Raw genomic sequence first — 63126 nt, 5'->3', positions numbered from 1 at the left:
TATTGTAATCTGAAAATTTGAATTAGAAATATTAATAAAATTTGGGTTTTAAAAATAATTGATCATAGTTTATATACTCACAAAAACATTGCTCCGACCGATGTGCAAATGATCATTCCCGTCTTGCTGCGGTGCCATGTGCATATTACATAACATGTAATACATTCACCACATCAAAGCTGAATTTATAATCAAATCTTAGCTTGTTTGTGGTTTTGTTTGATGTTTAACGCCGTACTCAGGGACAGACATTATGAGCATCGTCTACACAATTGGGATACGATGACATGCATCATCCACTGAATACACTACATCACATCGTTTGTCTGTTTGTTGTTTAACACTGCCCTTACCGATATTCGAGCTATATGACAGCAGTCCGTAAATAATCGCATCTGGACAAGACAATCCAGTGATTTGCTTCATTGGCATCGATCTATGCAATCGGGATACGATGACATGCATGAACCATGTCACCTGGGTTGTTGAAGACCCATTCTAATCCGGATCTTCACGGGTAAAATCTTACATTGAATAATTACGCCAGACTAGCATGTCAAACAATGCTTTTACGCTTTTGTCGGCACTAGTAAAATGTGAAATTCCCGGGCCGATTCCGTCTGGGTGCACTCGTTGCATTATTTGGAACTTAGTGAGTGAGTGAGTTGGGTTTAACGCCGCCTTTAACAGTATTCCAGTTATATCGCGGCATGTCAGCTTAATGTGGGAGGAAAGCCCGAAGTGATGCAGGTCTCAGACGTTTACAACTTCGGTGACATCCACGAGCACGGGTATGGTGCTGACAAACCTAGAAACATAATCGGGTCGAACCGGGATTCGAACCCACAATCAAAGGTTTCTGGCGTGCCCAAGGGACGCAACTCTGCACAACGAATCGCGGCGCCTTAGACGACTGGGCCACCCGTGTCCCCTACAACTTAGTTCCCTGAAAAACAAGGGTCGTTGCTGTTTGGAGAAAATGAACTAACTACATTGCAAATATAATACGAACACATATTTGTTGTATATTAAAGAGCATAATTGTACGTCATACACATTTACTTTAATGATTTGTTTTTTATTATGTCCCACCCAGGCGAGTGAGTGATTGAGTGAGTTGGGTTCAACGCCGCTTTTGACAGTATTCCAGATATATCGCGGCGTGTCAGCTTAATGTGAGGAAAGCCCGAAGTGATACAGGTCTCAGACGTTTACAACTTCGGTGAAATCCACGAGCACGGGTATGGTGCTGACAAACCTAGAAACATAATCGGGGCGAACCGGGATTCGAACCCACAATCATAGGTTTCTGGCGTGCCCAAGGGACGCAACTCTGCACAGCGAAAAGCGGCGTTAAACCCAACTCACTGACTCAGTTTCACGATGAGGATCCCTGCAGACTGTTGATGCAGCTAAACAATTTGTATTTCCCTCCTTGATGTCCGGCATGTCTTATTCTGGGTTTCCAGGTGTGTGACACAGACGTCAGTACAGGTATTCATCGAGCAACCTCCAAAATTTGTAAGATTTTCTGTTATATGTTAGTATCTCATAAATTAGGTTATTCTAAAAATGTGTTTAAATCTTAAATTGCATCTTATATATGTCTGCACATACTACCATATAAAACATAGCTATAAATTATAGTTAAGCGCCAAAGAATGACTTTGAAGGGTCAAATTTTGCCCACGTTGGCTTGCCACAAGCCAGATGGCCCAACTTCATGATATTCGATTTTAATCCAAAATTATTTTTTGTCAGACATTTTTTGCATATCTATAAAGATGATCCTATTTTAAGTACAACAAATTATCAAAATATTTTTGAATGAAAAATATTTGATTTATTTCCTTTTTTATGCTTGTCACAAGGTTACATGTCACTACTGTTATGAGAACTAAATAAATTTAGTGCGAATAAATGGCGTCTCCTTAGCTGACTGCTTAAACTACTTTCTGTTCCAAAGCCTTGCTTTTTGGATGTCAACATGGCTGCACCTGTGTTTTTGGAGACTGCAGAAATAAATAAATTACAACACATAAGGTGAGTCGTTTTTCATATCTCATGTTTTGTAATGTCACTATTGTTACTGGGCTTGAAAGAAACTTATGTCATATAATTTGTTGTGTGCATATGTGTACTGGTTTTCCATGTTGTGCATAGTTTGGGAAGCATGAGTGTTTTGATCCTAAGGGACCGATCATTATTTTAGAAATGAAAGTTCAGTGATTTGTCACTAATGTTATTGTCACTACTGTTACAATGTCATTTGTGTTATAATGTAGTGAGTGAGTATGGTTTGACGTCGCTTTTAGCAATATTCCAGCAATATCACGGCGGGGACACCAAAATGGGCTTCATACATTGTACCCATGCCGGGAATCGAACCCGGGTCTTCGGCGTGACGAACGAACGCTTTAACCACTAGGCTACCCGACCGCCCGTGTTATAATGTAACAATGGTGACAGAAATTGTAACAGTGAGGACATGTCGTCAGTTGAACTAGTATTCTGTAGGAAAATTGAAAGAATAATTCATACCTGTTTGTACAGATAATTATCATAATGAATACAATGATTTTGCTTGAAAGTTCTGAAAAATGCTGACATGCATGGCCAGAAAACAGACAACACGGCAAGTATATGTAACAGTAGTGACGAAGGACGGTAACAGTAGTGACGAAGGATGGTAACAGTAGTGACGAAGGATAGTAACAGTAGTGACGAAGGACGGTAACAGTAGTGACGAAGGATGGTAACAGTAGTGACGAAGGATGGTAACAGTAGTGACGAAGGATGGTAACAGTAGTGACGAAGGATAGTAACAGTTGAGACTGAAATGAATCTCAATACAGATTCTGCTTTACTTACATAACCACTCAAACTAATATACTTTGTTTCAATTAAGTTTTATTAATTTGTTTTCAAAATTAGCAGAATCACATCTGTGATTGCAACAGTAATGAGTATTTTAAATACTTGTAACAGTAGGGACACTTAATTGTAACAGTAGTGACTAGAGATTTAGCGATTGTAACAAATCTTGACTAAAGTGCATAAATAAAAGTGTTAGCCAATTTTCTTAGCTGTTTTGAAACAATAATATATGTAAGTTTGACATTGCTTGACAGATTTGTTTGAACTGATTGACATAAGTGTTCATCTCATACGTTTTAGTTGTTTTGTAACAGTGGGGACACAAAATGTAACAGTAGTGACAACTGATTTAATGTTGTAAGAAAATGTTTTGGGGGATTAAGTTTTACAATTGCAGAGAATTACTTTCAAAGTGCATTTCTCAGTAAAAACTGTTTCACAATAAATGATACCGATTTCATTGAATTACCAACAGTTTTACTCGAAGTGCACATGTAACTGTGGTGACACTGAATTGTAACAGTAGTGACTAGGGATTGTAAAATCTGAAAGAATATGTTGTAACTTAGTGTTACTTAAATTTTAATACGTGTTTAAATCATATCTCTTTTAGTTTTACAAATTTGACTTGAACTGAAAGATTGGTAGACATTTTTTCTCCAATTGAGTGAGGCAGGTTTTGCATTCAAATTAAAGCTTATTCAGTTGATATGATGGGTTTGTGTTTGATAACATTGTTTGTTACGTCTAAAGATGGAATGTGGAAGTCATATTAAATTTCCTGTTTCATCAAAACGTCACTACTGTCATGCTTGTCACTACTGTTACATGTAATGTCACTACTGTTATCGGCCTAAATTATAGTAAATATTTATTATTTTCTATTTGTTATTTGTTTTATCTGTTATTATCTAATAAATAAACATGTAATTGTATGTTCTGAAAAAATCTGCCAGAACAAACAATGTTTTAGTACAAGAAGACTGGTGTCATAACTTAAAATTTTATCAAAATGTAAATTGACAAGCCAAAGCTTACCATCATTTTTTTTATATTTTCTTCAATTTGGTTTCTTTTGACTTTTCTGTGTACAACTCTTCACAGAAAATGATATTATCACTAAAAAAGCCCAGTTCAAATGACAATTTTAAAAAAACCCTTACTTCACAACATGTAACAGTAGTGACTTGTAATTTGCCTTTTTCGTTTTTAAATGTCTACAAAAGCAATATTAGGATTAATTAAGGTTGCAAACTCTCTACCTTAACTCTAAAACAAGGAAAAGAAATATTTGCTTTTTGAAATTCATAGGCACGAAATATCTTACAAATTTTGAAAAAGACCAAGCACCCTCATTGTTATGAACAATCACGGTCGGATTGCGGATCAGAACAGATCACCAGTATCGGATGTTGTGAGGTTTGACTGACGGTCATTATACATGTGTCATATGGCTTTATCAGGCGCTGACTCCATTAAGGCCGTTTGTCGGTTCACTGTCCGGTCACTGTCTGATCTCTGTAGGATCGCATTCGGGAGAATCGGGACGCTGTCGGGACAGATTCGGTCGTTTTTTACCATGCGGAAAATACATTTGGATCAGATTCGGATTGAGAACGGGAGAATCGGGGCGAATTCGGCTTGAAACGGCTGATTCGGGACGCTTCCTGAACAATATCTGATTGTTTGTGAATTTCCCGCCACGAATCACAGGATCTTGATCAGACTTTAATCGGGAATTGCCCTATCAAGGACGGCAGTAAAAATCCTGAATGTGTGACTGAGCTCTTAAGTACAGGCTGAGATAGTAAAGTTAGAATTGTGCAAGGCCTGTAATCACGGGTTCGAATCCCTGATTGACCCTTATTATGATAACTGACTTGTAAAGTAGTAAGCGTCAAAGACCAGCATCACTTCAGCCCATTCTGGCATAGAATAGGTCTTCAGCAACCCATGCTTGCCGTAAAAGGCGACTATGCTTGTCGTAAAAGGCGACTAACGGGATCGGGTGGGCAGGCTCGCTGACTTGGTTGATGCATGTCATCGATCCCAATTGCGTGGATCGATCCTCATGATATCAATCACTGGATTGTCTGGTCCAGAATCGATTATTTACAGACCGCCGTCATATAGCTGGAATATTGCTGAGTGCGGCGTTAAACAACAAACAAACAAACAAACAAACACTTCAGCCCATGTCAAGACATAACTGAAATATTGTCAAGAGGGCTGGTAAGTACAAGGATTGCAACACACATATCGACCTAATTCCTATCATTTTATCATCGTTATCACTGATATCGTTGTTATCACACAATAACAGTAACCGCCGCCACATATCTACACTACTCACCTGACCATACAGGCTTGTGTTGACAGCGTCCAAAATGCGGGCAGGTGTACCACTTTGTGGCCTTGTAGGTCTACTGCTTCTATCAAGTCTATTTTTCGTTCAGGTAAGGCTGTTAATTGAGACATTTTGTGTGAAATAGTAATTGACATTGTTAAACGATGAGAGCTATAAAGGCCAATAGACCACATTTTCCAAAGCTGGACTAGAGCAGGTCTCAAGTATCCGATGCTTGTCGTAGTAGTCGACTAAGTGCGGTGCGTGGTCTCAGTGAGTGAGTGTGATTTTACGCCGCTTTTCACGCCGATGTGTGTCCCAGCTGTGTCGACGGGAACCGCTTCTCCTGTTATCAACCACTGGTTGGCTAACCCAAGGAAATGGATGAATAACAACTTGTTAATATGCACTGTTGCATCGAATTATACCACGAGTTACACCAAACTTCGGCACGTCGAGGGACCTGTGAAGATCCGGGTTAGAATAGGTCTCCAGCAACCCATGCTTGCCGTGAAAAGGTGACTATACTTGTCGTAAGAGGCTACTAACGGGATCGGGTGGTCTGGCTCGCTGACTTGGTTGGTGCATGTCATTGTATCATTGACCCGGGTTTAAATATATCCCAGTACTCTCTTGCTTTTCATTCTGGGGGGACCCGGGTTTGAATAGGTCTCCAATACTGTAGGCTTGTCATCCCGTGGGGACCCGGGTTTGAATAGGTCGCCAATACTGTAAGGCTTGTCATCCCACGGGGACCCGGGTCTGAATAGGTCTCCAATACCTTGCCACTTGTCATCCCGTGGGGACCCAGGTTTGAATAGGTCTCTAATACTGTAGGCTTGTCATCCCGTGGGGACCCGGGTTTGAATAGGTCTCCAATACTCTGCTACTTGTCACCCCGCGTTGAGACGGGTTTGAATAGGTTTTCAATACTGTGGGCTTATCACCCAGGGTGGACACGGGTTTCAATACGACTCCAATGCTCTGTTGCTTGTTATTCTTTCAGGACCCGGGTTTGTCCCAGTACCCTTTTGCTTATAATATGAGACCAATTTGCATCAGACCCTGTGACGTGGCTTATGGCATGCTATCGTTAATGTCTCAGTGGAGTGGGTCGTTGTTCACATTTTCAGCCATTGGTTTGCCTTACCCAGACACGATTATCTACAGGTCACCGCCATAAAGCTGGAAAATTGCCTACTGTGGCGTTAAACGACCTTCGCGCGATCCCAACGACACAAAGCTGATGGTTTTGGTAACACAATGACTCAGCTAAACGTATAAACAAGAACATTTTGTCCCCAGGAAGGTCTGGGCAGCGTGGACGTGTATCTGCATTTCCGCAACTACATCAACGTCAAAGGAGTGACCACCGATAACCGATGCTGCGATGAGAACCAACATCCCGTCTTCGGCCACGTGTGTCCAGACCAGTGCGACACACAATTCGTCCTCTGTCTTGGCAGGTGAGTTCTACCCTTCACACTGTTCCATCTTGGGACCTGTGGCTAGGTGGGTGGGTTGTATACCTATTCCCTTCCATCTGCGGCGGTAGGGTGTCCCCTATGTTGTATTCGCTTCACACTGTTCCATCTGCAGTGGTAGGGTGTCCCCTGGGTTGTATTCCCTTGACACTGTTCCATCTGCGGCGGTAGGGTGTCCCCTGGGTTGTATTTGCTTCACACTGTTCCATCTGCGGCGGTAGGGTGTCCCCTGGGTTGACTTCGCTTCACACTGTTCCATCTGCGGCGGTAGGGTGTCCCCTGGGTTGTATTTGCTTCACACTGTTCCATCTGCGGCGGTAGGGTGTCCCCTGGGTTGTTTTCGCTTCACATTGTTCCATCTGCGGCGGTAGGGTGTCCCCTGGGTTGAATTGCTCCACACTGTTCCATCTGCGGCGGTAGGGTGTCCCCTGGGTTGTATTCGCTTCACACTGTTCCATCTGCGGTGGTAGGGTGTCCCCTGGGTTGTATTTGCTTCAGACTGATCCATCTGCGGTGGTAGGGTGTCCCCTGGGTTGTTTTCGCTTCACACTGTTCCATCTGCGGCGGTAGAGTGTCCCCTGGGTTGTATTTGCTTCACACTGTTCCATCTGCGGCGGTAGGGTGTCCCCTTGGTTGTATTTGCTTCACACTGTTCCATCTGCGGCGGTAGGGTGTCCCCTGGGTTGTATTCGCTTCACAGTGTTCCATCTGCGGTGGTAGGGTGTCCCCTGGGTTGTATTTGCTTCACACTGTTCCATCTGCGGTGGTAGGGTGTCCCCTGGGTTGTTTTCGCTTCACACTGTTCCATCTGCGGTGGTAGGGTGTCCCCTGGGTTGTATTCCCTTGACACTGTTCCATCTGCGGCGGTAGGGTGTCCCCTGGGTTGTATTTGCTTCACACTGTTCCATCTGCGGCGGTAGGGTGTCCCCTGGGTTGAATTCGCTTCACACTGTTCCATCTGCGGCGGTAGGGTGTCCCCTGGGTTGTATTTGCTTCACACTGTTCCATCTGCGGCGGTAGGGTGTCCCCTGGGTTGTATTCGCTTCACACTGTTCCATCTGCGGTGGTAGGGTGTCCCCTGGGTTGTATTTGCCTCAGACTGTTCCATCTGCGGTGGTAGGGTGTCCCCTGGGTTGTTTTCGCTTCACACTGTTCCATCTGCGGCGGTAGGGTGTCCCCTGGGTTGTATTTGCTTCACACTGTTCCATCTGCGGCGGTAGGGTGTCCCCTGGGTTGAATTCGCTTCACACTGTTCCATCTGCGGCGGTAGGGTGTCCCCTTGTTTGTATTTGCTTCACACTGTTCCATCTGCGGCGGTAGGGTGTCCCCTGGGTTGTTTTCGCTTCACATTGTTACATCTGCGGCGGTAGGGTGTCCCCTGGGTTGTATTTGCTTCACACTGTTCCATCTGCGGCGGTAGGGTGTCCCCTGGGTTGTATTCGCTTCACACTGTTCCATCTGCGGTGGTAGGGTGTCCCCTGGGTTGTATTTGCTTCAGACTGTTCCATCTGCGGTGGTAGGGTGTCCCCTGGGTTGTTTTCGCTTCACACTGTTCCATCTGCGGCGGTAGGGTGTCCCCTGGGTTGTATTTGCTTCACACTGTTCCATCTGCGGCGGTAGGGTGTCCCCTTGGTTGTATTTGCTTCACACTGTTCCATCTGCGGTGGTAGGGTGTCCCCTGGGTTGTTTTCGCTTCACACTGTTCCATCTGCGGTGGTAGGGTGTCCCCTGGGTTGTATTTGCTTCACACTGTTCCATCTGCGGTGGTAGGGTGTCCCCTGGGTTGTATTTGCTTCACACTGTTCCATCTGCGGTGGTAGGGTGTCCCCTGGGTTGTTTTCGCTTCACACTGTTCCATCTGCGGTGGTAGGGTGTCCCCTGGGTTGTATTTGCTTCACACTGTTCAATCTGCGGCGGTAGGGTGTCCCCTTGGTTGTATTTGCTTCACACTGTTCCATCTGCGGCGGTAGGGTGTCCCCTGGGTTGTATTTGCTTCACATTGTTACATCTGCGGCGGTAGGGTGTCCCCTGGGTTGTATTTGCTTCACACTGTTCCATCTGCGGTGGTAGCGTGTCCCCTGGGTTGTTTTCGCTTCACACTGTTCCATCTGCGGCGGTAGGGTGTCCCCTGGGTTGTTTTCGCTTCACATTGTTACATCTGCGGTGGTAGCGTGTCCCCTGGGTTGTATTCGCTTCACACTGTTCCATCTGCGGCGGTAGGGTGTCCCCTGGGTTGTTTTCGCTTCACACTGTTCCATCTGCGGTGGTAGGGTGTCCCCTGGGTTGTATTTGCTTCACACTGTTCCATCTGCGGCGGTAGGGTGTCCCCTTGGTTGTATTTGCTTCACACTGTTCCATCTGCGGCGGTAGGGTGTCCCCTGGGTTGTTTTCGCTTCACATTGTTACATCTGCGGTGGTAGCGTGTCCCCTGGGTTGTATTCGCTTCACACTGTTCCATCTGCGGCTGTAGGGTGTCCCCTATGTTGTATTCCCTTGACACTGTTCCATCTGCGGCGGTAGGGTGTCCCCTGGGTTGTATTTGCTTCACACTGTTCCATCTGCGGCGGTAGGGTGTCCCCTGGGTTGTATTTGCTTCACACTGTTCCATCTGCGGCGGTAGGGTGTCCCCTGGGTTGTTTTCGCTTCACATTGTTACATCTGCGGCGGTAGGGTGTCCCCTGGGTTGTATTTGCTTCACACTGTTCCATCTGCGGCGGTAGGGTGTCCCCTGGGTTGTATTCGCTTCACACTGTTCCATCTGCGGTGGTAGGGTGTCCCCTGGGTTGTATTTGCTTCACACTGTTCCATCTGCGGCGGTAGGGTGTCCCCTGGGTTGTATTTGCTTCACACTGTTCCATCTGCGGCGGTAGGGTGTCCCCTGGGTTGTTTTCGCTTCACATTGTTACATCTGCGGTGGTAGCGTGTCCCCTGGGTTGTATTCGCTTCACACTGTTCCATCTGCGGCTGTAGGGTGTCCCCTATGTTGTATTCCCTTGACACTGTTCCATCTGCGGCGGTAGGGTGTCCCCTATGTTGTATTCCCTTGACACTGTTCCATCTGCGGCGGTAGGGTGTCCCCTGGGTTGTATTCGCTTCACACTGTTCCATCTGCGGCGGTAGGGTGTCCCCTGGGTTGTATTTGCTTCACACTGTTCCATCTGCGGTGGTAGGGCGTCCCTTGGGTTGCATTCCCTTGACACTGTTCCATCTGCGGCGGTAGGTTGTCCCCTGGGTTGTATTCCCTTGACACTGTTCCATCTGCGGCGGTAGGGTGTCCCCTGGGTTGTATTCGCTTGACACTGTTCCATCTGCGGTGGTAGGGTGTCCCCTGGGTTGTATTTGCTTCACACTGTTCCATCTGCGGCGGTAGGGTGTCCCCTTGGTTGTATTTGCTTCACACTGTTCCATCTGCGGCGGTAGGGTGTCCCCTGGGTTGTTTTCGCTTCACATTGTTACATCTGCGGTGGTAGCGTGTCCCCTGGGTTGTATTCGCTTCACACTGTTCCATCTGCGACTGTAGGGTGTCCCCTGGGTTGTATTCCCTTGACACTGTTCCATCTGCGGCGGTAGGGTGTCCCCTATGTTGTATTCCCTTGACACTGTTCCATCTGCGGCGGTAGGGTGTCCCCTGGGTTGTATTCGCTTCACACTGTTCCATCTGCGGCGGTAGGGTGTCCCCTGGGTTGTATTTGCTTCACACTGTTCCATCTGCGGCGGTAGGGTGTCCCCTGGGTTGTATTTGCTTCACACTGTTCCATCTGCGGCGGTAGGGTGTCCCCTGGGTTGTTTTCGCTTCACATTGTTACATCTGCGGCGGTAGGGTGTCCCCTGGGTTGTATTTGCTTCACACTGTTCCATCTGCGGCGGTAGGGTGTCCCCTGGGTTGTATTCGCTTCACACTGTTCCATCTGTGGTGGTAGGATGTCCCCTGGGTTGTATTTGCTTCACACTGTTCCATCTGCGGCGGTAGGGTGTCCCCTTGGTTGTATTTGCTTCACACTGTTCCATCTGCGGCGGTAGGGTGTCCCCTGGGTTGTTTTCGCTTCACATTGTTACATCTGCGGTGGTAGCGTGTCCCCTGGGTTGTATTCGCTTCACACTGTTCCATCTGCGGCTGTAGGGTGTCCCCTATGTTGTATTCCCTTGACACTGTTCCATCTGCGGCGGTAGGGTGTCCCCTATGTTGTATTCCCTTGACACTGTTCCATCTGCGGCGGTAGGGTGTCCCCTGGGTTGTATTCGCTTCACACTGTTCCATCTGCGGCGGTAGGGTGTCCCCTGGGTTGTATTTGCTTCACACTGTTCCATCTGCGGTGGTAGGGCGTCCCTTGGGTTGCATTCCCTTGACACTGTTCCATCTGCGGCGGTAGGGTGTCCCCTGGGTTGTATTCCCTTGACACTGTTCCATCTGCGGCGGTAGGGTGTCCCCTGGGTTGTATTCCCTTGACACTGTTCCATCTGCGGTGGTAGGGTGTCCCCTGGGTTGTATTCGCTTCACACTGTTCCATCTGCGGCGGTAGGGTGTCCCCTGGGTTGTATTTGCTTCACACTGTTCCATCTGCGGCGGTAGGGTGTCCCCTGGGTTGTATTCGCTTCACACTGTTCCATCTGCGGCTGTAGCGTGTCCCCTGGGTTGTATTCGCTTCACATTGTTCCATCTGCGGCGGTAGGGTGTCCCCTGGGTTGTATTCCCTTGACACTGTTCCATCTGCGGCGGTAGGGTGTCCCCTGGGTTGTATTTGCTTCACATTGTTACATCTGCGGTGGCAGGGTTTCCCCTGGGTTGTATTCGCTTCACACCGTTCTATCTGCGGCGGTAGGGTGTCCCCTGGGTTGAATTCGCTTCACACTGTTCCATCTGCGGCGGTAGGGTGTCCCCTGGGTTGTATTCGCTTCACACTGTTCCATCTGCGGCGGTAGGGTGTCCCCTGGGTTGTATTCGCTTCACATTGTTCCATCTGCGGCGGTAGGGTGTCCCCTGGGTTGTATTCCCTTGACACTGTTCCATCTGCGGCGGTAGGGTGTCCCCTGGGTTGTATTCGCTTCACACTGTTCCATCTGCGGTGGTAGGGTGTCCCCTGGGTTGTATTCGCTTCACACTGTTCCATCTGCGGCTGTAGGCTGATCTCGTGAGTTGATGGGTTAATTGTATTCGCTTCACACAGTTCCATCTGAAGCCCCGTGGGTAGGTGGATTGTATTAGCTTCACACTCTTCTATCTGTAGCGGTAGGGTGGTTCCTTGGGTAGGTGGTCTGCTATGAGTGGATATTGAGATGTCAGGGTGCTATAGTCAAGGGCATGCCCAGCTTGCAATATTCCGCAAATATATTTTAGGTAAATATTACAATGTTCACATAATATAGCCATGAGGATAATCGAACCCGCATCTTCAACATGACGGCTTCCCCCTATCCCCACCCCCTCGCTCCTGCCTCCAGGGGTAGATCTGTTCGGGTGGCCTACCTAATGTTGTATAGTACCTGCCTTCTACCCTACTTCTGTGTCTGCAGTATGGCCAGTCATGCCTGCAACGGTGCGTACTTAGTCACTGACGTCACATACAACGCCAACAACATCACCTTCGACAACCACATCGGGAACAGGACGCTCAACCCCGTTGTTCTGCACCTACCCCACTGGAACCCAGTAAGTCAGTGAGCAAGGTTCTCAGTTAATGAGTGGGCGCATGTTCTTGGGAGTGTGTCAGTGCTTGTAAGTGAGTGAGCGAGTGAGTGAGTGTCTGTGCCTGTGCTTGTAAATGCCTTGTGCTTGTGAGTGCCTTGTGCTTGTGAGTGCCTTGTGCCTGTGAGTGAGTGCCTTGTGTTTGAAAATTGCTTCCGTTGGGCGAGTTTCTTTGATTGTTTGTTGTTTAACGATGCACTCAGCAATATGCCAGCTATATGACGGCGGTCTGTTAATAATCAAGTCTGGACCAGACAATCCAGTGATTGACATCATGAGCATTGATCAACGTAATTGGGATACGATGACATGCATCAACCAAGTCAGCGACCCTGACCACCCGATCCCGTTAGTCGCCTCTTACGACAAGCATAACCTGGGCTAGCTGGTGAGTGCCTTGTACTTGTGAGTGAGTGTCTGTGGTCGTGAGTGCCTTGTGCTTGTGAGCACGCGCATGTGCTTGTGAGTACGCGCCTGTGCTTGTGAGTACGCGCATGTGCTTGTAAGAGAGTACCTGGGCTAGTGAGTGAGTTCACAAAGAATGAACTTCAACTCTTTGTACCTTGACATTCCGAGTTCCCAGATGACATAAATAACGAAAGAAATTATAAAAAGACGCCGTTTTTAATTCAGATCTGTAATTCCTTGTTTTCTACAGCGAGGTGGAACGCCTTTCATGATAAACGTGAAGGACAAAAACGCTGGTGACTCTAACGATGCCCTCATCGATGTCTTTAACACCACCCTCACGACTCCCTTGACAACAAACACAACTGCTGGGGTACCGCTGACGCTGAGTGGCACGAGGATGAGAACTGTGTAGGTTCACTGACGGCGGTAATGAACCCAAATAGACATCTCTTAAATCAATATTGACAGCAATAAGCGAATATTCAGTTTAAACGGATACCCGACCTACACTCGAGTCTCTCTGAATCCGACCCGTGAAGAGCCGGGCTAGAATAGCTCTTCAGCAACCGATGCTTGCCGTAAAAGGCGACTGTGTTTGTCGTAAGAGGCGACTTAGGGGATCGGGTGGTCAGTCTCGCTGACTTGGTTGATGCATGTCACCGTATACCAATTGAGTGGATCGATGCTCGTGATATTAAGCACTGGATTGTCTGGTCCAGACTCGATTATTTACAGACCGCTGTCATATAGCTGGAATATTGCTGAGAGCGGCGTTAAACAACAAACCAACAAACCAACCTTAATAAGTTGGTGCTACGTGATATAGAGTTCAAAGCGGTGTAAAACGCAACTCAATCTTAGCCACAAAGAGGTTCAACATGTCGAAAGTCTGTATTTCGTTGGTACATAACCTCGTTAATCCGAACTCTTGTGTAATGCACTCGAATAATAACGAAGCTAAATATATTTCTCCAGGTTAGTGTTAGACGTCAGCGTTGGCTGCACCCCCAACTACTACGGCAACGACTGCTCCATCAACTGCACCACCACCTACATCAATTCCTACTGCGACCACACGACTGGGACCATCCGCTGCAACCAAGGTCTCTGTAACACATAAGCTGTCGTGGTAGAGTTCATGTACATGCAATTGTTCACATACTGTACACTCCGACAGAACTTTAGGAAAAAAGTCTGTGTAATACATGTTTGAGGTGGGAAGAGAGGAAATAATATTTTTGCGAACAAAATACGTATGACTGGTGTTTCCAACAATATATAGATCGACATGAGCCGAAAAAGCATTATTGTAACTACATAATTACGTCGTTGACGCTATGTTTATATTTATACACCCCCTACCCAGCATGTATGCAGTCTTTCCCATCTACGCATTGATCTACTTGATGGTTATTTGATCCGCATTGCTTAGGAATGCGTGAAGCCCATCCATGGTGTCCCCGACAGTCATTAAGCTCGAGATCTGACTCCCTCACTGTGGATTGTGTCTGTTGTAGGTTGGCATGGAGACAAGTGTGAAGAGGACATAGACGAGTGCTCCCCCACACAACTGAATCAAGTATGTCCGGGTAACAGCACATGCGCAAACACCGCCGGAAGTTACACCTGTACCTGCAACGATGGCTGGACAGGATCGTCATGTGACACATTCCAATCGTTGTGTACAAGTAACCCATGCAGAAACAATGGCACCTGTGTCAGTAGCTCACCCACCTTATCCTGTCGGTGTTCTAAAGGGTGGTCTGGACCCACCTGTGAGACGTATAGCCCTGGGTGCGAACCCAACCCGTGTTACAATGGGGGTAGATGTGAGGTGACATCGGGGAAAGTTGTGTGTGGGTGTCCGGCCAGCTGGACGGGCGACAACTGTACAGAAGATGTTAACGAGTGTAAACTACAGCCTTGTGCCAATGGTGGAACGTGCAACAACGAAAAGGGTGGATTCAACTGTACCTGCCCAGCAAAGTGGGTGGGTGAACGATGTACGGACCTAAACCCCGTGTGTCCCCCAAGGCAGTGTATGAATGGGGCTACTTGTATAAACCAGATAGATATGTACGTCTGCGCATGCCCGGATGGTTGGACAGGGACCACGTGTCAAACAGTACTTGACAGATGTTCCTCCAACCCGTGTCAGAACGGTGGCAGCTGTGTCCACAATGACACGACGTTTAAATGTGAGTGTGGCCATGAATGGCGTGGGGCTCTCTGTACGGAGTCCAATGATCCGTGCATTCTCTACCCATGTCAGAACGGTGGTACTTGTTTAAGAGCTGATGAAACTAATTCAACCTGCCAATGCGCTCCTGGCTGGTCGGGACTTAAGTGTGAAACCTTCATTGGTTTTTGTCGCAGCAACCCATGTCTCAACAACGGCACATGTTTTGACGGTACACACACCTATCAGTGCGACTGTGGGCCGTCATGGCATGGAGATCACTGTGAGCAAGACACCGATGAATGTGAGGCAGGTGCTTGTGAGAATGGCGCGACATGTGTGAACACCGTTGGAGGATACATCTGCAACTGTTCTGGAGGGTGGACGGGATCGAACTGTTCAACAGATGTACAGGAATGCGGATCCAACCCATGTCTGAACCAAGGCTTCTGTGTCAACACGCTAGGCAGCTTTCACTGCATCTGTAACCTGCATTGGTCGGGAAACACGTGCGAACATTTCAAAGGATCGTGTACCGAGGGTTCGTGTAACAACGCGGGCACCTGTCAGAGCAACGAGACAGATTCCTGGTGTGTCTGCCCTTCTGGCTGGACCGGGGCACACTGTGAACAAGACGTCGATGAGTGTAAAGCGAACATATGCGATCATTCTACAGTATGCACAAACAACAACGGCAGCTTCGAATGCGAGTGCATTGATGGCTGGAGTGGACAGAAGTGTGATCAGGACATTGATGAATGTTTTCTTGGAATGTGCGCTCATGGTAGTTCGTGTTCCAACTATGACGGTGGGTATAACTGCAGCTGTATGCCGGGATGGAAGGGGACGACCTGCCAGTACAGGCAGGATGCCTGTGCACCACCGAGTCCATGCATCAATGGTGGAACCTGCTCCAACACTGACCAGGGCTACCGATGTCAGTGCCCGGGTGGGTATACCGGACAACAGTGCCAGGCACAAATTGATGAATGTGCTGCCGGACCTTGTCAGAACAATGCCACGTGTGTCGACATTCCTGGAGGGTACAATTGTACTTGCAACTCCTACTGGAAGGGTCACCACTGCGGCACGGACGTCGATGAGTGCGTCTCGCCCCAGTGTCTCAACAACGGCACATGTGTCAATTACGATGGTGGATTCCGATGTGCTTGTCCTGGAAATTGGACAGGAAGTGTTTGTGGAGATTTCGTTAATAATTGCAGCTGGAAACCATGTTTAAATGGGGGTAGTTGCACTGACCACATATATGGGTACAGCTGCTCCTGTGCCTACGGGTGGACCGGTCAGCGATGCGATGTGGCTGTGGACCCTTGTGCAAACAGTCAGTGTGGTCAGGGGTCAACCTGTTTGTTCGCGGATGGTCAAGTCACGTGTGTCTGTGCTTCTGGATTGACTGGCCCACAATGTTCCAGCACGATAGACCCATGCTGGTCTTCTCCGTGCTCCAACAATGGGACATGTGCCGTAGCTGACACAGCCGTGATCTGTGTCTGTGTCCATCCTTGGTCTGGCGCCCACTGTGACGTCAATATGTCTGAAGCTGCACATGCGTCTTCATCAACTACAGTTTCATCGTCCAAAGGGACATCAACAAGGTCGACATCGTCTACACTGAGGTATACGAAAACTACGTTTTCATCAACAGGACCTAGTATTCCCTTTTCTGAAAAGCACAGCACCGCGTCCAGCACCACGTCTTCTAAACGCAGACCAACCATCCAGACTACACGGTCAATATCTTTAACTACTACTCCACACGCTACGACGGCAACGTCAACAACAACGAGATCAACAACGACAACATCAGTGCCACTCAGTCATTCAACGATGAAAATCAGAAACACAAGTCCAACAAATATCCAACCCAAACAAACAGTCAGACAAACAAATAAACGCATGGGCGAGACAAACACAAGTCCACCTAACGTGCTTACAACAAACCCGTCAGGTATGTAATAAATATACACTTACATAAATACGACAATGTGTATTGCACGGCTATATATCTCATTTGACTGTGGCACTGTAGACCATCTGCCCCCAAAATGAGTAGGTTCATAATGAAATGTGTGTCGGGGTCTGCCAACAGTAACCTGTATGTAGACCCGTGAAGATCCGGGGTAGAATAGGTCTTCAGCAACCCATGCTTGCCGTAAAAGGTGATAATGCTTTTGTCGTATGAGACGACTTACGTGATCGGATGGACAGACTCGCTGACTTGGTTGATGCATGTCATCGAATCCCAATTACGTGGATCGATGCAATGACTGTATTGTCTGGTCCAGACTCGATTATTTGACCGCTGTCATATAACTGGAATATTGTTAAGTGCGGCGTAAATAACAAATAAACAAACAAACAAACTGCATATGTAACATCTAGGATAACAAGAGTCAGCGGCCAGTTACACAAATCGAAAATAGCGCTATGACTGTCTTAAATCTATAAGTAAGAGCATGGGAGTTATGATGGTCTTTGCTCTTAGTCCCTTTGTCGAACGTGGTCCAGAACAGGTCATCAGTGGTAGTTTTCGTAATTCCCCATGCTGAAGAAGGCAACATGTGAATTCTTACGGCCGTCTTGGGCCACGTAGGGCACCCAGTCATGATGGGGTTTTCAGGAACATCAAGCAGGATCAGGTTTTCGGTTAGCATTTTGAATTTGGAAGAAACTGAAGATAAGACGCTGTCATAGATAACACATTCTTCATTGTTTTTAACGACGTTTCAATGCTCTTTTTTGCCTCTTCATCGTACCCCAAGCGTGTGTCATCGTGTTAATCATTCACCATTACACGTCCCTGGCTATAACTGTTGTATTCAGATATATACACCCCGTTCTGTATTTATACCTAGGTGTTTATACCCTTCACTTCAAGACGGCGTTGTCAGCGGCAGATGGCCAAGATATTGTTGCGAGTTTAACCAACTTCTTCAACGACCACATGTGCCACGACGACCACATCCGTCTCACACCTCAGTCTCACACGTAACGTAATGTTCCAATAGAGTTGATCCGAATAAACTAATATGTAGCGACAGACCAAACATAGTCTCATGTTACAGCGGGCAAGTCATAAACAGATGTGACCTGGTACACGGGCAATTATATATTATTACAAATATACTTTTAATATGAATTTTGAATGTTTTCTTGACTTTTTACAGACTTGATGAAGATTTCAGAGTCTTTAATGATAGAAAGGAACGCTCGGGTTACCGTTGTTACCAAAACTATTTTTGTGTGTGTTTCTGCTTTATGATGTATACAATTAACTGATAACACATCTATATGATTTAGCGTTATAAAATAACTCAACGTCCCATTGCAAATACCAATACAATGTATCATGTAACAACTAAATATCACATGATAAATACTTTCAGACGGTTTTACATTGATCATAGACCCGTGAAGATCCGGGGGAGAATAGGTCTTCAGCAACCCATGCTTGCCGTAAAAGGCGACTGTGCTTGTCGTAAGAGGCGACTTACGGGATCGGGTGGTCAGGCTCGCTGACCTGGTTGATGCATGTCATCGTTTCCCAATTGCGTGAATCGATGCTCATGATATCAATCACTGGATTGTCTGGACCAGACTCGATTATTAACAGACCGCCGTCATATAGCTGGAATATTGCTGAGTGCGGCGTTAAACAAACAAACAAACATTGATCATAATTATATCCATTTTCTGGTTCATTATCAATGTTTGAGTAGTAGTCTTACTGAATGAACACACTACTTGTATGCAAAATAATATGGTAAATATGCAAACGTAAACAAACATTTTCTTTTGTAAACAGGTTTAAGGATGCCGTTTCGTTCAGTGTTCAATGTGGCGATAAACAGACATCCACCAGTGACATACAGAAAGCAATTACTTCCGTCACAGCCGCAGACTTTCAGAAACTGTTTTCCAAACAACTTGTGTCAGAAAATACAGGAAGCAATGAAAATACATCAAAGGTCTGTGTGATAGAAGTTTCAGAATATATATAATTATTGCCGTCCACTGTTCAACTTTCCCAGACAGCTGCTCTGGAATAATGTGTTTCAGGACGTTGTGTGAATTATCATCCCCTTTAATCGGAACTTACCCGGGTACCTGGTCTTTTATGCCACGATTTTATTACTGGCCCAATTGTCACAGGTAATGGGTTAATTATTCGTTTACATTCGCAGCATTCTGAAAACAACACAACATTCAGTTTGTTTGTTTGTTGTTTAACGCTACACTAAGCAGTATTCGTTTACATTCGCAGCATTCTGAAAACAAAACAACATTCAGTTTGTTTGTTTGTTTGTTGTTTACCGCTGCACTAAGCAGTATTCCAGCTGTATGACGGTAGTCTGTAAATAATCGAACCTTGGCTAAAAAATCCAGTGATTGACATTATGAGCATCGATCTACGTTATTCGAATACGATGACATACATCAACCATGTCACCGAGACTGATCCCCCGATCCCGCTAGTCTCCTTTTACACACACAAAAATGTTGCTGATGACGAATTCAAACGCGGGTCTTCACGGGTAAGATCTGCATATCATAACGTAAGACCCGTGAAGATCCAGGTTAGAATTGGTCTTCAGCAACCCATGCTTGCCGTCAAAGGCGACTATTACCGGCTGTCAGTCCTGGTGGCACTACCTATATGTCATGAAGTGAATACTTACGACACAAACCTCTCCCATACCAATAATCTCTGCCTTTGTACAATTCCGACTATATCATGAGCATGTGTTTTTGAATCACTATCAAATAGTGTTGGTATTAGGTGTTCGCGAAATAGTGAGCGAATCCTGTCACATCGGGGGCAACAGTCACAAACACATGCAAGGGCAGGTTAATTGTTCACCTGAGAAAACACGTGAACATGTACAAGTCAAAAGAGGTTATTGCATCGTACATAACTTAAGTGAGTAAGTGAGTGAGTATGGTTTTACGCCGCTTTTAGCAATATTCCAGCAATATCACAAGAAATGGGCTTCACACATTGTACCCATGTTGGGATTCGAACCCTGGTTTTTGGCGTGACGAGCGAACGCTTTAACCACTTAACTACCCGACCGCCCCTACATCACTTTTGTCACTGATGCCTACCATAAAGGGGGATGGTGTGTTTTCTATAAGCCTGTTCTTGTGTATTCAGTTCCGCAGATGACCTAGACTTATTGTTCTCTTGCATTGACAATTTATATTTCTAAGATGTAAGTAGTATGTTTTAGATCATACTGGCCACTGATGACACCGGGACCCTGGCACCAGACAAGAGTTCTCCTGCCTATACTGCACAAATTATTTATTTCATTTCAGAAGACAGTAATCATATCAGTGTCTGTATCAGTGGGAGTTGTCGGAGTCGCTGCCGTCGTCATCACCATCATCTACTGCAGGTAACGGGGAATATGATTCTTCACCCGGGGGTCCAGTTATTTACTGCAGGTAACGGGGAATATGATTCTTCATCCGGGGGTCCAGTTATCTACTGCAGGTATGGGGGGATATGATTCTTCACCCTGGGGTCAAGTTATCTACTGCAGGTAAGGGGGATTATTATAACACTTCACCCTGGGGTCCAGTTATCTACTGCAGGTAACGGGGAATATGATTCTTCACCCTGTGGTCCAGTTATCTACTGCAGGTAACGGGGAATATGATTCTTCACCCGGGGTCCAGTTATCTACTGCAGGTAACGGGGAATATGATTCTTCACCCGGGGTCCAGTTATCTACTGCAGGTAACGGGGAATATGATTCTTTACCCAGGGTCCAGTTATCTACTGCAGGTAACGGGGAATATGATTCTTCACCCTGTGGTCCAGTTATCTACTGCAGGTAACGGGGAATATGATTCTTCACCCGGGGTCCAGTTATCTACTGCAGGTAACGGGGAATATGATTCTTTACCCAGGGTCCAGTTATCTACTGCAGGTAACGGGGAATATGATTCTTCACCCTGTGGTCCAGTTATCTACTGCAGGTAACGGGGAATATGATTCTTCACCCGATGGTCCAGTTATCTACTGCAGGTAACGGGGAATATGATTCTTCACCCTGTGGTCCAGTTATCTACTGCAGGTAACGGGGAATATGATTCTTCACCCGGGGTCCAGTTATCTACTGCAGGTAACGGGGAATATGATTCTTCACCCGGGGTCCAGTTATCTACTGCAGGTAACGGGGAATATGATTCTTTACCCAGGGTCCAGTTATCTACTGCAGGTAACGGGGAATATGATTCTTCACCCGGTGGTCCAGTTATCCACTGCAAGTAAGGGGGAATATGATTCTTTACCCGGGGTCCAGTTATCTACTGCATTTAAGGGGGGATATGATTCTTTACCCTTGGGTTCAGATATTTACTGCAGGTAGGTGGGGAGTATTATAACACTTCACCCTGTGGTCCAGTTATCTACTGTAGGTAACGGGGAATATGATTCTTTACCCTTGGGTTCAGTTATTTACTGCAGGTAAGGAGGAATATGATTCTTCACCCTAGGGTCCAGTTATCTACTGCAGGTAAGGGGGGATATGATTCTTCACCCTGGGGTCCAGTTATCTACTGCAGGTAACGGGGAATATGATTCTTTACCCAGGGTCCAGTTATCTACTGCAGGTAACGGGGAATATGATTCTTCACCCGGGGGTCCAGTTATCTACTGCAGGTAAGGGGGAAATATGATTCTTCACCCTGGGGTCCAGTTATCTACTGCAGGTAAGGGGAGGTATTATGACACTTCAGCCTGGGGTCCAGTTATCTACTGCAGGTAACGGGGAATATGATTCTTCACCCTGTGGTCCAGTTATCTACTGCAGGTAAAGGGGAATATGATTCTTCACCCTGTGGTCCAGTTATCTACTGCAGGTAACGGGACGTATTTTGACACTTCACCCTGGGGTCCAGTTATCTACTGCAGGTAACGGGAGGTATTATGACACTTCACCCTATGGTCCAGTTATCTACTGCAGGTAAGGGGGAATATGATTCTTCACCCGGGGGGTCCGGTTATCTACTGCAGGTAACGGGGAATATGATTCTTTACCCGGGGTCCAGTTATCTACTGCAGGTAAGGGGGAATATGATTCTTCACCCGATGGTCCAGTTATCCACTGCAGGTAAGGGGGGATATGATTCTTTACCCGGGGGTCCAGTTATCTACTGCATTTAAGGGGGGATATGATTCTTTACCCTTGGGTTCAGATATTGACTGCAGGTAAGGGGGATTATTATAACACTTCACCCTGTGGTCCAGTTATCTACTGCAGGTAACGGGGAATATGATTCTTTACCCTAGGGTCCAGTTATCTACTGTAGGTAACGGGGAATATGATTCTTCACCCTGGGGTCCAGTTATCTACTGCAGGTAACGGGGAATATGATTCTTTACCCTAGGGTCCAGTTATCTACTGTAGGTAACGGGGAATATGATTCTTCACCCTGTGGTCCAGTTTTCTTACACACCTGTGGGTGAGAAACCCATTTGAGATAACTGGTATCAAACATATGTGTGAGATCGAATTCCAGGCCCGTGATTGGCTACTCCATGGTGATGACCTGGGGTCAGATGATGACGGACTACTTTCCTGAGTGTAAGTCATTCATAAGTAGCTCGTGCTTCAGTCGAATGCTCACCTACGTCTGTATTGAACAGCAAGACCGTGTAATTAATAATAAAAATAAACAAACTCGTCTTCGTCTGCGAGTTTGTTTGTTATTATCAGTTACATTATCTGTTGTTATGTCAACATTATCGGTTTTTTTCACAGTGTAATTATACCCCCCTGGCTGCCACAGCGACACATATGTCCCTTCTCATCAACCCTCACTGCGAAATCGAATAAAATTCAAAATACATCACGAAGAATCTTCACAGTTTTGAATTCCCCCTCCTGTTTATCATTTACTGTCATTTTAGGCAATTCAAAATTACTGAAAGTGACTGAAAGTTAGGTATATTGTAAATCTCGCCAAATCACAATTCACGGCGTTATATAAACATTTACTGTGTGTTTAGAAATCTAAATATCGGATATTTACTCGAATAATTAAAGTAAATAAATAGCATATTAGTGATCACGGGTATCACATCACTAATGATAATTCTGAAACGTCGCTGATAAGCCTAGAATCGTTTAGAATGTTTTGGAAAATACGCATACACGAACGCCGAAGTGTACCATATGTGATTGTGTTTACAAAATGCCGGTTATGAGACGCCTATTCGATCAGGTATATTTCAAACTCAGCTGCTATACATGCATCAATGAAATTCCTCATACATTTCCGAAACAATGGATAGATGGTCTTTGTCACGAATGCAACTTATCTAAATGAAATCATGCGAAATAGATTAGGTATGGAAACGAAAACTGTGCTCGGAAAACTGTACTTGCTGAAATGTAAACAAAGCAAAATTCAGATTTTACACTGTGTAGCATTTTTAGAGGTACTTTCGACTTATTGTTGCATACATTGGCTCCATCACGCGTTTGAGAATATTCAGGGGAAGAGTATCGTTGCACTAATTATAATTAGGGAATTACACATATATACATTACAATGATGTGGTAAATTCAACAGAAGCCGTAAAAGTTTCCGTCCTGTGTGACGCCATGACTGACGCTAAATCACGCCCAACGATGACGGTAGTTGTCTGCATTTCTGACTAATTCTCTTTGTTACATTGGAAAACATGGTAAACAAATAACAGTACGCAGATTGTCAGAATGTTTCTGATTACTTACGTGACACATTTATGTGTATACGATCCCTCAATCAACGAAAACCTCCTCTGGAAATCCCGCGTACTGTTGTCAGTGAACACGCCATTTTGTAAAAGTCGGTCACCGGTAGTGATGTCATACGGAAGTAAACATTGTTGTACATATTTGGTAATTTCTTTGAGGTGTAAACTTTCAACTTGGCACACAGCGTGTTCTTTGTTTTTGTCTAGTTTGCATTTTCATCATCGCCTTGATAATCCACATATATGACGGAAACCTTTTTGTGTAGGATCACATTATTTATAAGTAGTAAGCAGCACAAAGGATGACGTCACTTATGACAGAGGTGTTATGTATTAATGCGCTACTGCAATCATGAGAATAGACAAAATTCATCGGTTCGATGCTAAAGTGCGATTTTAGGGTGTGTAAGAAACAGATTACTGTACTCGTGCCTGTCAGATACCATTGATCTTACAACTCGTTGTTACAAAGCGTATTTAACTCGCTTTCGCTCGTTAGATACGTTTTGAAACAACTCGTTGTAAGATCAATGGTATCTGACAGAAACTCGTGTAGTAATATCTATATCTACTGCAGGTAAAGGGAGGTATTATGACACTTCACCCTATGGTCCAGTTATCAACTGCAGGTAACAGGGAATATGATTCTTCACCCGGGGGTCCAGTTATTTATTGCAGGTAACGGGGAATATGATTCTTCACCCTGGGGTCCAGTTATCTACTGCAGGTAACGGGGAATATGATTCTTCATCCGGGGGTCCAGTTATCTACTGCAGGTAACAGGGAATATGATTCTTCACCCGATGGTCCAGTTATCTACTGCAGGTAACGGGGAATATGATTCTTCACCCTGGGGTCCAGTTATCTACTGCAGGTAACGGGGAATATGATTCTTCACCCGGGGGTCCAGTTATTTATTTCAGGTAACGGGGAATATGATTCCTTATCCGAGGGTCCAGTTATCTACTGCAGGTAACGAGGAGTATTATTATATTACACCCTGGGGTCCAGTTATCTACAATAACGCAGTCACAACAAGAAGTCATTCAAAGTAACTCTGTCTCAAGTATAGCAAGTACATATTGCAGAGTGTATTTCTCCTCCACGTATAGAGTATTAGATGACCCACTCATCTAAGTAGAGAATACTAGACGACCTACTCCTCCACGTAGGGAATAATAGACGACCTACTCATCTAAGTAGAGAATACTAGACGATCTACTCCTCTACGTAGAGAATACTAGACGACCTACTCCTCTATGTAGAAAATACTAGACGACATACTCCTCTACGTAGAAAATACAAGACGACCTACTCCTCTACTTAGTGAATATTTGGAGATCTACTCCTCTAAGTATGGAATACTAGACGACCTACTCCTCTTCTTAGTGAATATTTAGAGATCTACTCCTCCACGTAGCGAATACTAGACGACCTACTCCTCTACGTTGAAAATACTAGACGACCTACTCCTCCACGTAAGGAATACCAGAAGACTTCTCCTCTACGTAGCGAATGCTAGACGACCTACTCCTTTACGTAGAGTATACTAGAGGACCTACTCCTCAACGTAGAGAATACTAGACGATCTACTCCTCTACTTAGTGAATATTTGGAGATCTACTCATCAAAGTAGAGAATACTAGACTACCTACTCCTCTACATAGAGAATACTAGACGACCTACTCCACGTAGAGAATACTAGACGACCTACTCTATATTGAGGATGCGTGACGTCCTATTCCACTACGACGAGGATGCGTCACGACCTATTCCACTACGACGAGGATGCGTCACGACCTATTCCACTAAGTAGAGGATGTGTCACGACCTATTCCACTAAGTAGAGGATGCGTGACGTCCTATTCCACTAAGTAGAGGATGCGTGACGTCCTATTCCACTAAGTAGAGGATGCGTGACGTCCTATTCCACTAAGTAGAGGATGCGTGAGGACCTGCTTCCTTACGTTGAGGATCTGTGACGACATACGTCCCTACTGAAGATGCATGTCGACCTACTCCTTCACGTAGAAAGTACTTGACGATAATTTATTCTACGTATTCTAAACATTACGATCTACATCTCTTTGGAGAGGATGTGATAGCGTTCTTTCCGAAACCTGTGCCTGTGAGAAGAGAACACAAGACGCCCACTCAACGCAGAGGATACGTAACTGTGTACACCCCCACGCATACAATTTATACAGTTACGCTAGAAAGCTATGTCACTTACCTTGTCCCATCAACGTCTCGATATGACATAGTTCCAAATGCATGTTTTCAATGTTGCTAGGCGACGGCGGGGGACAGCAGCAAGAGATTACGTGTACGTGACTGAGGAAACCAAGATGAATTTCTGCAACCCCTCTTATGGACATATGTCAGACATCTGAAGATTGGATATGAGTAATATCTTGTGAATAAAATATCATTTATACACTTGAGACCCAGTGTTAAACATTTTTATTGGACATAATACTCTGGATAAATCGTCACCTTCTGAATTGATATAAAACAATCACCTTCAGGTCGAAATAGGGGATGACATTGTGTTGATATTGCAACATGTACTGCCCGATTGTTAATTCATTGTTAATCTACAAAGTGTGAAGCAGTAAACTATATAGTGTGAGGCAGTAATCGACATGCAGTGAGCAATAAACTACATGGCGTGAGGGAGCAAACTACATGGCGTGAGGGAGTAAACTACATGGCGTGAGGGAGTAAACTACATGAGTTGAGGGAGCAAACTACATGACGTGATGGAGTAAACTACATGGCGTGAGGGGGTAAACTACATGGCGTGAGGGAGTAAACTACATGGCGTGAGGGGGTAAACTACATGACTTGAGGGAGTAAACTACATGACGTGAGGGAGTAAACTACATGGCGTGATGGAGCAAACTACATGGCGTGAGGGAGTAAACTACATGGCGTGAGGGAGTAAACTACATGAGTTGAGGGAGCAAACTACATGACGTGATGGAGTAAACTACATGGCGTGAGGGGGTAAACTACATGACGTGATGGAGTAAACTACATGACTTGAGGGAGCAAACTACATGACGTGATGGAGTAAACTACATGGCGTGAGGGGGTAAACTACATGGCGTGAGGGAGTAAACTACATGACGTGAGGGAGTAAACTACAGGACGTGAGGGAGTAAACTACATGACGTGAGGGAGCAAACTACATGACGTGATGGAGTAAACTACATGGCGTGAGGGGGTAAACTACATGGCGTGAGGGAGTAATCTACATGACGTGATGGAGTAAACTACATGACGTGAGGGGGTAAACTACATAGCGTGCGGGAGTAAACTACATGGCGTGAGGGAGTAAACTACATGGCATGAGGGAGTAAACTACATGGCGTGAGGGAGTAAACTACATGGCATGAGGGAGTAAACTACATGGCGTGAGGGAGTAAACTACATGGCGTGAGGGAGTAAACTACATGGCGTGAGGGAGTAAACTACATGGCGTGAGGGAGTAAACTACATGGCGTGAGTTAGTAAACTACATGGCGTGAGGGAGTAAACTACATGGCATGAGGGAGTAAACTACATGGCGTGAGGGAGTAAACTACATGGCGTGAGGGAGTAAACTACATGACGTGATGCAGTAAACTACATAGCGTGCGGGAGTAAACTACATGGCGTGAGGGAGTAAACTACATGGCATGAGGGAGTAAACTACATGGCACGAGGGAGTAAACTACATGGCGTGAGGGGGTAAACTACATGGCGTGAGGGAGTAAACTACATGACGTGAGGGGGTAAACTACATAGCGTGCGGGAGTAAACTACATGGCTTGAGGGAGTAAACTACATGGCATGAGGCAGTAAACAACATGGCATGAGGGAGTAAACTACATGGCTTGAGGGAGTAAACTACATGGCACGAGGGAGTAAACTACATGGCTTGAGGGAGTAAACTACATGGTATGAGGGAGTAAACTACATGGCGTGAGGGAGTAAACTACATGGCATGAGGGAGTAAACTACATGGTATGAGGGAGTAAACTACATGGCATGAGGGAGTAAACTACATGGCATGAGGGAGTAAACTACATGACGTGAGGGAGTAAACTACATGGTATGAGGGAGTAAACTACATGACGTGAGGGAGTAAACTACATGGCATGAGGGAGTAAACTACATGACGTGAGGGAGTAAACTACATGGCATGAGGGAGTAAACTACATGGCGTGAGGGAGTAAACTACATGGTATGAGGGAGTAAACTACATGGCATGAGGGAGTAAACTACATGGCATGAGGGAGTAAACTACATGGCGTGAGGGAGTAAACTACATGGCGTGAGGGGGTAAACTACATGACGTGAGGGAGTAAACTACATGGCATGAGGGAGTAAACTACATGACGTGAGGGAGTAAACTACATGACATGAGGCAGTAAACTACATGACGTGAGGGAGTAAACTACATGGTATGAGGGAGTAAACTACATGGCATGAGGGAGTAAACTACATGGCATGAGGGAGTAAACTACATGGCGTGAGGGAGTAAACTACATGGCGTGAGGGGGTAAACTACATGAGTTGAGGGAGCAAACTACATGACGTGATGGAGTAAACTACATGAGTTGAGGGAGCAAACTACATGACGTGAGGGAGTAAACTACATGAGTTGAGGGAGCAAACTACATGACGTGATGGAGTAAACTACATGGCGTGAGGGGGTAAACTACATGGCGTGAGGGAGTAAACTACATGGCGTGAGGGGGTAAACTACATGACTTGAGGGAGTAAACTACATGACTTGAGGGAGCAAACTACATGACGTGATGGAGTAAACTACATGGCGTGAGGGGGTAAACTACATGACGTGATGGAGTAAACTACATGACTTGAGGGAGCAAACTACATGACGTGATGGAGTAAACTACATGGCGTGAGGGGGTAAACTACATGGCGTGAGGGAGTAAACTACATGACGTGAGGGAGTAAACTACAGGACGTGAGGGAGTAAACTACATGACGTGAGGGAGCAAACTACATGACGTGATGGAGTAAACTACATGGCGTGAGGGGGTAAACTACATGGCGTGAGGGAGTAAACTACATGACGTGATGGAGTAAACTACATGACGTGAGGGGGTAAACTACATAGCGTGCGGGAGTAAACTACATGGCGTGAGGGAGTAAACTACATGGCATGAGGGAGTAAACTACATGGCACGAGGGAGTAAACTACATGGCGTGAGGGGGTAAACTACATGGCGTGAGGGAGTAAACTACATGACGTGAGGGGGTAAACTACATAGCGTGCGGGAGTAAACTACATGGCTTGAGGGAGTAAACTACATGGCATGAGGCAGTAAACAACATGGCATGAGGGAGTAAACTACATGGCTTGAGGGAGTAAACTACATGGCACGAGGGAGTAAACTACATGGCTTGAGGGAGTAAACTACATGGTATGAGGGAGTAAACTACATGGCGTGAGGGAGTAAACTACATGGCATGAGGGAGTAAACTACATGGTATGAGGGAGTAAACTACATGGCATGAGGGAGTAAACTACATGGCATGAGGGAGTAAACTACATGACGTGAGGGAGTAAACTACATGGTATGAGGGAGTAAACTACATGACGTGAGGGAGTAAACTACATGGCATGAGGGAGTAAACTACATGACGTGAGGGAGTAAACTACATGGTATGAGGGAGTAAACTACATGGCATGAGGGAGTAAACTACATGGCTTGAGGGAGTAAACTACATGGCATGAGGGAGTAAACTACATGGCGTGAGGGAGTAAACTACATGGCGTGAGGGAGTAAACTACATGGCATGATGCAGTAAACTACATGACGTGAGGCAGTAAACTACATGACGTGAGGCAGTAAACTACATGGCGTGAGGCAGTAAACTACATGGCTTGATGCAGTAAACTACATGATGTGAGGGAGTAAACTACATGACGTGAGGGAGTAAACTACATGACGTGAGGGAGTAAACTACATGGCATGAGGGAGTAAACTACATGGCATGAGGGAGTAAACTACATGGCATGAGGGAGTAAACTACATGGCATGAGGGAGTAAACTACATGGCTTGAGGGAGTAAACTACATGGCATGAGGGAGTAAACTACATGGCGTGAGGGAGTAAACTACATGGTATGAGGGAGTAAACTACATGGCGTGAGGGAGTAAACTACATGGCATGAGGGAGTAAACTACATGGCATGAGGGAGTAAACTACATGGCTTGAGGGAGTAAACTACATGGCACGAGGGAGTAAACTACATGGCTTGAGGGAGTAAACTACATGACGTGAGGGAGTAAACTACATGACGTGAGGGAGTAAACTACATAGCGTGCGGGAGTAAACTACATGGCTTGAGGGAGTAAACTACATGGCATGAGGGAGTAAACTACATGGCATGAGGGAGTAAACTACATGGCTTGAGGGAGTAAACTACATGGCACGAGGGAGTAAACTACATGGCTTGAGGGAGTAAACTACATGGCATGAGGCAGTAAACAACATTGCGTGAGGGAGTAAACTACATGACGTGAGGGAGTCAACTACATAGCGTGCGGGAGTAAACTACATGGCTTGAGGGAGTAAACTACATGGCGTGAGGGAGTAAACTACATGACGTGAGGGAGTAAACTACATAGCGTGCGGGAGTAAACTACATGGCTTGAGGGAATAAACTACATGGCTTGAGGAAGTAAACTACATGGCTTGAGGGAATAAACTACATGGCTTGAGGGAGTAAACTACATGGCGTGAGGGAGTAAACTACATGGCGTGAGGGAATAAACTACATGACGTGAGGGAGTCAACTACATAGCGTGCGGGAGTAAACTACATGGCTTGAGGGAGTAAACTACAGGACGTGAGGGAGTAAACTACATGGCGTGAGGGAGTAAACTACATGACGTGAGGGAGTCAACTACATAGCGTGCGGGAGTAAACTACATGGCTTGAGGGAATAAACTACATGGCTTGAGGGAGTAAACTACATGGCGTGAGGGAGTAAACTACATGACGTGAGGGAGTCAACTACATAGCGTGCGGGAGTAAAACTACATGGCTTGAGGGAATAAACTACATGGCTTGAGGGAGTAAACTACATGGCTTGAGGGAATAAACTACAGGACGTGAGGGAGTAAACTACATGACGTGAGGGAGTAAACTACATGACGTGAGGCAGTAAACTACATAGCGTGCGGGAGTAAACTACATGGCTTGAGGGAATAAACTACATGGCTTGAGGGAGTAAACTACAGGACGTGAGGGAGTAAACTACATGGCGTGATGCAGTAAACTACATGGTATGAGGGAGTAAACTACATGGCGTGATGCAGTAAACTACATGGCATGAGGGGGTAAACTACAGGACGTGAGGGAGTAAACTACATGGCGTGAGGGAGTAACTACATGACTTGAGGGAGTAAACTACATGGCTTGATGGAGAAAACTACATGGCGTGATGCAGTAAACTACATGGCTTGATGGAGAAAACTACATGGCGTGAGGGAGTAAACTACATGGCTTGAGGGAGTAAACTACATGGCATGAGGGAGTAAACTACATGGCGTGATGCAGTAAACTACATGGCATGAGGGAGTAAACTACATGGCGTGAGGGAGTAAACTACATGGCATGAGGGAGTAAACTACATGGCGTGAGGCAGTAAACTACATGACGTGAGGGGGTAAACTACATGGCATGAGGGAGTAAACTACATGGCGTGAGGGAGTAAACTACATGACGTGAGGGAGTAAACTACATGGCGTGAGGGAGTAAACTACATGACGTGAGGGAGTAAACTACATGGCTTGAGGGAGTAAACTACATGACGTGATGGAGTAAACTACATGGCTTGAGGGAGTAAACTACATGGCATGAGGGAGTAAACTACATGGCGTGATGGAGTAAACTACATGGCGTGATGGAGTAAACTACATGGCGTGATGGAGTAAACTACATGGCTTGAGGGAGTAAACTACATGGCTTGAGGGAGTAAACTACATGGCATGAGGGAGTAAACTACATGACGTGATGGAGTAAACTACATGGCGTGAGGGAGTAAACTACATGGCTTGAGGGAGTAAACTACATAGCGTGAGGGAGTAAACTACATGGCATGAGGGAGTAAACTACATGACGTGATGGAGTAAACTACATGACGTGATGGAGTAAACTACATGACGTGAGGGAGTAAACTACATGGCATGAGGGAGTAAACTACATGGCGTGAGGGAGTAAACTACATGGCATGAGGGAGTAAACTACATGACGTGATGGAGTAAACTACATGGCGTGAGGGAGTAAACTACATGACGTGAGGGAGTAAACTACATGGCTTGAGGGAGTAAACTACATAGCGTGAGGGAGTAAACTACATGGCTTGAGGGAGTAAACTACATGGCTTGAGGGAGTAAACTACATAGCGTGCGGGAGTAAACTACATGGCTTGAGGGAATAAACTACATGGCTTGAGGGAGTAAACTACATGGCTTGAGGGAGTAAACTACATGGCGTGAAGGAGTAAACTACATGGCTTGAGGGAATAAACTACATGGCTTGAGGGAGTCAACTACAGGACGTGAGGGAGTAAACTACATGGCTTGAGGGAATAAACTACAGGACGTGAGGGAGTAAACTACATGGCTTGAGGGAATAAACTACATGGCGTGAGGGAGTTAACTACAGGACGTGAGGGAGTAAACTACATGGCGTGAGGGAATAAACTACATGACGTGAGGGAGTCAACTACATAGCGTGCGGGAGTAAACTACATGGCTTGAGGGAGTAAACTACAGGACGTGAGGGAGTAAACTACATGGCGTGAGGGAGTAAACTACATGACGTGAGGGAGTCAACTACATAGCGTGCGGGAGTAAACTACATGGCTTGAGGGAGTAAACTACATGACGTGAGGCAGTAAACTACATGACGTGAGGGAGTAAAATACATGACGTGAGGCAGTAAACTACATGACGTGAGGCAGTAAACTACATGGCGTGAGGCAGTAAACTACATGGCTTGAGGGAGTAAACTACATGACGTGAGGCAGTAAACTACATGACGTGAGGGAGTAAACTACATGGCGTGCGGGAGTAAACTACATGGCTTGAGGGAGTAAACTACAGGACGTGAGGGAATAAACTACATGGCGTGAGGGAGTCAACTACAGGACGTGAGGGAGTAAACTACATGGCTTGAGGGAATAAACTACAGGACGTGAGGGAGTAAACTACATGGCTTGAGGGAATAAACTACAGGACGTGAGGGAGTAAACTACATGGCGTGAGGGAATAAACTACATGACGTGAGGGAGTAAACTACATAGCGTGCGGGAGTAAACTACATGGCTTGAGGGAGTAAACTACAGGACGTGAGGGAGTAAACTACATGGCGTGAGGGAGTAAACTACATGACGTGAGGGAGTAAACTACATGGCATGAGGGAGTAAACTACATGACGTGAGGGAGTAAACTACATGGTATGAGGGAGTAAACTACATGACGTGAGGGAGTAAACTACATGGCATGAGGGAGTAAACTACATGACGTGAGGGAGTAAACTACATGGCATGAGGGAGTAAACTACATGGCGTGAGGGAGTAAACTACATGGTATGAGGGAGTAAACTACATGGCGTGAGGGAGTAAACTACATGGCGTGAGGGAGTAAACTACATGACATGAGGCAGTAAACTACATGACGTGAGGGAGTAAACTACATGGTATGAGGGAGTAAACTACATGGCATGAGGGAGTAAACTACATGGCATGAGGGAGTAAACTACATGGCGTGAGGGAGTAAACTACATGGCGTGAGGGGGTAAACTACATGACGTGAGGGAGTAAACTACATGACATGAGGCAGTAAACTACATGACGTGAGGGAGTAAACTACATGGTATGAGGGAGTAAACTACATGGCATGAGGGAGTAAACTACATGGCATGAGGGAGTAAACTACATGGCGTGAGGGAGTAAACTACATGGCGTGAGGGGGTAAACTACATGAGTTGAGGGAGCAAACTACATGACGTGATGGAGTAAACTACATGAGTTGAGGGAGCAAACTACATGACGTGAGGGAGTAAACTACATGAGTTGAGGGAGCAAACTACATGACGTGATGGAGTAAACTACATGGCGTGAGGGGGTAAACTACATGGCGTGAGGGAGTAAACTACATGGCGTGAGGGGGTAAACTACATGACTTGAGGGAGTAAACTACATGACTTGAGGGAGCAAACTACATGACGTGATGGAGTAAACTACATGGCGTGAGGGGGTAAACTACATGACGTGATGGAGTAAACTACATGACTTGAGGGAGCAAACTACATGACGTGATGGAGTAAACTACATGGCGTGAGGGGGTAAACTACATGGCGTGAGGGAGTAAACTACATGACGTGAGGGAGTAAACTACAGGACGTGAGGGAGTAAACTACATGACGTGAGGGAGCAAACTACATGACGTGATGGAGTAAACTACATGGCGTGAGGGGGTAAACTACATGGCGTGAGGGAGTAAACTACATGACGTGATGGAGTAAACTACATGACGTGAGGGGGTAAACTACATAGCGTGCGGGAGTAAACTACATGGCGTGAGGGAGTAAACTACATGGCATGAGGGAGTAAACTACATGGCACGAGGGAGTAAACTACATGGCGTGAGGGGGTAAACTACATGGCGTGAGGGAGTAAACTACATGACGTGAGGGGGTAAACTACATAGCGTGCGGGAGTAAACTACATGGCTTGAGGGAGTAAACTACATGGCATGAGGCAGTAAACAACATGGCATGAGGGAGTAAACTACATGGCTTGAGGGAGTAAACTACATGGCACGAGGGAGTAAACTACATGGCTTGAGGGAGTAAACTACATGGTATGAGGGAGTAAACTACATGGCGTGAGGGAGTAAACTACATGGCATGAGGGAGTAAACTACATGGTATGAGGGAGTAAACTACATGGCATGAGGGAGTAAACTACATGGCATGAGGGAGTAAACTACATGACGTGAGGGAGTAAACTACATGGTATGAGGGAGTAAACTACATGACGTGAGGGAGTAAACTACATGGCATGAGGGAGTAAACTACATGACGTGAGGGAGTAAACTACATGGTATGAGGGAGTAAACTACATGGCATGAGGGAGTAAACTACATGGCTTGAGGGAGTAAACTACATGGCATGAGGGAGTAAACTACATGGCGTGAGGGAGTAAACTACATGGCGTGAGGGAGTAAACTACATGGCATGATGCAGTAAACTACATGACGTGAGGCAGTAAACTACATGACGTGAGGCAGTAAACTACATGGCGTGAGGCAGTAAACTACATGGCTTGATGCAGTAAACTACATGATGTGAGGGAGTAAACTACATGACGTGAGGGAGTAAACTACATGACGTGAGGGAGTAAACTACATGGCATGAGGGAGTAAACTACATGGCATGAGGGAGTAAACTACATGGCATGAGGGAGTAAACTACATGGCATGAGGGAGTAAACTACATGGCTTGAGGGAGTAAACTACATGGCATGAGGGAGTAAACTACATGGCGTGAGGGAGTAAACTACATGGTATGAGGGAGTAAACTACATGGCGTGAGGGAGTAAACTACATGGCATGAGGGAGTAAACTACATGGCATGAGGGAGTAAACTACATGGCTTGAGGGAGTAAACTACATGGCACGAGGGAGTAAACTACATGGCTTGAGGGAGTAAACTACATGACGTGAGGGAGTAAACTACATGACGTGAGGGAGTAAACTACATAGCGTGCGGGAGTAAACTACATGGCTTGAGGGAGTAAACTACATGGCATGAGGGAGTAAACTACATGGCATGAGGGAGTAAACTACATGGCTTGAGGGAGTAAACTACATGGCACGAGGGAGTAAACTACATGGCTTGAGGGAGTAAACTACATGGCATGAGGCAGTAAACAACATTGCGTGAGGGAGTAAACTACATGACGTGAGGGAGTCAACTACATAGCGTGCGGGAGTAAACTACATGGCTTGAGGGAGTAAACTACATGGCGTGAGGGAGTAAACTACATGACGTGAGGGAGTAAACTACATAGCGTGCGGGAGTAAACTACATGGCTTGAGGGAATAAACTACATGGCTTGAGGAAGTAAACTACATGGCTTGAGGGAATAAACTACATGGCTTGAGGGAGTAAACTACATGGCGTGAGGGAGTAAACTACATGGCGTGAGGGAATAAACTACATGACGTGAGGGAGTCAACTACATAGCGTGCGGGAGTAAACTACATGGCTTGAGGGAGTAAACTACAGGACGTGAGGGAGTAAACTACATGACGTGAGGGAGTCAACTACATAGCGTGCGGGAGTAAACTACATGGCTTGAGGGAATAAACTACATGGCTTGAGGGAGTAAACTACATGGCGTGAGGGAGTAAACTACATGACGTGAGGGAGTCAACTACATAGCGTGCGGGAGTAAAACTACATGGCTTGAGGGAATAAACTACATGGCTTGAGGGAGTAAACTACATGGCTTGAGGGAATAAACTACAGGACGTGAGGGAGTAAACTACATGACGTGAGGGAGTAAACTACATGACGTGAGGCAGTAAACTACATAGCGTGCGGGAGTAAACTACATGGCTTGAGGGAATAAACTACATGGCTTGAGGGAGTAAACTACAGGACGTGAGGGAGTAAACTACATGGCGTGATGCAGTAAACTACATGGTATGAGGGAGTAAACTACATGGCGTGATGCAGTAAACTACATGGCATGAGGGGGTAAACTACAGGACGTGAGGGAGTAAACTACATGGCGTGAGGGAGTAACTACATGACTTGAGGGAGTAAACTACATGGCTTGATGGAGAAAACTACATGGCGTGATGCAGTAAACTACATGGCTTGATGGAGAAAACTACATGGCGTGAGGGAGTAAACTACATGGCTTGAGGGAGTAAACTACATGGCATGAGGGAGTAAACTACATGGCGTGATGCAGTAAACTACATGGCATGAGGGAGTAAACTACATGGCGTGAGGGAGTAAACTACATGGCATGAGGGAGTAAACTACATGGCGTGAGGCAGTAAACTACATGACGTGAGGGGGTAAACTACATGGCATGAGGGAGTAAACTACATGGCGTGAGGGAGTAAACTACATGACGTGAGGGAGTAAACTACATGGCGTGAGGGAGTAAACTACATGACGTGAGGGAGTAAACTACATGGCTTGAGGGAGTAAACTACATGACGTGATGGAGTAAACTACATGGCTTGAGGGAGTAAACTACATGGCATGAGGGAGTAAACTACATGGCGTGATGGAGTAAACTACATGGCGTGATGGAGTAAACTACATGGCGTGATGGAGTAAACTACATGGCTTGAGGGAGTAAACTACATGGCATGAGGGAGTAAACTACATGACGTGATGGAGTAAACTACATGGCGTGAGGGAGTAAACTACATGGCTTGAGGGAGTAAACTACATAGCGTGAGGGAGTAAACTACATGGCTTGAGGGAGTAAACTACATGGCTTGAGGGAGTAAACTACATAGCGTGCGGGAGTAAACTACATGGCTTGAGGGAATAAACTACATGGCTTGAGGGAGTAAACTACATGGCTTGAGGGAGTAAACTACATGGCGTGAAGGAGTAAACTACATGGCTTGAGGGAATAAACTACATGGCTTGAGGGAGTCAACTACAGGACGTGAGGGAGTAAACTACATGGCTTGAGGGAATAAACTACAGGACGTGAGGGAGTAAACTACATGGCTTGAGGGAATAAACTACATGGCGTGAGGGAGTTAACTACAGGACGTGAGGGAGTAAACTACATGGCGTGAGGGAATAAACTACATGACGTGAGGGAGTCAACTACATAGCGTGCGGGAGTAAACTACATGGCTTGAGGGAGTAAACTACAGGACGTGAGGGAGTAAACTACATGGCGTGAGGGAGTAAACTACATGACGTGAGGGAGTCAACTACATAGCGTGCGGGAGTAAACTACATGGCTTGAGGGAGTAAACTACATGACGTGAGGCAGTAAACTACATGACGTGAGGGAGTAAACTACATGACGTGAGGCAGTAAACTACATGACGTGAGGCAGTAAACTACATGGCGTGAGGCAGTAAACTACATGGCTTGAGGGAGTAAACTACATGACGTGAGGCAGTAAACTACATGACGTGAGGGAGTAAACTACATGGCGTGCGGGAGTAAACTACATGGCTTGAGGGAGTAAACTACAGGACGTGAGGGAATAAACTACATGGCGTGAGGGAGTCAACTACAGGACGTGAGGGAGTAAACTACATGGCTTGAGGGAATAAACTACAGGACGTGAGGGAGTAAACTACATGGCTTGAGGGAAGAAACTACAGGACGTGAGGGAGTAAACTACATGGCGTGAGGGAATAAACTACATGACGTGAGGGAGTCAACTACATAGCGTGCGGGAGTAAACTACATGGCTTGAGGGAGTAAACTACAGGACGTGAGGGAGTAAACTACATGGCGTGAGGGAGTAAACTACATGACGTGAGGGAGTCAACTACATAGCGTGCGGGAGTAAACTACATGGCTTGAGGGAGTAAACTACATGACGTGAGGCAGTAAACTACATGACGTGAGGGAGTAAACTACATGACGTGAGGCAGTAAACTACATGACGTGAGGCAGTAAACTACATGGCGTGAGGCAGTAAACTACATGGCTTGAGGGAGTAAACTACATGACGTGAGGCAGTAAACTACATGACGTGAGGGAGTAAACTACATGGCGTGAGGGAGTAAACTACATGGCGTGCGGGAGTAAACTACATGGCTTGAGGGAGTAAACTACAGGACGTGAGGGAATAAACTACATGGCGTGAGGGAGTAAACTACATGACGTGAGGCAGTAAACTACATGACGTGAGGCAGTAAACTACATGACGTGAGGCAGTAAACTACATGGCTTGAGGGAGTAAACTACATGACGTGAGGCAGTAAACTACATGACGTGAGGGAGTAAACTACATGACGTGAGGGAGTAAACTACATGGCGTGCGGGAGTAAACTACATGGCTTGAGGGAGTAAACTACAGGACGTGAGGGAGTAAACTACATGGCGTGAGGGAGTAAACTACATGGCGTGAGGGAGTCAACTACATAGCGTGCGGGAGTAAACTACATGGCTTGAGGGAGTAGACTACATGGCATGAGGGAGTAAACTACATGGCGTGCGGGAGTAAACTACATGGCGTGAGGGAGTAAACTACATGACGTGAGGGAGTAAACTACATGGCGTGAGGGAGTAAACTACATGACGTGAGGGAGTAAACTACATGGCTTGAGGGAGTAAACTACAGGACGTGAGGGAGTAAACTACATGGCGTGAGGGAGTAAACTACATGACGTGAGGGAGTCAACTACATAGCGTGCGGGAGTAAACTACATGGCTTGAGGGAATAAACTACATGACGTGAGGGAGTAAACTACATGGCGTGAGGGAGTAAACTACATGACGTGAGGGAGTCAACTACATAGCGTGCGGGAGTAAACTACATGGCTTGAGGGAATAAACTACAGGACGTGAGGGAGTAAACTACATGGCGTGATGCAGTAAACTACATGGTATGAGGGAGTAAACTACATGGCGTGATGCAGTAAACTACATGGCATGAGGGGGTAAACTACATGGCATGAGGGAGTAAACTACATGGCGTGAGGGAGTAAACTACATGGCATGAGGGAGTAAACTACATGGCATGAGGGAGTAAACTACATGGCGTGATGCAGTAAACTACAGGACGTGAGGAAGTAAACTACATGACGTGAGGGAGTAAACTACATGGCATGAGGGAGTAAACTACATGACGTGAGGGAGTAAACTACATGGCGTGAGGGAGTAAACTACATGGCGTGATGCAGTAAACTACATGGCGTGAGGGAGTAAACTACATGGCGTGAGGGAGTAAACTACATGACGTGAGGGAGTAAACTACATGGCGTGCGGGAGTAAACTACATGGCTTGAGGGAGTAAACTACATGGCGTGAGGGAGTAAACTACATGACGTGAGGGAGTAAACTACATGGCGTGCGGGAGTAAACTACATGACGTGAGGGAGTAAACTACATGACGTGAGGGGGTAAACTACATGGCATGAGGGAGTAAACTACATGGCATGAGGGAGTAAACTACATGACGTGAGGGAGTAAACTACATGGCATGAGGGAGTAAACTACATGGCGTGAGGGAGTAAACTACATGACGTGAGGGGGTAAACTACATGACGTGAGGGAGTAAACTACATGACGTGAGGGAGTAAACTACATGGCATGAGGGAGTAAACTACATGACGTGAGGGGGTAAACTACATGACGTGAGGGGGTAAACTACATGGCATGAGGGAGTAAACTACATGACGTGAGGGAGTAAACTACATGACGTGAGGGGGTAAACTACATGACGTGAGGGAGTAAACTACATGGCGTGAGGGAGTAAACTACATGACGTGAGGGGGTAAACTACATGACGTGAGGGAGTAAACTACATGGCATGAGGGAGTAAACTACATGACGTGAGGGAGTAAACTACATGGCGTGAGGGAGTAAACTACATGGCGTGATGCAGTAAACTACATGGCGTGAGGGAGTAAACTACATGGCGTGAGGGAGTAAACTACATGGCGTGAGGGAGTAAACTACATGGCGTGCGGGAGTAAACTACATGGCGTGAGGGAGTAAACTACATGGCGTGAGGGAGTAAACTACATGACGTGAGGGAGTAAACTACATGGCGTGCGGGAGTAAACTACATGACGTGATGCAGTAAACTACATGGCGTGATGCAGTAAACTACATGGCGTGAGGGAGTAAACTACATAGCGTGCGGGAGTAAACTACATGGCGTGATGCAGTAAACTACATGACGTGAGGGAGTAAACTACATAGCGTGCGGGAGTAAACTACATGGCGTGATGCAGTAAACTACATGACGTGAGGGAGTAAACTACATAGCGTGCGGGAGTAAACTACATGGCGTGATGCAGTAAACTACATGGCGTGATGCAGTAAACTACATGGCGTGAGGGAGTAAACTACATGGCGTGAGGGAGTAAACTACATGACGTGAGGGAGTAAACTACATGGCGTGCGGGAGTAAACTACATGGCGTGAGGGAGTAAACTACATGGCGTGCGGGAGTAAACTACATGGCGTGAGGGAGTAAACTACATGGCGTGAGGGAGTAAACTACATGACGTGAGGGAGTAAACTACATGGCGTGCGGGAGTAAACTACATGGCGTGAGGGAGTAAACTACATGGCGTGATGCAGTAAACTACATGGCGTGATGCAGTAAACAACATGGCGTGAGGGAGTAAACTACATGGCGTGAGGCAGTAAACTACATGACGTGATGCAGTAAACTACATGGCGTGATGCAGTAAACTACATGGCGTGAGGGAGTAAACTACATAGCGTGCGGGAGTAAACTACATGACGTGATGCAGTAAACTACATGGCGTGAGGGAGTAAACTACATGGCGTGAGGGAGTAAACTACATAGCGTGCGGGAGTAAACTACATGACGTGATGCAGTAAACTACATGGCGTGAGGGAGTAAACAACATGGCGTGAGGGAGTAAACTACATAGCGTGCGGGAGTAAACTACATGGCTTGAGGGAGTAGACTACATGGCATGAGGGAGCAGACTACATGGCGTGAGGGAGTAAACTACATGGCGTGAGGGAGTAAACTACATGGCGTGATGCAGTAAACTACATGGCGTGAGGGAGTAAACTACATGGCGTGAGGGAGTAAACTACATGGCGTGATGCAGTAAACTACATGGCATGAGGGGGTAAACTACAGGACGTGAGGGAGTAAACTACATGGCGTGAGGGAGTAACTACATGACTTGAGGGAGTAAACTACATGGCTTGATGGAGAAAACTACATGGCGTGATGCAGTAAACTACATGGGATGAGGGAGTAAACTACATGGCGTGAGGGAGTAAACTACATGACGTGAGGCAGTAAACTACATGACGTGAGGGAGTAAACTACATGGCGTGATGCAGTAAACTACATGGCGTGCGGGAGTAAACTACATGGCGTGCGGGAGTAAACTACATGGCGTGAGGGAGTAAACTACATGACGTGAGGCAGTAAACTACATGACGTGAGGGAGTAAACTACATGGCGTGATGCAGTAAACTACATGACGTGAGGGAGTAAACTACATGGCGTGCGGGAGTAAACTACATGGCGTGAGGGAGTAAACTACATGGCGTGCGGGAGTAAACTACATGGCGTGATGCAGTAAACTACATGACGTGATGCAGTAAACTACATGGCGTGATGCAGTAAACTACATGACGTGATGCAGTAAACTACATGACGTGATGCAGTAAACTACATGACGTGATGCAGTAAACTACATGGCGTGATGCAGTAAACTACATGACGTGATGCAGTAAACTACATGGCGTGCGGGAGTAAACTACATGGCGTGAGGGAGTAAACTACATGACGTGAGGCAGTAAACTACATGACGTGAGGGAGTAAACTACATGGCGTGATGCAGTAAACTACATGACGTGAGGGAGTAAACTACATGGCGTGCGGGAGTAAACTACATGACGTGAGGGAGTAAACTACATGACGTGAGGGAGTAAACTACATGACGTGAGGGAGTAAACTACATGACGTGAGGGAGTAAACTACATGACGTGAGGGAGTAAACTACATGGCGTGATGCAGTAAACTACATGACGTGAGGGAGTAAACTACATGGCGTGCGGGAGTAAACTACATGACGTGCGGGAGTAAACTACATGACGTGAGGGAGTAAACTACATGGCGTGAGGGAGTAAACTACATGACGTGAGGCAGTAAACTACATGACGTGAGGGAGTAAACTACATGGCGTGATGCAGTAAACTACATGACGTGAGGGAGTAAACTACATGGCGTGCGGGAGTAAACTACATGGCGTGAGGGAGTAAACTACATGGCGTGCGGGAGTAAACTACATGGCGTGATGCAGTAAACTACATGACGTGATGCAGTAAACTACATGGCGTGATGCAGTAAACTACATGACGTGATGCAGTAAACTACATGACGTGATGCAGTAAACTACATGACGTGATGCAGTAAACTACATGGCGTGATGCAGTAAACTACATGACGTGATGCAGTAAACTACATGGCGTGCGGGAGTAAACTACATGGCGTGAGGGAGTAAACTACATGACGTGAGGCAGTAAACTACATGACGTGAGGGAGTAAACTACATGGCGTGATGCAGTAAACTACATGACGTGAGGGAGTAAACTACATGGCGTGCGGGAGTAAACTACATGGCGTGAGGGAGTAAACTACATGGCGTGCGGGAGTAAACTACATGGCGTGATGCAGTAAACTACATGACGTGATGCAGTAAACTACATGGCGTGAGGGAGTAAACTACATGGCGTGAGGGAGTAAACTACATGGCGTGAGGGAGTAAACTACATGGCGTGAGGGAGTAAACTACATGGCGTGAGGGAGTAAACTACATGGCGTGATGCAGTAAACTACATGGCGTGAGGGAGTAAACTACATGGCGTGAGGGAGTAAACTACATGGTATGAGGGAGTAAACTACATGGCGTGAGGGAGTAAACTACAGGACGTGAGGGAGTAAACTACATGGCGTGAGGGAGTAAACTACATGACGTGAGGGAGTCAACTACATAGCGTGCGGGAGGAAACTACATGGCTTGAGGGAGTAAACTACATGACGTGAGGCAGTAAACTACATGACGTGAGGGAGTAAACTACATGACGTGAGGCAGTAAACTACATGACGTGAGGCATTTAACTACATGGCGTGAGGCAGTAAACTACATGGCTTGAGGGAGTAAACTACATGACGTGAGGCAGTAAACTACATGACGTGAGGGAGTAAACTACATGACGTGAGGGAGTAAACTACATGGCGTGCGGGAGTAAACTACATGGCTTGAGGGAGTAAACTACAGGACGTGAGGGAATAAACTACATGGCGTGAGGGAGTAAACTACATGACGTGAGGCAGTAAACTACATGGCGTGAGGCAGTAAACTACATGGCTTGAGGGAGTAAACTACATGACGTGAGGCAGTAAACTACATGACGTGAGGGAGTAAACTACATGACGTGAGGGAGTAAACTACATGGCGTGCGGGAGTAAACTACATGGCTTGAGGGAGTAAACTACAGGACGTGAGGGAGTAAACTACATGGCGTGAGGGAGTAAACTACATGGCGTGAGGGAGTCAACTACATAGCGTGCGGGAGTAAACTACATGACGTGAGGGAGTAAACTACATGACGTGAGGGAGTAAACTACATGGCGTGAGTTAGTAAACTACATGGCGTGAGGGAGTAAACTACATGACGTGAGGGAGTAAACTACAGGACGTGAGGGAGTAAACTACATGACGTGAGGGAGTAAACTACATGACGTGAGGGAGTAGACTACATGACGTGAGGCAGTAAACTACATGACGTGAGGGAGTAAACTACATGGCGTGCGGGAGTAAACTACATGGCTTGAGGGAGTAAACTACAGGACGTGAGGGAGTAAACTACATGGCGTGAGGGAGTAAACTACATGACGTGAGGGAGTCAACTACATAGCGTGCGGGAGTAAACTACATGGCTTGAGGGAGTAGACTACATGGCATGAGGGAGCAGACTACATGGCATGAGGGAGTAAACTACAGGACGTGAGGGAGTAAACTACAGGACGTGAGGGAGTAAACTACATGGCATGAGGGAGTAGACTACATGGAATGAGGGAGTAAACTACATGACGTGAGGGAGTAAACTACATGGCGTGAGGGAGTAAACTACATGGCGTGAGGGAGTCAACTACATAGCGTGCGGGAGTAAACTACATGGCTTGAGGGAATAAACTACATGGCTTGAGGGAGTAAACTACATGGCTTGAGGGAGTAAACTACATGGCATGAGGGAGTAAACTACAGGACGTGAGGGAGTAAACTACATGACGTGAGGGAGTAAACTACATGACGTGAGGGAGTAAACTACATGGCATGAGGGAGTAAACTACATGGCATGAGGGAGTAAACTACATGGCATGAGGGAGTAAACTACATGGCATGAGGGAGTAAACTACAGGACGTGAGGGAGTAAACTACATGACGTGAGGGAGTAAACTACATGACGTGAGGGAGTCAACTACATAGCGTGCGGGAGTAAACTACATGGCTTGAGGGAATAAACTACATGACGTGAGGGAGTAAACTACATGGCTTGAGGGAGTAAACTACATGACGTGAGGGAGTCAACTACATAGCGTGCGGGAGTAAACTACATGGCGTGAGGGAATAAACTACATGACATGAGGGAGTTAACTACATGGCTTGAGGGAGTTAACTACATGGCGTGATGCAGTAAACAACATGGCATGAGGGAGTAAACTACATGGCTTGAGGGAGTAAACTACATAGCGTGAGGGAGTTAACTGCATGACGTGAGGGAGTAAACTACATGAGTTGAGGCAGTAAAACACATAGCGTAAGGAAGTAAACAACATGGCGTGAGGCAGTAATCATCTTCCCGAAGCAAGAGCGTTGACTGACTATAAAAGTCCAGTTTCCGCCTTGCCGAACTAGGCTGGTATTATGGAGTTACATTTTGGCTGGACGTACGAGTCTATGCATAGACCAATCAAAATCGCGCACCGAAATCGAAATTCGGTTCGTAAACTGATATTGTTCAAATGTTTTCATGTTTTTAATCAAGGTGCTCACGTGATTTGATGCATTTCGCGATGTAAGACCCGTTTTATCACAGTATTGATATTGATTATCGATCAGATCGTTCTGACTGGGCGCCACCATGTTGTGTGAAGCAAACGCAAGTGATACGAGCGGTGGAAACTGATTGATCCTTAGAAGAGGCTTAGAAGGGACGTAACAGGTAATAGCCACTGTTCGGCAAGGGTGAAAACTGGACATTTAAAGTCAGTTAACGCTCTTGTCTCGGGAAGATGGGCAGTAATCTACATGGCGTAAGGAAGTAAACTACATGGCGTGACACAGTAAACAACATGGCGTGCGGGAGTAAACTACATGACGTGAGGGAGTAAACTACATGGCGTGAGGAAGCAAACTACATGGCGTGAGCCAGTAAACTACATGGCGTGAGGCAGTAATCTACATGGCGTGAGGGAGTAGTCTACATGGCATAAACAACAATAAAGTAAATAAACAAGCAGTCAACGAAAAAAAATACAACAAGACAGTTGACAAAAGTAACACCCAAAAAAAAAAAAGATGCCAAAGACCTACATGTCAACCAGCCAACCAAACCACACAAAAAACAAAGATCAAAACAACAAACAAGCCAAACAAAAAATAAGAACCCCAACAAAACCTATTAAATAAATAACAAAAGAAACAAAGAAAGAAACAAGTAATCAAAAATCCGAACAAAAACACAAAGAAGCCAACCAAAGCGACTAACCAAACAAAAAACAAACAAACAACAAACCAAATACAATACAAATAGACAAATAAACAACCAAAAACCCAACCAACCAAATAACTAAAGTCAAATATATCAACCTAACAACAATTAACCTGCAACATAATCAAACCCCACAAACAAGGTAGGAAAATACAACAATTCAATTACAAAACAAAAACAGGAAAACAAGAAATACAAAACAACAAAAAACTAACTACCAAGGAAGTAACAGAATAACTAACCAACCAACAATCAAACAAAGAAACATACACATATTAAATCAACGAACTAAAAAATAACAACATACAATACAATACAAACATGAAACCAGCAAAAAACAACCGACCAAAGAACATACCAACAAGCAAGAAATATAACGAACAAACTAAAAAAAAATCAACAACACAGGAATAAAGCAAACACACAAAACAAGAAATGAAAATGACACCAAACGACATCCAAAGCAAAAGCGCAAAGAAATAAACATACAAATCAATCAATCAAAAACCCAACAGACCAAACAAACAAACCATAAAACCACCAAACAACGAAACGAAACAGTGTAACAATAAAACACAAAAAAGAAAGCTTCAAACAAACATTCAACTGTCACACAAAACAAGAACCAACAACTAAAAAAAAGAAGAAGAAAAGAACAAACCGAAAAAGACTATTTACAAACAAATACAAATGAATCAACCAACCAAAAAAAACCACAGAAGCAAACTAAACAAACTGAAACATACAAACAAACAATATTAAACAAATAATAAACACACACACACAAAAATCAATTATACGACTAAGAAAATAACCAACCAACTCAAAGAACAATGAAATAATGAAAAAACGACAGGAAAAGTAATGAGAGAGGGTGGATGTGAAGTAGTAATGAGAGATGATGGATGGGAAGTAGAGTGTTGGTAGGGGGAAGAATGAAGGGTGCATTGGAAAATTGGGAGTGTGTAGGGGGAACTAGCGACAATGCACGGACAATAGCACACAAAAATGAAACCACCCAACCAATAAGCAAACACAACCAACAAAACAAACAAGAACAAAACGAATTAGCGAAGCAGCAATAAACAACAAATGAACGAACAAGGAAACAAACAACGAAATCAACAAAACAAGTACCAACCTAAACGACCACAAACGAACAAAAGTGAACCATTCAACTAATCAAACAAACAAAAAACAGATGACCCCAAAACACAGTAAATGATAAAGGAATAGAAATGTAACCAACTAACCAAACAAACATGCAAACACAAAAAAAACACATCCTGTACTAAACTAAGAAAGATCAAAAGAAAAAACTGCAAACCAATAAACTAATCAAACAAATCAAACAAGCAACAACAAACAGCAACAAAAAACGAAATCAAACAAACAAATAAGAAAACAAACATCCATCAGCATGAACAAACATACAACCAAAAACAAAACACAACCATTCAACTAAACAAATATACAAATAAACGAAAAAGCAATTCAAGTAACAAAAGACTACCAAACAGCCAAACATTAACTGAACCAAAACACAGTGAATAAACAAACAAACAAACAACCAAGAAACAAAAATCAACCGAAAAGACATTCAAATAAGATGAATAAAAAAGAAGAAAACAAACTACAAAAACAACAACAATCAAACCAAACAAACACCAAAACACCAATGAAAAATCAACGACAAAAAAACCCCCAAAACATTAAAATAAAAACAGAAGAAAATCGACGACCAACCAGCAACCTAAAACAAACAACAAATCCAAACAATAAACACTTAACACGAAAAAACCCAACAACAAACAAAGCATAAGTCACTTACCAAACAGCAAAAAGGAGAAACTAAACAAACAAACAGAAAAAAGACACCAACAAACATCCAAACAAAATCAAGCAAAATCAAACAATTTTTGTGTTTTTTACAAACATAAAACAACAGAAAAGCACTGCAACAAACAGAACGAAACAACTATAGCATCAAACAAGCAAACGAATAGCCAAAAAAGGAAAAGAGACAGAACAAGGAAACAACTTACTACCCATTTAAACAAACAAGAATATAAACAAACAAAGAACCAAAAGATACATAAAACAACAAACACGAAATGAAGCAAACAAAACATCAACCAAAACAGAAGCCACTAACCAAACAACCAATTAAAAATAGAAACTAAACAAACCGACACAAAAAAATAAAGGCATAAACGAACAACAAAACAGTTTTGTAACAAACAAAATCCAAACATAAAACAACAGAAAAACACAACAAAAAATAACAAACATGAAAACAACGAACCAACTAAAACATGAAACAAGCAAGCGAATTGCAAAAACGAAGAATAAAACAGTCAACCAACCAACAAAGTATAGAAACAAACAACATGGAAACAAACACTCAAAGAACAAACAAAAGTACAAAAGGAAACAACCAACTGAAACAACAAAAAGTTAGAAAAATTAAACGAACGAAGAAACAAACATACAAACAAACAAGTAGAAAGGGTGAATAACTGGTCATAAAGGAGGGAATAAAATAGAAAATGTGAGTAAGTGGGGTGTGTGGAGGGGGAAGTTCGAAGAATGAATTCTGAAGTAAGGAGGTGGAAGGGAAAACGGAAGGGAAAACTAGGAAGTTGGGGGAATAAGGATGGAGAAGGTAGGAGGATGGAGTGAGTGGTAGGGTTGGTTGGTTGGTTTGTTGTTTAACGCCGCATTCAGCATTATTCCAGCTGTATGACGTTGGTCTATAAATAATCGAGTCTGGACCAGACAATCCAGTGATTAATATCATGAGCATCGATCCACACAATTGGGATCGGTGACATGCATCAACCAAGTCAGCGAGCCTGACTACCTGATCCCATTAGTCGCCTCTTACGACAAGCATAGTCGCCTTTTACGGCAAGCTCGTGTTGCTGAAGACCTATTCTACCCCAGATCTTCACGGGTCGAGTGGTAGGGAGGACTGAAGGGAGAAGTAGGGAGTTTAAAATGAGATGCAGGAAGGATGGACGGAGAAGTAGGGAGGATGGAGGGAATAGTTGGGAGGATCGTGGGAGGAGCAGAAAGGACGCAGTGATGTTCATGTATGGTGGAAGGGGAAAGTTAGGAGGATGGAGGTAGAAAAATGGAGGACCAAGGGGGGAAAAGATGTTGCAGTACGTAGAGTAGGATGATCGGGGGAAAGATGGGAGCATGGAGGGGTAAGTAGGGAGGATTGAAGGAAAAGTAAGGAGGGCCGAGGGGAAGTAGGGAGGATGGAGGAAAAGAAGGTCGGATGGAGGGGAAGTAGGGTGGATAGAGGAAAAGTAGCAAGGATGGAGGAAAAGTAGGGGGGATGGAGGGGAAGTAGGGAGGATGGAGGGGAAGTAGGGAGGATAGAGGGGAAGTAGGGAGGATGGAGGAAAAGTAGGGAGGATGGAGGGGAAGTAGGGAGGATGGAGGAGGGTAGGGAGGATAGAGGGGAAGTAGGGAGGATGGAGGGGAAGTAGGGAGGATAGAGGGGAAGTAGGGAGGATAGAGCAAAAGTAGGGAGGATGGAGGGGAAGTAGGGAGGATAGAGGGGAAGTAGGGAGGATAGAGGAAAAGTAGGGAGGATTGAGGGGAAGTAGGGAGGATCGAGGAAGGTAGGGAGGATAGAAGGGAAGTAGGGAGGATAGAGGAAAAGTAGGGAGGATGGAGGAAAAGTAGCGAGGATGGAGGAAAAGTAGGGAGGATGGAGTGGAAGTAGGGAGGATAGAGGGGAAGTAGGGCGGATGGAGGGGAAGTAGGGAGGATGGAGGAAAAGTAGGGAGGATAGAGCAAAAGTAGGGAGGCTCGAGGAGAAGTAGGGAGATGGAGGGGAAGTAGGGAAGAAAGAGGAAGAGTAGGGAGGATAGAGGAAAAGTAGGGAGGATGTAGGGGAAGTAGGGAGGATGGAGGAAAAGTAGGGAGGATGGAGGGGAAGTAGGGAGTATGGAGGAAAAGTAGGGAGGATGGAGGGGAAGTAGGGAGGATGGGGCTAAGTAGGGAGGATGGAGGAAAGTAGGGAGGATAGAGGGGAAGGAGGGAGGATAGAGAGGAAGTAGGGAGGATGGAGGGGAAGAAGGGAGGATGGAGGAAGGTAGGGAGGATGGAGGGGAAGTAGGGAGGATAGAGGGGAAGTAGGGAGGATAGAGGAAAAGTAGAGAGGATGGAGGGGAAGTAGGGAGGATGGAGGAAGTTAGGGAGGATAGAGGGGAAGTAGGGAGGATAGAGGAAAAGTAGGGAGGATGGAGGGGAAGTAGGGAGGATGGAGGAAGGTAGGGAGGATGGAGGGGAAGTAGGGAGGATACAGGGGAAGTATGGAGGATGGGGGGAAGTAGGGAGGATGGAGGAAAGTAGGGAGGAAAGAGGGGAAGGAGGGAGGATAGAGGGGAAGTAGGGAGGATGGAGGGGAAGAAGGGAGGATGGAGGAAGGTAGGGAGGATGGAGGGAAGTAGGGAGGATGGAGGGGAAGTAGGGAGGATAGAGAGGAAGTAGGGAGGATAGAGGAAAAGTAGGGAAGAAGGAGGAAAAGTAGGGAGAATAGAGGAAAAGTAGGGAGGATGGAGGGGAAGTAGGGAGGATAGAGGGGAAGTAGGGAGGATGGAGGAAAAGTAGGGAGGATGGAGTGGAAGTAGGGAGGATGGAGGAAAAGTAGGGAGAATAGAGGAAAAGTAGGGATAATGGAGGGGAAGTAGGGAGGATAGAGGGGAAGTAGGGAGGATGGAGGGGAAGTAGGGACGATGGAGGCGATGTAGGGAGGATTGAGGAAGGTAGAGAGGATAGACGGGAAGTAGGGAGGATGGAGGGGAAGTAGGGAGGATAGAGGGGAAGTAGGGAGGATGGTAGGGAAGTAGGGAGGATACAGGGGAAGTAGGGAGGATAGAGGAAAAGTAGGGAGGATGGAGGGGAAGTAGGGAGGATAGAGGGGAAGTAGGGAGGATAGAGGAAAAGTAGGGAGGATGGAGGGAAGTAGAGAGGATGGAGGGGAAATAGGGACGATGGAGGGTGAGTAGGGAGGATAGAGGGGAAGTAGGGAGGATGGAGGAAAAGTAGGGAGGATGGAGGGGAAGTAGGGAGGATAGAGGGGAAGTAGGGAGGAGAGAGGGGAAGTATGGAGGGGAAGTAGGGAGTATGGAGGGGAAGTAGGGAGGATGGAGGAAAAATAGGGAGGATAGAGGAAAAGTAGGGAGGATGGAGGGGAAGTAGGGAGGATGGAGGCGATGTAGGGAGGATTAAGGAAGGTAGAGAGGATAGACGGGAAGTAGGGAGGATGGAGGGGAAGTAGGGAGGATAGAGAGGAAGTAGGGAGGATAGAGGAAAAGTAGGGAGGATAGAGGGGAAGTAGGGAGGATGGAGGAAGGTAGGGAGAATAGAGGGGAAGTATGGAGGATGGAGGGGAAGTAGGGAGTATAGAGGAAAAGTAGGGAGGATAGAGGGGAAGTAGGGAGGATAGAGGAAAAGTAGGGAGGATAGAGGGGAAGTAGGGAGGATGGAGGAAGGTAGGGAGGATAGAGGGGAAGTATGGAGGATGGAGGAAAAGTAGGAGGATGGAGGAAAAGTAGGGAGAATAGAGGGGAAGTAGGAAGGATGGAGGGGAAGTATGGAGGATAGAGGGGAAGTAGGGAGGATAGAAGAAAAGTAGGGAGGATGGAGGGGAATTAGGGAGGATAGAGGAAGGTAGGGAGGATAGAGGGGAAGTAGGGAGGATAGAGGAAAAGTAGGGAGGATGGAGGGGAAGAAGGGAGGATGGAGGAAGGTAGGGAGGATGGAGGGAAAGTAGGGAGGATACAGGGGAAGTAGGGAGGATGGGGGGAAGTAGGGAGGATGGAGGAAAGTAGGGAGGATAGAGGGGAAGGAGGGAGGATAGAGGGGAAGTAGGGAGGATGGAGGGGAAGAAGGGAGGATGGAGGAAGGTAAGGAGGATGGAGGGAAGTAGGGAGGATGGAGGGGAAGTAGGGAGGATAGAGGAAAAGTAGGGAGGATAGAGGGGAAGTAGGGGGGATAGAGGGGAAGTCGGGAGGATAGAGGGGAAGTAGGGAGGGGAAGTAGGGAGGATGGAGGGGAAGTGGGGAGGATTGAGGAAAAGTAGGGAGGATAGAGGAAAAATAGGGAGGATGGAGGGGAAGTAGGGAGGATAGAAGGGAAGTAGGGAAGAAGGAGGAAAAGTAGGGAGGATAGACGGGAAGTAGGGAGGATGGAGGGGAAGTAGGGAAGATGGAGGAAGGTAGGGAAGATAAAGGGGAAGTAGGGAGGATGGAGGGAAGTAGGGATCATAGAGGGGAAGTAGGGAGGATAGAGGAAATGTAGGGAGGATGGAGGGGAAGTAGGGAGGATGGAGGAAAAGTAGGGAGGGTAGAGGGGAAGTAGGGAGGATGGAGGGGAAGTATGGAGGATAGAGGGGAAGTAGGGAGGATAGAGGAAAAGTAGGGAGGATGGAGTTGAAGTAGGGAGGATTGAGGAAGTTAGGGAGGATAGAGGGGAAGTAGGGAGGATAGAGGAAAAGTAGGGAGGATGGAGGGGAAGTAGGGAGGATGGAGGAAGGTAGGGAGGATAGAGGGGAAGTAGGGAGGATGGAGGGGAAGTATGGAGGATAGAGGGGAAGTAGGGAGGATATAGGAAAAGTAGGGAGGATGGAGGGGAAGTAGGGAGGATGGAGGAAGGTAGGGAGGATGGAGGGGAAGGAGGGAGGATACAGGGGAAGTAGGGAGGATGGGGGGAAGTAGGGAGGATGGAGGAAAGTAGGGAGGATAGAGGGGAAGGAGGGAGGATAAAGGGGAAGTAGGGAGGATGGAGGGGAAGAAGGGAGGATGGAGGAAGGTAGGGAGGATGGAGGGAAGTAGGGAGGATGGAGGGGAAGTAGGGAGGATAGAGGGGAAGTAGGGAGGATAGAGGAAAAGTAGGGATGATTGAGGGGAAGTAGGGAGGATAGAGGGGAAGTAGGGAGGATAGAGGGGAAGTATGGAGGGGAAGTAGGGAGGATGGAGGGGAAGTGGGGAGGATTTACGAAAAGTAGGGAGGATAGAGGAAAAGTAGGAAGTATGGAGCGGAAGTAGGGAGGATAGAGGGGAAGTAGGGAAGAAGGACGACAAGTAGGGAGAATAGAGGAAAAGTAGGGAGGATGGAGGGGAAGTAGGGAGGATAGAGGGGAAGTAGGGAGGATGGAGGAAAAGGAGGGAGGATGGAGGGGAAGTAGGGAGGATGGAGGAAAACTAGGGAGGATGGAGGGGAAGTAGGGAGGATGGAGGGGAAGTAGGGAGGATAGAGGGGAAGTAGGGAGGATGGAGGGGAAGTAGGGAGGATGGAGGCGATGTAGGGAGGATGAAGGAAGGTAGAGAGGATAGACGGGAAGTAGGGAGGATGGAGGGGAAGTAGGGAGGATAGAGGGGATGTAGGGAGGATAGAGGAAAAGTATGGAGGATAGAGGGGAAGTAGGGAGGATTGAGGAAGGTAGGGAGGATCGAGGGGAAGTATGGAAGATGGAGGGGATTTAGGGAGGATAGAGGAAGGTAGAGAGGATAGAGGGGAAGTAGGGAGGATGGTAGGGAAGTAGGGAGGATAGAGGGGAAGTAGGGAGGATAGAGGAAAAGTAGGGAGGATGGAGGGGAAGTAGGGAGGATAGAGGGGAAATAGGGAGGATAGAGGAAAAGTAGGGAGGATGGAGGGAAGTAGAGAGGATGGAGGGGAAATAGGGAGGATGGAAGGTGAGTAGGGAGGATAGAGGGGAAGTAGGGAGGATGGAGGAAAAGTAGGGAGGATGGAGGAAAAGTAGGGAGGATCGAGGGGAAGTAGGGAGGATGGAGGGGAAGTAGGGAGGATAGAGGGGAAGTAGGGAGGATAGAGGAAAAGTAGGGAGGATAGAGGGGAAGTAGGGAGGATGGAGGAAGGTAGGGAGGATAGAGGGGAAGTATGGAGGATGGAGGGAAGTAGGGAGGATAGAGGGGAAGTAGGGAGGATGGAGGAAGGTAGGGAGGATAGAGGGGAAGTATGGAGGATGGAGGGGAAGTAGGGAGGATGGAGGAAGGTAGGGAGGATAGAGGGGAAGTATGGAGGATGGAGGGGAAGTAGGGAGGATAGAGGAAAAGTAGGGAGGATGGAGGAAAAGTAGGGAGGATTGAGGGGAAGTAGGGAGGATGGAGGGGAAGTAGGGAGGATGGAGGAGGGTAGGGAGGATAGAGGGGAAGTAGGGAGGATGGTAGGGGAGTAGGGAGGATAGAGGGGAAGTAGGGAGGATAGAGGGGAAGTAGGGAGGATAGAGGAAAAGTAGGGAGGATGGAGGGAAGTAGAGAGGATGGAGGGGAAGTAGGGAGGATGGAGGGTGAGTAGGGAGGATAGAGGGGAAGTAGGGAGGATGGAGGAAAAGTAGGGAGGATGGAGGAAAAGTACGGAGGATGGAGGAAAAGTAGGGAGGATGGAGGGGAAGTAGGGAGGATGGAGGGGAAATAGGGAGGATAGAGGGGAAGTAGGGAGGAGAGAGGGGAAGTATGGAGGGGAAGTAGGGAGGATAGAGGGGAAGTATGGAGGACAGAGGGGAAGTAGGGAGGATAGAGGGGAAGTAGGGAGGAGAGAGGGGAAGTAGGGAGGGGAAGTAGGGAGGATGGAGGGGAAGTAGGTAGGATGGAGGAAAAGTAGGGGGGATAGAGGGGAAGCAGGGAGGATAGAGGCGAAGTAGGGAGGATGGAGGGAAGTAGGGAGGATGGAGGTGAAGTACTGAGGATGAAGGGGAAGTAGGGAGGAAGGAGGAAGGTAGGGAGGATAGAGGGGAAGTAGGGAGGATGGAGGGGAAGTAGGGAGGATAGAGGGGAAGTAGGGAGGATAGAGGAAAAGTAGGGAGGATGGAGGGGAAGTAGGGAGGATGGAGGAAGGTAGAGAGGATAGAGGGGAAGTAGGGAGGATGGAGGTGAAGTAGGGAGGATAGAGGAAAAGTAGGGAGGATGGAGGAAAAGTAGGGAGGATGGAGGAAAAGAAGGGAGGATGGAGTGGAAGTAGGGAGGATAGAGGGGAGTAGGGAGGACAGAGGGGAAGTAGTGAGGATAGAGGGGAAGTAGGGAGGATAGTGGGGAAGTAGGGAGGGGAAGTAGGGAGGATAGAGGGGAAGTAGGGAGGATAGAGGGGACGAAGGGAGGGGAAGTAGGGAGGATAGAGGAAAAGTAGGGAGGATGGAGGGGAAGTAGGGAGGATAGAGGGGAAGTAGGGAAGAAGGAGGAAAAGTATGGAGGATAGAGGAAAAGTAGGGAGGATGGAGGGGAAGTAGCGAGGATAGAGGGGAAGTAGGGAGGATGGAGGAAAAGTAGGGAGGATGGAGGGGAAGTAGGGAGGATGGAGGAAAAGTATGGAGGATGGAGGGGAAGTAGGGACGATGGAGGGGAAGTAGCGAGGATAGAGGGGAAGTAGGGAGGATGGAGGAAAAGTAGGGAGGATGGAGGGGAAGTAGGGAGAATGGAGGAAAAGTTTGGAGGATGGAGGGGAAGTAGGGAGGATAGAGGGGAAGTAGGGAGGATGGGAGGAAGTAGGGAGGATGGAGGGGAAGTAGGGAGGATAGAGGAAAAGTAGGGAGGATGGAGGAAAAGTAGGGAGGATGGAGGAAAAGTAGGGAGGATGGAGGGTAAGTAGGGAGGATAGAGTGGAAGTAGGGAGGATGGAGGAAAAGTAGTCAGGATAGAGGAAAAGTAGGGAGGATGAAGGGGAAGTAGGGAGGATGGAGGAAAAGTAGGGAGGATGGAGGGGAAGTATGGATGATGGAGGAAGGTAGGGAGGATGAAGGGGAAGTAGGGAGGATGGAGGTAAAGTACGGAGGATGGAGGGGAAGTAGGGAGGATGGAGGAAAAGTAGTTAGGATGGAGGGGAAGTATGGATGATGGAGGAAGGTAGGGAGGATAGAGGGGAAGTAGGGAGGATGGAGGGGAAGTAGGGAGGATTGAGGGGAAGTAGGGAGGATAGAGGAAAAGTAGGGAGGATGTAGGAAAAGTAGGGAGCATGGAGGAAAAGTAGGGAGGATGGAGGAAAAGTATGGAGGATTGAGGGTAAGTAGGGAGGATAGAGGGGAAGTAGGGAGGATGGAGGGGAAGTAGGGAGGATAGAGGAAAAGTAGGGAGGATGAAGGGGAAGGATAGAGGATAGAGGGGAAGTAGGGAGGATAGAGGAAAAGTAGGGAGGATTGAGGGAAGTAGGGAGGATGGAGGAAAAGTAGGGAGGATGAAGGGGAAGGATAGAGGATAGAGGGGAAGTAGGGAGGATAGAGGAAAAGTAGGGAGGATGGAGGGAAGAAGGGAGGATGGAGGAAAAGTATGGAGGATTGAGGGTAAGAAGGGAGGATAGAGGGGAAGTAGGGAGGATGGAGGGGAAGTAGGGAGGATGGAGGGGAAGTAGGGAGGATAGAGGGGAAGTAGGGAGGATAGAGGAAATGTAGGGAGGATGGAGGGGAAGTAGGGAGGATGGAGGAAAAGTAGGGAGGATAGAGGGGAAGTAGGGAGGATGGAGGGGAAGTATGGAGGATAGAGGGGAAGTAGGGAGCATAGAGGAAAAGTAGGGAGGATGGAGTTGAAGTAGGGAGGATTGAGGAAGTTAGGGAGGATAGAGGGGAAGTAGGGAGGATAGAGGACAAGTAGGGAGGATGGAGGGGAAGTAGGGAGGATGGAGGAAGGTAGGGAGGATGGAGGGGAAGTAGGGAGGATACAGGGGAAGTAGGGAGGATGGGGGGAAGTAGGGAGGATGGAGGAAAGTAGGGAGGATAGAGGGGAAGGAGGGAGGATAAAGGGGAAGTAGGGAGGATGGAGGAAGGTAGGGAGGATGGAGGGAAGTAGGGAGGATGGAGGGGAAGTAGGGAGGATAGAGGGGAAGTAGGGAGGATAGAGGAAAAGTAGGGATGATTGAGGGGAAGTAGGGAGGATAGAGGGGAAGTAGGGAGGATAGAGGGGAAGTATGGAGGGGAAGTAGGGAGGATGGAGGGGAAGTGGGGAGGATTTAGGAAAAGTAGGGAGGATAGAGGAAAAGTAGGGAGGATGGAGGGGAAGTAGGGAGGATAGAGGGGAAGTAGGGAAGAAGGACGACAAGTAGGGAGAATAGAGGAAAAGTAGGGAGGATGGAGGGGAAGTAGGGAGGATAGAGGGGAAGTAGGGAGGATGGAGGAAAAGGAGGGAGGATGGAGGGGAAGTAGGGAGGATGGAGGAAAACTAGGGAGGATGGAGGGGAAGTAGGGAGGATGGAGGGGAAGTAGGGAGGATAGAGGGGAAGTAGGGAGGATGGAGGGGAAGTAGGGAGGATGGAGGCGATGTAGGGAGGATGAAGGAAGGTAGAGAGGATAGACGGGAAGTAGGGAGGATGGAGGGGAAGTAGGGAGGATAGAGGGGATGTAGGGAGGATAGAGGAAAAGTATGGAGGATAGAGGGGAAGTAGGGAGGATTGAGGAAGGTAGGGAGGATCGAGGGGAAGTATGGAAGATGGAGGGGAAGTAGGGAGGATAGAGGAAGGTAGAGAGGATAGAGGGGAAGTAGGGAGGATGGAGGGGAAGTAGGGAGGGTAGAGGGGAAGTAGGGAGGATAGAGGAAAAGTAGGGAGGATAGAGGGGAAGTAGGGAGGATGGAGGAAGGTAGGGAAGATAGAGGGGAAGTATGGAGGATGGAGGGGAAGTAGGGAGGATAGAGGAAAAGTAGGGAGGATAGAGGGGAAGTAGGGAGGATAGAGGAAAAGTAGGGAGGATAGAGGGGAAGTAGGGAGGATGGAGGAAGGTAGGGAGGATAGAGGGGAAGTATGGAGGATGGAGGGGAAGTAGGGAGGATAGAGGAAAAGTAGGGAGGATGGAGGAAAAGTAGGGAGGATTGAGGGGAAGTAAGGAGGATGGAGGGGAAGTAGGGAGGATGGAGGAGGGTAGGGAGGATAGAGGGGAAGTAGGGAGGATGGTAGGGGAGTAGGGAGGATAGAGGGGAAGTAGGGAGGATAGAGGGGAAGTAGGGAGGATAGAGGAAAAGTAGGGAGGATGGAGGGAAGTAGAGAGGATGGAGGGGAAGTAGGGAGGATGGAGGGTGAGTAGGGAGGATAGAGGGGAAGTAGGGAGGATGGAGGAAAAGTAGGGAGGATGGAGGAAAAGTACGGAGGATGGAGGAAAAGTAGGGAGGATGGAGGGGAAGTAGGGAGGATGGAGGGGAAGTAGGGAGGATAGAGGGGAAGTAGGGAGGAGAGAGGGGAAGTATGGAGAGGAAGTAGGGAGGATGGAGGAAAAATAGGGAGGATAGAGGAAAAGTAGGGAGGATGGAGGGGAAGTAGGGAGGATAGAGGGGAAGTAGGGAGGACAGAGGGGAAGTAGGGAGGATAGAGGGGAAGTAGGGAGGATAGAGGGGAAGTAGGGAGGGGAAGTAGGGAGGATGGAGGGGAAGTAGGTAGGATGGAGGAAAAGTAGGGAGGATAGAGGGGAAGCAGGGAGGATAGAGGCGAAGTAGGGAGGATGGAGGGAAGTAGGGAGGATGGAAGTGAAGTACTGAGGATGAAGGGGAAGTAGGGAGGAAGGAGGAAGGTAGGGAGGATAGAGGGGAAGTAGGGAGGATGGAGGGGAAGTAGGGAGGATAGAGGGGAAGTAGGGAGGATAGAGGAAGAGTAGGGAGGATGGAGGGGAAGTAGAGAGGATGGATGAAGGTAGGGAGGATAGACGGGAAGTAGGGAGGATGGAGGGGAAGTAGGGAGGATGGAGGCGAAGTTGGGAGGATGGAGGAAGGTAGGAAGGATGGAGGGGAAATAGTGAGGATAGAGGGGAAGTAGGGAGGATAGAGGGGAAGTAGGGAGGATGGAGGAAAAGTAGGGAGGATAGAGGGGAAGTAGGGAGGATGGAGGAAGGTAGGGAGGATAGAGGGGAAGTATGGAGGATGGAGGGGAAGTAGGGAGGATAGAGGAAAAGTAGGGAGGATGGAGGAAAAGTAGGGAGGATTGAGGGGAAGTAAGGAGGATGGAGGGGAAGTAGGGAGGATGGAGGAGGGTAGGGAGGATAGAGGGGAAGTAGGGAGGATGGTAGGGGAGTAGGGAGGATAGAGGGGAAGTAGGGAGGATAGAGGGGAAGTAGGGAGGATAGAGGAAAAGTAGGGAGGATGGAGGGAAGTAGAGAGGATGGAGGGGAAGTAGGGAGGATGGAGGGTGAGTAGGGAGGATAGAGGGGAAGTAGGGAGGATGGAGGAAAAGTAGGGAGGATGGAGGAAAAGTACGGAGGATGGAGGAAAAGTAGGGAGGATGGAGGGGAAGTAGGGAGGATGGAGGGGAAGTAGGGAGGATAGAGGGGAAGTAGGGAGGAGAGAGGGGAAGTATGGAGAGGAAGTAGGGAGGATGGAGGAAAAATAGGGAGGATAGAGGAAAAGTAGGGAGGATGGAGGGGAAGTAGGGAGGATAGAGGGGAAGTAGGGAGGACAGAGGGGAAGTAGGGAGGATAGAGGGGAAGTAGGGAGGATAGAGGGGAAGTAGGGAGGGGAAGTAGGGAGGATGGAGGGGAAGTAGGTAGGATGGAGGAAAAGTAGGGAGGATAGAGGGGAAGCAGGGAGGATAGAGGCGAAGTAGGGAGGATGGAGGGAAGTAGGGAGGATGGAAGTGAAGTACTGAGGATGAAGGGGAAGTAGGGAGGAAGGAGGAAGGTAGGGAGGATAGAGGGGAAGTAGGGAGGATGGAGGGGAAGTAGGGAGGATAGAGGGGAAGTAGGGAGGATAGAGGAAGAGTAGGGATTATGGAGGGGAAGTAGAGAGGATGGATGAAGGTAGGGAGGATAGACGGGAAGTAGGGAGGATGGAGGGGAAGTAGGGAGGATGGAGGCGAAGTTGGGAGGATGGAGGAAGGTAGGGAGGATGGAGGGGAAATAGTGAGGATAGAGGGGAAGTAGGGAGGATAGAGGGGAAGTAGGGAGGATGGAGGAAAAGTAGGGAGGATTGAGGGGAAGTAGGGAGGATGGAGGAGAAGTAGGGAGGATGGAGGAGGGTAGGGAGGATAGAGGGGGGAATTAGGGAGGATGGTAGGGGAGTAGGGAGGATAGAGGGGAAGTAGGGAGGTAGAGGGGAAGTAGGGAGGATAGAGGAAAAGTAGGGAGAATGGAGGGAAGTAGAGAGGATGGAGGGGAAGTAGGGAGGATGGAGGGTGAGTAGGGAGGATAGAGGGGAAGTAGGGAGGATGGAGGAAAAGTAGGGAGGATGGAGGAAAGTACGGAGGATGGAGGAAAAGTAGGGAGGATGGAGGGGAAGTAGGGAGGATGGAGGGGAAGTAGGGAGGATAGAGGGGAAGTAGGAGGAGAGAGGGGAAGTATGGAGAGGAAGTAGGGAGGATGGAGGAAAAATAGGGAGGATAGAGGAAATGTAGGGAGGATGGAGGGGAAGTAGGGAGGATAGAGGGGAAGTAGGGAGGACAGAGGGGAAGTAGGGAGGGATAGAGGGGAAGTAGGGAGGATAGAGGGGAAGTAGGAGGGGAAGTAGGGAGGATGGAGGGGAAGTAGGTAGGAGGTGGAGGAAAAGTAGGGAGGATGGAGGGAAGTAGGGAGGTGGAGGGGAAGTAGGGAGGATAGAGAGGAAGTAGGGAGGAAAGAGGGGAAGTATGGAGGGGAAGTAGGGAGTATGGAGGAAAAAATAGGGAGGATAGAGGAAAAGTAGGGAGGATGGAGGGGAAGTAGGGAGGATGGAGGCGATGTAGGGAGGATGGAGGAAGGTAGAGAGGATAGAAGGGAAGTAGGGAGGATGGAGGGAAGTAGGGAGGATAGAGGGGAAGTAGGGAGGATAGAGGAAAAGTAGGGAGGATAGAGGGGAAGTAGGGAGGATGGAGGAAGGTTGGGAGGAAAGAGGGGAAGTATGGAGGATGGAGGGGAAGTAGTTGAGGATAGAGGAAAGTAGGGAGGATAGAGGGGAAGTAGGGAGATAGAGGAAAAGTAGGGAGGATAGAGGGGAAGTAGGAGGATGGAGGAAGGTAGGATGATAGAGGGGAAGTATGGAGGATGGAGGAGAAGTAGGGAGGATAGAGGAAAAGTAGGGAGGATGGAGAAAAGTAGGGAGGATGGAGGGGAAGTAGGGAGGATGGAGGAGGGTAGTGAGGATAGAGGGGAAGTAGGGAGGATGGTAGGGAAGGAGGGAGGATAGAAGGGAAGTAGGGAGGATAGAGGAAAAGTAGGGAGGATGGAGGGGAAGTAAGGAGGATAGAGGGGAAGTAGGGAGGATAGAGAAAAGTAGGGAGGATGGAGGGAAGTAGAGAGGATGGAGGGGAAGTAGGGAGGATGGAGGGTGAGTAGGGAGGATAGAGGGGAAGTAGGGAGGATGGAGGGGAAGTAGGGAGGATGGAGGCGATGTAGGGAGGATGGAGGAAGGTAGAGAGGATAGAGGGGAAGTAGGGAGGATGGAGGGGAAGTAGGAAGGATGGAGGAAGATAGGGAGGATAGAGGGGAAGTATGGAGAATGGAGGGGAAGTAGGGAGGATAGAGGAAAAGTAGGGAGGATAGAGGAAAAGTAGGGAGGATGGAGGGGATGTAGGGAGGATGGAGGGGGAAGTAGGGAGGATGGAGGAGGGTAGGGAGGATAGAGGGGAAGTAGGGAGGATGGAAGGAAAGTAGGGAGGATAGAGGGGATGTAGGGAGGACAGAGGAAAAGTAGGGAGGATGGAGGGAAGTAGAGAGGATGGAGGGGAAGTAGGGAGGATGGAGGGTGAGTAGGGATGATAGAGGGGAAGTAGGAGGAGAGAGGGGAAGTATGGAGAGGAAGTAGGGAGGATGGAGGAAAAATAGGGAGGATAGAGGAAAGTAGGAGGATGGAGGGGAAGTAGGGTGGATAGAGGGGAAGTAGGGAGGACAGAGGGGAAGTAGGGAGGATAGAGGGGAAGTATGGAGGATAGAGGGGAAGTAGGGAGGGGAAGTAGGGAGGATGGAGGGGAAGTAGGTAGGATGGAGGAAAAGTAGGGAGGATAGAGGGAAGCAGGGAGGATAGAGGCGAAGTAGGGAGGATGGAGGAAGTAGGGTCGGATGGAGGTGAAGTACTGAGGATGAAGGGGAAGTAGGGAGGAAGGAGGAAGGGTAGGGAGGAGTAGAGGGGATTGGGAGGATGGTGGGGAAGTAGGGAGGATAGAGGGGAAGTAGGGAGGGATAGAGGAAAAGTGAGGGAGGATGGAGGGGAAGTAGTGAGGATGGATGAAGGTAGGGAGGATAGAGGGGATGTAGGGAGGATGGAGGGGAAGTAGGGAGGATGGAGGCGAAGTTGGGAGGATGGAGGAAGGTAGGGAGGATGGAGGAAAAGTACGGAGGATGGAGGTAAATAGGGAGGATGGAGGGAAGTATGGAGGATGAGGGGAAGTAGGGAGGATAGAGGGGAAGTAGGGAGGAGCAGAGGGGAAGTATGAGAGGAAGTAGGGGAGGATGGAGGAAAAAATAGGAAGGATAGAGGAAAAGTAGGGAGGTTGGAGGGAAGTATGGTGGGGGAGGGATAAGAGGGGAAGTAGGAGGACAGAGGGGAAGTAGGGAGGGATAGAGGGGAATGTAGGGAAGGAATAGAGGGAAGTAGGGAGGGAAGTAGGAGGAATGGAGGGGGAAGTAGGTAGGATGAGGAAAAGTAGGAGAGGATAAGAGGGGAAGCAGGGAGGATAGGGTGGGGAAGGTGGGTGGTGGGTGGGGGTTGGTAGGTGGTGGTTGGGTAGGTGGGTGGATGGTGGTTGGGTGGGTGGTGTGTGGGATGGTGGGTGGTGGTGGTTGGAGGGTGGTAGCTCGTGGGGTTGGTGGGTGGTGTGTGGTTTTGGTGGGTGGTGGGTGGGGTATGGAGTGTGTGTGTGGTGGGGTGGGTGGTAGACCAGAGCGGGGAAGACGCAGCAAGGGGGGGTGGGGTGTGTG

The 63126-nt window shown here is 47.2% G+C and overlaps 2 protein-coding genes across 4 annotated transcripts; both read left to right on the top strand.

Moving 5' to 3' along the window:
- Window positions 1-5235: 5235 nt before the first annotated feature.
- LOC125372664 lies at window positions 5236-12367 on the top strand. Its single transcript, XM_048383191.1, has 3 exons — window positions 5236-5333; window positions 6530-6690; window positions 12220-12367. Exons 1-3 carry the CDS (start codon window positions 5265-5267, stop codon window positions 12365-12367), a joined length of 378 nt encoding a protein of 125 aa, XP_048239148.1. The 5' UTR covers window positions 5236-5264.
- Window positions 12368-13055: 688 nt separating this feature from the next.
- Window positions 13056-26198, top strand: LOC124117033 (fibropellin-1-like). 3 transcript variants are annotated; one of them, XM_046478709.2, is made up of 7 exons: window positions 13056-13210; window positions 13778-13905; window positions 14320-16950; window positions 17858-17990; window positions 18808-18970; window positions 20322-20401; window positions 26048-26198. In XM_046478709.2, exons 1-7 carry the CDS (start codon window positions 13068-13070, stop codon window positions 26145-26147), a joined length of 3378 nt encoding a protein of 1125 aa, XP_046334665.2. In that variant the 5' UTR covers window positions 13056-13067; the 3' UTR covers window positions 26148-26198. The 3 variants fall into 3 exon arrangements, 2 of the variants coding, with proteins under 2 accessions (XP_046334665.2, XP_046334666.2); XR_006858217.2 differs by lacking the exon at window positions 17858-17990 and having other exon boundaries at window positions 26048-26102; XM_046478710.2 differs by lacking the exons at window positions 20322-20401; window positions 26048-26198 and having other exon boundaries at window positions 17858-17995.
- Window positions 26199-63126: the final 36928 nt, after the last annotated feature.

The sequence above is a fragment of the Haliotis rufescens genome, unplaced genomic scaffold, assembly GCF_023055435.1.
Source record: "Haliotis rufescens isolate VD_foot unplaced genomic scaffold, xgHalRufe1.0.p SCAF_45, whole genome shotgun sequence".
NCBI classification, from domain to species: domain Eukaryota; kingdom Metazoa; phylum Mollusca; class Gastropoda; order Lepetellida; family Haliotidae; genus Haliotis; species Haliotis rufescens.
Note: the sequence above shows the minus strand (reverse complement) of the source record. Positions and strands in the feature narration are given on the sequence as shown.

Bases quoted from the DNA above. Each gene is read 5' to 3' on its own strand.
- LOC125372664 (XM_048383191.1), top strand. From the start codon at position 5,265: ATGCGGGCAGGTGTACCACTTTGTGGCCTTGTAGGTCTACTGCTTCTA. The intron at 5,334-6,529 runs GTAAGGCTGTTA...TTTTGTCCCCAG, and splicing joins CAAGTCTATTTTTCGTTCAG to GAAGGTCTGGGCAGCGTGGA. The intron at 6,691-12,219 runs GTGAGTTCTACC...CTGTGTCTGCAG, and splicing joins TTCGTCCTCTGTCTTGGCAG to TATGGCCAGTCATGCCTGCA.
- LOC124117033 (XM_046478709.2), top strand. From the start codon at position 13,068: ATGATAAACGTGAAGGACAAAAACGCTGGTGACTCTAACGATGCCCTC. The intron at 16,951-17,857 runs GTATGTAATAAA...ATTTATACCTAG, and splicing joins GCTTACAACAAACCCGTCAG to GTGTTTATACCCTTCACTTC. The intron at 17,991-18,807 runs GTAACGTAATGT...TTTTGTAAACAG, and splicing joins CTCACACCTCAGTCTCACAC to GTTTAAGGATGCCGTTTCGT.